Source organism: Strongylocentrotus purpuratus, unplaced genomic scaffold (assembly GCF_000002235.5).
Source record: "Strongylocentrotus purpuratus isolate Spur 01 unplaced genomic scaffold, Spur_5.0 spur5_scaffold_7, whole genome shotgun sequence".
NCBI classification, from domain to species: Eukaryota; Metazoa; Echinodermata; class Echinoidea; order Camarodonta; family Strongylocentrotidae; genus Strongylocentrotus; species Strongylocentrotus purpuratus.
Window position 1 is genome coordinate 22,432,258 of NW_022145613.1, and position 51,686 is coordinate 22,483,943.

At 36.4% G+C, this 51,686-nt stretch overlaps 1 protein-coding gene across 3 annotated transcripts; it reads right to left on the minus strand.

Annotated features, from left to right (window-relative positions):
- Nucleotides 1-812: 812 nt before the first annotated feature.
- LOC100890593 (butyrophilin subfamily 2 member A2) lies at nucleotides 813-34,264 on the minus strand. Of its 3 annotated transcripts, none has more exons than XM_011670901.2 (10): nucleotides 34,089-34,264; nucleotides 17,010-17,312; nucleotides 14,167-14,523; nucleotides 13,602-13,739; nucleotides 12,923-13,006; nucleotides 11,268-11,429; nucleotides 8,876-9,037; nucleotides 4,300-4,384; nucleotides 3,739-3,806; nucleotides 813-2,721 (listed from the first exon to the last, which is right to left on the minus strand). In XM_011670901.2, exons 1-10 carry the CDS (start codon nucleotides 34,174-34,176, stop codon nucleotides 2,588-2,590), a joined length of 1,581 nt encoding a protein of 526 aa, XP_011669203.2. In that variant the 5' UTR covers nucleotides 34,177-34,264; the 3' UTR covers nucleotides 813-2,587. The 3 variants fall into 3 exon arrangements, with proteins under 3 accessions (XP_011669203.2, XP_011669205.2, XP_011669204.2); XM_011670903.2 differs by lacking the exon at nucleotides 34,089-34,264 and adding an exon at nucleotides 25,302-25,624; XM_011670902.2 differs by lacking the exon at nucleotides 34,089-34,264 and adding an exon at nucleotides 23,153-23,392.
- Nucleotides 34,265-51,686: the final 17,422 nt, after the last annotated feature.

Sequence of the window (51,686 nt, forward strand, 5' to 3'; positions counted from 1 at the left end):
TTATCTGAGTGTCAAAAGGAATCAGGTACAAAGGGAAACTTTGTGCCATATTTCTCAAGACAATTTGTAAACGAGTACTGGACAGAAATTACCCTACCGATCAAATACGTGAAGTAATAAAGTTTAGATACCATAAAGATATAAATGCATAAAGATATAAATGATAATAATGATAATAATTACGATAAAAATAATAATAATGATAATAACGATAATAATAATAATAATAATAAAAATGAAATGATAATGACAATTATGATAATAATATTCTTATTATTTACAATGTGATGACGGTGGTAATGATTAACAGTAGCAAAAATGTTAATGTAATTTGTATTGATGTTTTTTTGTCTTTCTTGTTTCTTCTTTTTTTCTTCTCCTTCTCATCTTTCTTAACTTTTTAAAACTTTTTTCCAACCAAAATCAGGTGCATCTGGTCAGGTGTGGGGAGGGAGTTCTGCGGATCATAGTTATTAGGTTAACTTTGTTTCCATACCTGGGCGGGCAACTTGACCGTATGCACCTGCTATTGCAATATCTATATATGTTTTCTATTGATTTTGTCTCAATTCATGTTTGTTATATTTATGTGACTTGATTTGCTAAATAAAATAATAATAATAATGTAGAAAATTGTGATAAGAGACCATTAGACCCCTTTTATAATGCCTTCGCAAATCAAAATACTTACATGATCTACGAGGCTGCAACACATATCAATAAGATATTTTCAATACAACATTGTAAATTAGATTATTATTTTTAACAAGCAACTGTACCAAATGAAACTAGTTCATGACGAAATATGATCGTTTTGTAAAAGAGAGTTAGAAGATATTGAGCTTGTTTAATGTGTGTGAATTTCGTTTTACAAATTTGAAATAAGACTTCATAGAGGATTTAAGAATGTAGCCGTTTACAGATTGAGTTTACAAGAGAAAATATCAGTTTGGGTTTTGAAGAAAAGAGACATGATGCACATTTAATTGCATATTATTAACATTGATGAAAAAACAGATTTTCTAAGAAAAAGTTTAGCAACAGGATTCCTGTATTTAGTGTAGAGAATGAAAGATATATTTATATTTTATTTATTTGGTACGAGTTGCGTATATAACATTTGTTTAATATTAAGTGGCAGTCACTTCAACCTTTATTTGTATGAGAAAATGAGGGAAATACCCTGTAACCAAACGAGTCAAACAAATGTAACTTTGTTATTTTTTACTTTATTCAATGAAGTAGCCTAGAGAGGGCAAAATATCTTATTTTTTAGAATTAGTAATATTTATCTTACTTGTTCATTTCAGTTAGTGCAGAAACTCAAATTTCATTCACCATTAAAATATTCTTTTTTTTAAGCACGTGAATCCTTTTTACACTGATATATAATAAAACAAGACACAAATTATATTCATCGCTATTAATCAATGAATTAATGAAATAAAAGATTCAAAAGTTAAAATAAATCGAAAGACTTTTGTATACATGTCATGGAGCAACATTTTCTTCCATTTAAACAATCGTGATAAATTCCATAATAAAACTTACACATTTGCACAGAGGGAGAGAAAGAAAGAATGAGAAAAGGGGGCGGGGATAACAGCAATAAATACAAAATATATCAATAGATGCTGTACCTGTAAAATACGTGGTCTACTTTGAAAAAATATACATAAATAATGGAGGGGTGCCGTTTCATTATTTTGTACAGTCAATTGTCACAGCAATATGCAAAAAGGAATAAGCTAACTTTATCAATTCCTGTGAGTGCAGAGATAAATATCGATCATGCAACATTACATTATACATGTAGTAAAGATAAAAACAATGCATACAATACAAACCTCGAGTAAAAAAAACAAGCAAAGTATCTATGTTCTTATACAACAATGAATAAAGAATTCATGAAATATTAAAAGTGATGGATGGATGCTTTACGCGCGCGTGCGAGTGCACACCCACACACACACCCACTCGCACACACATGCTGTTGCACACACAGTATTAAATTTAGGTGAAGATTCCTTTGAACACCAATTCATTGAAATTTAAAAGATATGTCGTACTGTGATTAAATAACGAGTGGTGGGATGCATATGCTCACTGGGATTCACGTGAAGCTATAACATATCTTATTGGAATAAAAGTTGCCGTCCACACTAAAACACTCACATGCGTGATTTATTCAAACCAAGATTTCACCCAGCAAAAAAAAGCCTTTATTTTCATTAGCATTAATTTTGTCTGATCACTTGTCGACGGAGACTCCTCGGCTCGCTTTTCTTCTCTTTCTTTGGCTTAACCGCTGTTACATTTTTCTTTCGTTCTGTATGGACTATGGTAAGTTTGCAATGTGTGAGGGAAGCGTCAAGAGCAGCAGCAGCGTGATTTATCATCAGTCTTAGCAGTCGTATTATCACTTGTCGACTGAAACTCCTCGGGTCGCTTTTTCTTCTCTTTCTTTGGCTTCACCGCTGTTACATTTTTCTTTCGTTCTGTATGGACTATGGTGAGTTTGCAATGTTTGAGGGCAGCGTCAAGGAACTTGAGCAATTCAATGCTCTTCTCTTCGTCTTCCGTTGAATTATCTTTTGTGTAATTTTCGAAAAAACCACACGTTCTCATGGACATCGTGTACACCAAGCTCTGTTTTGATGTCCTCTCTTTCCTCATCATCTAGCGATGCTGCGTGAGTAATAACGATCATCGGTGGATATCCTGTCATACGAAAAAAAAATATATATACATGTAGGTTTGTAGAAATAGAGATGTTGGTGATGGCAGTGTATGCATCGTTGTTGATCGCCATCAACAATTTATTTTCCATCCCTAAAAAATAATGAACAATGCCCTGGAATTCAGAGCGAACGGACGAAACACGCAGACCCAAGAATGTGGTCCAAAGTCGGGTCATTATTGATTGATCATAGACAATATATCCGGCCCCACCCCACTCCGGGAACGGAGGGACCACATGCGTGTTCCCAAAATCTCCGGCTTGTAACAAAAGAAAGGGTCTACCCGTATTGACTTTACACACCAGACCTATGCCTAAAAAAGGGGGGGGGGTGCTGAAAAGGCTCGTATAACAACAGAAAAAGGTCTACCCGTATTGACTTTACACACCGGACTTAAACTGCAAAAGGGGGGGGGGGGGGGGGGTGGGGAACACGCATATGCGTACCCTAAATAACACTGATTTTTTTTTTTTTGGGGGGGGGGGGGGCAATATAGGCCTGTAAGGTTTGGCGAGTCATTTTGGTAATTGCCTTTTGGAATCAATATTTAAGATTTTATTAAATTAAGTTGTGCAAATGTTCATGCACTCCTCGACCTTATTAGGAGGAGACAAGCATCGGAACTTTGACGTCTAGTCATTCAGGGCCCCGTCTTATAAACAGTTGCGATTGTATCAATCGCCACTTTGTAAATAACAGATAGGGAACTACCAACTTGCGATTGATCAGAGGATTTTCGATTGATTCGTATCAATCACATTTTATTAGATGGGGACCTGGATCTGTTCGAAAATCACAATTTACTTGCCCCAGCTGTTTTACCTGGGGAAGGGGGGGGGGGGGGCAGCAGCGATCTGGCTTGAAACATACTGTTATGCTGCCATATGTGCAAGTGATTGATGCAAGGAAGCAAACAAATAAGGAAACGTTTCAAATTTACAAAAAAGTCTTGGTTTGCTGTGTATTGGAAACCTATTACATGCGAAATTATACATACCGTTGTACTTTCTTAGTTCTTTCGCGAAGGCTCCTATGAACTCTATACCGGGTCTCCGATTGAAGTCACTGAATGAAGAAGCAATGAAGAATTCATTTAAAAACAAAACAATGACGTACAAGGACACCTTACAAAACATCTAGGACGTGGGACAACTACCCCGTACAACTGTCCCTTTAGAATAATACGACTTCAATAATGACACGACGATCAGGATTTAAATAGCTGTCTTAATTCCAGAGAAGCACTTCAGCCAGTCACCATTTCTACAGGCGTACCAAGTGCTAACCCGTCCTATACCCCTGATAATTCTGCTAATTGACCATTTGATATCTGGGTGGAGAGAAGCAATTTAGGACAAAAGGGACGGGCCAGGGATCGAACAGAAAACCTTCACATCTCTGAGGTAAGTGTTTAAAGTGATTTCCTCATATCCTAGAAATCATATTATATCGAGCCCCAAGATTAGTGAAATAGTGCAGATATTGTTTTAGAAATTCGGATTCAATATTTATTTAATCATGTTAGTCATATTACATTAAAAATGTTGAGAGTGCTTACGAGATTCTGAAAACGAAAACACCACAATGGATTTCTTCGTCTTCACTTCGCACGATTTCTTCTATGTCCGGACCACGTTCTCCACCTGCGAGTAACATTTATACAATGAGCTTTAAATCATGTTATTTATAATACCTGAGTCACATCGCCAGAACCACCCCCAGTCATCTACCCCCTATAGGGCAGCCAGCCTCTAAGACCACTACCCCCAACATATGGAAACGTTGTATCATCCGCTCAATCTGACTTAGTATACGTGCATAGAACAAATAAACACTTTTGCATGAAAAAGTGAAGTTTTCTGAAAAGTACATTTCTTTCCAGCATTGGGGTGCCCAGGAGGCACTTGGCTAAACTTTCAAAAAGTACAAAATAAACAAATAATATGCAATTTCTCTGTACTTTTATCGGAAAAACAAACAAATCCAGCACAATGTCGTCTCTTTTTGCATTGGAGAAGAGCAAAATAGCTCGTTTCAATCACACTTCGGCCGCTCTCTCAAGCTCTCACTCGTTCCATTGTGGTCAGGTGGTTTTGGAGTGAGCGGCTAATACCCCCTTCACATACACCGATTTTTCTTACGAGTCCTTACGGCCAACTCGTAGTCAATCGCAAGGATCCGTAAATAACTCGTCACAACTCGCAACAACTCGTAGACACTCGTAAGGATCCATGAAAGGAGAGACAATTTTTTTTGACATGTCAAAAATATTCTTACGATTGTCCACGGATTAATTTGTTCGTAAATAGCTCGTAACAATCTGTAAGTATCGTAAACCGCTCGCAACAACACTTAACCATCCATAACCTGCTCGCAACAATCCGTAATTAACTCGATCGTAACAATTTTTAAAACGATTTGTTACGGTTAGTTTACGATTTGTTTACGGATTAATTACGGTTTATTACGAGTACTTACGTGTTGTTTACGATTTCATTCGGGTAGTCTTACGATGGCTTTACGGATTGTTACGGGTTATTACGAGCACTTTACTTGTAGTTACGAGTACTTTACGTATAGATACGTATACATTACGTATTCTTACGAACGGTTTACGATTTGGGGAAAGGTGTTAAAGCGGCAAATTCGAAAACTTCATTTTCAGTTGTTATTTTTTGGTTAAAAATCCTGAGGACTCGTAGTAAATACTCGTAATTATCTCGTAACTATTCGTAACAACACGTAAACAGGTCGTAATTTACATTTTAATTGCTCGTAGTTATCCGTAATAACTCGTAATAATCCGTAATAACTCGTAATAATCCGTAATAGCCCTTAAATACTCTTAAATCGATCGTAAAAGTGGCCAAATCGTAAGGATCCGTGAAAGATCCGTGTATTTGTGCGATTCGCAAGGACTCGTAAGAAAAATCTGTGTATGTGAAGGGGGTATAATGAATATCTTCTTGTTTTGATTGATTGTATATATTTTTCGGAATTAAGGAAACATAAAAGCTTGACAAATAACCTTCAGCGTCTGAAGCCCCGAATGCACACGCAAATAAACAGGCTCTAATGACGTCATTATCGCTAAATCGGCGTCCTGTATCGTAAAATTGCTACATTTTTACATTGTTTAATTATTAATAAAATATAACATTATTTGTTCTGATACCACTGAAGTTTTGGGTTTTATTTAATGAGTAATTTTTAAATAAGAGTCATTTTACTGTTTTGATTTACTGAATTGTGCCATTTAAGTCGCAGGGTAGAAAGATGCATTTTCCAACCGCACCAACTTGCATTTATGCACCGACATCCTGCTATACGAGTTCGTGTTGTTTTTAAAGAATCCACTGCTTTCTGCTCCACTAAACGTCCATATGCAGAGTCGTTTATCAACTAAATATATCAAATTTATGGATGCTCCCTTCCCAGGTGTTTGCGGTGTTGAAGCATTTCTTTCACCTGATATTAGTCTTTGTACTCCAATTGCCAAAACGTAAATTTCCTTTTGTTTATGTAGTTTCATTCAATAAGTAAATCAAAGAAATACTATTTTCTGCACAACAAAAACAATATGTGTCCCTTTTGTACATGTAAAGTGCCTCTACCCTCAATATGACATATAGTTAATCTACCCATTCAAATAATGGAACTACCTGCCTGATGAAGCCAGTTTGTGGTCAACTTCTTTTATGAGACAAATCCAAGCAACCGTTTCAATATGGGACAACTACCCCCAGACAACTACCCCCTAGAACAACTACCCCCAGGACAACTACTCCGGCCAACTACTCCCAGAAAACTACCCCCAAGGATTGTTGTCCGGGTGGGTAGTCGTCCTAGAGGATGGTTGTCGTAAGGGGTAGTTGTCTGGGGGTAGTTATCCGGGCGTAGTTGTCTTACGGGTAATTGTCTGGGGGTAGTTGTCCGGGGGTAGTTGTCCAAGAGGGTGGTTGTCCTAAGGGGTAGTTGTCCTTGGAGGTAATTGTCCTATAGGGGGTAGTTGACTGGGGATGGTTGTCCGGGGGTGGATGTCCAGAGGGTAGGTATCCTAAAACCGTCCAAATACATGGACAATTGTTCGTACGGCGCGGCGGCAGGATTTGGCGGCTACGGTTGGCGCACATACAATGTGCAATTCAGGCTGAGGCAAGCAAAAGAGCCCACTAGGTCAGGGCTGTTGTTGATAGTGAATTGTGGTTCATGACTGCCGCAGCACCATTATGCTATAGTTTTAGTTGAGTTTAAGTGAGTGGGAAGGTACCTAGATATGAAACAAGTTGAATGTTGGTGAACAATAACCTCGATGCCCGCACCATTTGGTCTAATATATTGCCACGAAGGACTTACAGAGGCTTCGACAAGGATGAACAGCCCAAAAATTGATAGAACGCGGCTAGCATTGAACAAGCAGGCCAAGTACATAATGCCGCAGATTTGGGGGCCGTTCATTGGATCATTCAGGCACGAGCGGCACGAGTTGTTTCCTAGTGACGGAATACATCTATCTGAGGCAAGAAATGACTTTTTTTCTTCACAGCCTTATCCGTGGGTTGACAAACATTGGATAGATTTTCTTCGAGTTCTTTTTGGTTTGGTTTTACTTTATTTTTTTTTAAATTATTTGTAGACTATTTTATGAGCTTGGTCTCAATAGTGTTCACAAATGTGTTTTTTTTAAATTTAATACCGTTTTCGGTTGGAAATGTATTCTAGTCAAAACGAAAGATATCTGTTCGCGACTAATTTTGTTAATTGGTTATTTAGCTCAAGCTTCAAATCGCAAAAAGGTATAATTAAACAAAGTAACCCAGTAAAGTTATGGGTTAAGATCAACATGTTAAGTTCATAAACGTAATGAACGTAATAACAATATATACGATCAGTGGCGGCGGGCGCGCCAATGGCGGTGCCCGTGTGGCGGAAAATGTCAATTTTGCCTCTTCGCATATACGTGTTTATGTATGATATATACATATAAAGGGTATTATATTACACACTGCTGTAGAATACCTTATGGGAAGGTTGTGTTTTGAGAATATAATTTGCACTATTTGAATTGGCCATTGTATCATGCAGAGCACCAATTGGTTGCATACAAATCTGTTGCCGGTTGGGCCCCGATGATACAGGCATTCCGTCCTGTCATTTGTTTTACAACCTGTACCCGATAGTAAAGGCATCTGTTCGCGGCCTGTTCAATGCAGGGACCTGTTTGCCTTCTTTTTATGCAAGGGGGGGGGGGGGGGAGTGGGGTATTATATCTGAACTCGCTGTTATTAATACCAAATATACCAAATATTAATACCATTCGCCTGTTCATGCACGGAATAGTGTCGCCTTTTTATGGCTAGGGGGTTGTACATAAGTCTCGTATGTTGGTGGCCTCGATGCAGAGAGTACTTTGAGTTTTGTTTCGTAGTGTATGCATAATTATGCATATACTTGTATAAATTGATCGAAAAATCGAAAGTAATACCCAAGTCCTTCCCATGGGTGGATTGTAGCAGTGTAACTTATAAAATGAAAAGTATGACGACGGTTTATCCTTCTATATTCAGTTGGGAAAGTTTGTGTTATAATTTTTGTTATTGTCATGATGTCGATTTTCAGGGTAACAAGAAAACATCCTCCATCAAATCTCAAGTAACCGCAAAAAACGAATTCTGTATCTTTTGTTACTGTTCATGTAATACAAAATAGAGGAATAAATAACTTCTTTTTTTAATAAATAAGTGATTATGATGAGTTGAAATATTTACAGCTAAAATTTGATAGACCAAAACTGACCTACGTTTTCTAAATCATGGAGACCTTTTCAAGTCGAATATAATGTACATATACCATAAATGCGCGCTTAAGTGTACAATTACAAACATGAAAATGCAAAAAAAAAGCACCTGCTGTGGGGAGGGACACTCCTTCACCTGCCCAAACTGCTACCCCTCTCCGGGACCGAATTCCAGATACGTACGCCACTGCATTTTAGCTTCAAATACTCAGGCCGACTTTGACATTTAAGTCTCTACCTTAATTGGTCGTGATAGCATTTCTATGCTCGCTAGTGAATTCATATAAATGTGATTTATTACTGATGTCATTAATGAACATATAGCTCAATAACTTACGGAGTTGAGCAAGTATTTCCGTTAGATTAGATGGCTGGAAGTCATTCATGCCTCGGTTGTCGAAAAGAGAAATGCTGCCAGTGACAGTTAGAAGAGTACGTGAGATCGTTTTTCCTCCTCCTGATTCCATTCCGCCTATTACCTGACTCTGTTTAAACTGACCTGCTCGAAATCATCATAAACATGGCAAAGTATGTCTTATGGTGAAATTTAATACGAAACACAATACAAAATTAATGCTGCTTAAAGATAAAGTTGAGTTCTGGTCACGCATTTGCATTGTAAAAGAAACAGTGTGGAATCGATCAGAAAAGGTTGATCATCTAGCATATAAGTATTGGTGTGTACTGCAAGGTTATGGAATCATCAGAATGATAACAAATTTGGCCCAGCCTTGGTAAAGTTACAAGCACCTGTACACAGTATACAATAAATGGGACTACAAAGACATATGGCATTCAAATCCGTCCTGATTTTTACGCTGTTACATGCCATATTTAGAATATTAAGGCATTTAAAGAGCCATGCTTTTCAGGGAACATCTTTAATCTGATTTTCTTCCACATTTGCATAATAACTATGATAACGCTCACAAATTATTGTTCATCTATTCCCAGAACTCAACCTTCTCTTTAATTCAGATTTTTTTTTAAACAGTCGGATTAAAATCTTTAACAATATTATTAACGTAACTACTTCAAAAAGTAACATTCCGTTGTCGTATATGGACTTCAAAAGAGATCTGAAAAAAATTATCAGACTTTCATCCACAGTATTCTTTATCAAAGCACAGCTCATTATAAGTAATAAATCATCCAGGAACCCAGTAAAAAGTCCTACATCAAAGTCGATTCATATATTCCAAAAGGATGTTTTGTGCTGTGACAGGGATTTTAACCACAAACCCTTGTAATTAGTCAGTCCGTTACTTATTCACTAGACCGCAACGCGACAACGATAAATCTCCTCCTTTCCCCTCCTCCTCAATCTTCTTCTTTTTCTTCTTCTCCTCTTCTTCCTTCCCTACACCTCCTCTTCTACCTTCACCTAATTCTTCTTCCCCATCCTTCTTCTCTTTCTTATCTTCCTCCCCCTCCTCCTCCTGATCCTCCTCCTCCTGATCCTCCTCCTCGTCCACCTTCTTCTCCTTCTTCTTTTCCCTCTTTTCTTCATCTGCTTTCTCTTCTCCTTTCCCCCTCCTCCTCTCCTTCTACTTCTGCCTGTTATCATTCTTTCTTTTTCTTATTCTTCTTTTTCTTCTCCTTCGAGCCCTCCTCCTCCGCCTCCTCGTCCCCCGTTCCTTTTCTTCTTCTTGTCCTCATCTTCCTCCATTTCTTCATTTTCTACCTTTATTGCTGCTGTGTTGCGGTGTCAAGGTCGAGTGTATAAGCTAACAGACTGTGATCACAAGGTCCGTGGTTCCAGTCCCGCCGCGACACTAATGTCCTTTGGCAAGATATTAATCTACATTTGCTATATATATATATATATATATATATATATATATGAGCGCTATATACAAGAACCCAGTATTATTATCATTATTACTACTACCATAACTACTGCTGCTATTCATTACTTCTTTCATTATATTCTACTTCACTTTGTAAAATTCTCCTAATACTTTGAAGGGACTAGGTAACATTGTTCAGATGAGAGAAATTGTTGCTGAGGCAGTGACTTCAATGTTAGATGTGCAATTAAAGATAATCTGAAAGTTTGAGTGAAAACAGACCATTATTAATGATAACATTTGGAAGAACTGATCTGATCGATCCCATAATTCTCCAAACTTTGTTATTACATTTTAATTACATTTCAGCTAATTGTAAATCGTCACAAAGCAATGAATTGGTTTTATATACCATTCCAGACATTTAATTGTTGACATATTTTTAAAAGCCTGTCTTATGCCTTATTTTCATGGAAAAACGTTTGGAAAAATTCAAGACAGTGACGCCTTCAAAGAAAACCCTAAATATGTTTGTGGTTTGAGAATTTGTTCAGGATTTGTTTGCATGTCAGTGATTGGGTATAGTAGAAGGAATATATAAATAACATTTTATACAAAAATAACGCAGTTTTTTCATCAACCTTCAACAATGTTATCGAGTCACTTTAAGAATAAGATTGTAAAAAAGGGATTTTTTGGAAATGTTTTCCCAGCATGAGGGCAATGATGTATCCGACCAGCATTTGGGCAATTATACATGCATGTTATATGCCCATCTCATGTCGAGGTTCCCATTTTGTCTTAAAACTTAAGGCAAGAAATTGCCAAAAGTTGGTCAAACATGTTGGGCAATTACAAAAACAAGATTATAATAAACGAGAATGCAAGATGGACACAGAAGATATAACAACAAAGAATATTAAGACTTTTTGGTTATACCTGTGAATGCGAATTCAAGAGAATTTAGAAAGGACGATTTTCCGGCGCTCATTTCTCCAAACAAGCCGATATGTGCTGATTTCACACTGCACCCCTCCGGCGGCTCAAAGGTGTAGTCCCTTAACTTCTCACGTAGAGAAGACAATTCCTCCCTTCTGTGTTCTGCAAAATGCAAATTAATCTATAATCAGAGTTTGATACGATCTTATTTCGTATGTGTGTGTATGTGCGTGTGTGTGTGTGTGTGTGGGGGGGGTGATGTTTCCTGGCCATCCTTGTACATTAAAACACTCTACATTATTAAAGGTATTATGTCCCATTTGCAGGCCCAAAAAATGAAAAAGTTAAATTCCAACTGCATTTGAAAGATAATACTAATTTAGAACTTCCCTAAAAAAGGTAGGGCTTGAAAATGTCTTCAAGTGGGAAAATAACGACTATTAGTTGTCAAATCGACTTAAGGGCTATAGAGCCCAAAAGTAAAAGTCTTGATTTTCGGACAATTGTACCGAACGGTCATACGTTTTATGCTGCGCAAAGATTCAATCAGTTTAATCTTAGCCATCACAAGAAGTGGGTTATTGATGTAGACGAATGCTCATGTACCCTTTACAACTCTTTTCATGTATGTTATTACCAAAGAAGAAGAAAAGCCAGTCAGTCACTCAATAGTGTCTGACAGTGAAGTCTAGCAAGTAAACGGGTTTACTTGCATAATTTGAATATGAGGACACTGCTAACGTTTAAATTTCACAGATAGGACATACATGACATATTCATAATTCCTGCAAAGTTCTACAGCATTTGAGGTTGGCTGCAAAAGGGACATAGTACCTTTAAAGGTGATTATCTTGTGATCAAAAAACGAGGTATTACATTTTACATTACTATTGAAGGTAATTTTTTAAAAATAAATTTTCAAATAATATTTATGAAATGACATAACAACTTTTGCCTATACGACTTTTTTCACATGAAGTTGTAAAAAGCAAATATATCAGATTAGGAGGGTTATCGTAATCCCACAATCATCGTTCTGACTTTCATCATAAAGAATCGTGACCTCATAATACCACCTCATGCTAATCACAACCAACATCAAACTTGATTATGTCAATAAAGTTTTCATTCATATGTCAGATTCTGAATCACTAGGAGTATAAAAATGTTTTTTTAGTAATCAGGTAAAATATACAAACAAACAAGCTTCAATGCTTATTCAGATTGATTTTAAAGTCCTAAGTGCAAGTTGTATCATGGGATGTATTATGTCTCCTCAAGGTAGTGCAAATCATCACAACCAAGTTCTGCTCACCATTTTGTTTTATATTAAACTGTCGATCACAAGGTCCGCGGCTCGAGTCCCCCGCGGCACTAATGTTCTTTGGCAAGACATTGATCTACATTTGCCACTCTCCACCCAGGTGTCAAATGGGTACCGGTAGGAAGGAATTCCTTAAAATGCTGTGAACGTCGAAATCGGCAGCCTAGCATAACCGGTAATGTTGGAGCGCCTTGAGGACCTTGCAAGGTCGATACGTGCGCTATATAATAATCCAATATTATATTATTATTATTATTGTCATTTTGGATTTGATGTTGGATTATAATTTAATATGCATACAAGAAGAGCCGCTTTGCACGCAATCGCTCACCTAATTTCACTGCTTCTGGATTAGGTTCAGGTTCAGGTAGGAAGAGTGTTCTCAGAAATGGAACGTGACTTAAGATTGCTTCACCTACAAATGCAAAGGCAAATTACCAACTTTCAATCATACTATCATAATGAAAAAAAGGATTAGATTTTTTTAGCAAAATACAGATTAATAAAAGAATATCCTCGAGTATAGAAATTCTACATTCTGCAACCATGGCTAAATTCCCTTATGAATAACCCATAGCTATACAAACAATAATAAGCTAGGTTCCTTCCTGATTTCATTTAATTATTTGGCATCTTTCGTTTGGTCGATTGACAAGATGGGTCCGAGATCATACTAAAAATATTTTACATATGATCCTTTCTGAGGGCACTTATTTCAGACTTCAGATTTCAGACTGTCGTTTAATTATGTCTTTTCCACATTGTCAGACTATATGATGCATACGATTTTTAAAGGCAATCCGACTTAGGCCACTTGAATAGAAATGTACCAACCTATTCTCTAAAGGAACGAGATCAAATACCAACAGTCAAAAATTAGTCATAATCTTATCAGCTACTATCATGATCAGTAATATTGTGTGATTTAAATCGAAAATTGTAACCAGTGTTCAGTATGGTTATGAAAGAAACTTTTTGGTACGTGAGTTATTGTTTTTTATCACCCTTACCTTTGGGATGTAGTTTTTTCTTTCTTCGTAGTCCCAGCATGATCACGCATGTAGCTACTAATACGATGCAGATGATAACCAGTATAACAAAGATAGCTATCACGACCTTTCCTCCAACCGGTAATTCGTTATCAGGCACTGCATTTTAAGGGTGAAAGATGAACGACAAAGAAACTTTGATATTAATCAACTGCTATACAGAAAGTAATACGAGGTTTTGCTGAAGAGAAAGAAAATAATTTGTATGTGTTTGAATCTCCACAGTCTTTATTTCAGCATACACAAATATTGTGTGTTATCATGATATTCATTTTTTTTTTTTTTTTTTTTTTTAATTTCATGAATTGGTTCGGTTCGTTTGTCTTTCCTGACTGCTGAGAAAGCACATTTATGCTTTCTATTGCTATTGGTTTCGACTGATGGGGTTGAAATGTATTTTATTTTTACTGACTCACTTTGTATGCTTATACCTTCATTATGAGTTCGCTTCCTGAATTGCCACATTTTACACAAATATTTCTTCTGGAGGTTCTCTTGAACTACATTTTAAGTAATTCTAGCATACCTGTTGGCACAGGTGGAACGAGAACAGTGACGGTTGTTGACCAATCTGTCCTATTTGTTGCTTCACCCCTCACCGTACAGGTATAATTCTGCACTTCATCTAGTTTAGCAGTCACGCTGATGGTCACCTCTCTCTCAGCTGTACCGTTTGGTAGTGTCCTCTGGAAAGGATGCCCAAGGGGCTGCTTCACAATCCCCGACGAGGTCCACTCAAGCGTTACATTAGGTCTGAAGCCAGTAACACGGCAGTTCATGTTGAACGGATATGTGTTGGAAGTTTCTACGATGCAGAAACGTTGGGATTTGTTGCCTGTTGACCCATGGACGCACTGTTCGATTTGGGGCATTGATGGTGATGCTTTGAATTGAAAAAAATAAAACCAGATTAACGAAACAATTTCCGATTTAATATTTTTTTTGGGTAGACATGTGTTTTGGTCTTGCTATACTAGTCCACTGACTGGACTGTTTCCGTAGCGCACGCCCAAACAGCTAGGAAAAAACACACTTTTCACGCTTTAACGGTGACAGTCCTTGCCTTTCTTACCCTTTTGACGGGTGTATTTTCGGGGGTCGCGCGATCCGTGTGGGTTGTATGTAAGGCGAGGCGTCAAAAATAAATATACCAGCTGGCTGCAGCTAACTGCACTAATGCATTTTTATTAGCTCAGCCGGCTATCGCTGGCGGCAGGCGAACGGCATTCCAAAAGCATGCGCCGGCTGCCGCCTATCGAATGGAAGCAGAGCCTCGTCTAAATGAGGTCGTCGGGCCGCCGCCGGCCTATTTGAAACAGCTACCCGCCGCCTGCTACACCGCCACACCCGGCCAAACGATACCTTTATAAACTAGAATTTAATTCGTCAGAGAAAAAGAAACACCGCCATCTTATCATCACTGATGAATAACTCGAAAAAACAGTACTAAACTTTTCGGATTGGTCACCACAGACTAATTATGTGGTATTTCTTTTCTGATACGCCTTTATCAATAAAGGGACCAGTCGTACCGTGGAAATCTTTGGGCTCACTTCATTTAGATGCACCCTGCATGTAAATGGATTAGATGCCTTGTATTTTTAGTATATTCGAAAAAACATTTTTTGTAACAACCTAAGATTTGCTATTTTAAATTACTGGCTCGCCTATTGTCTATTATATCCAAATCATATGTTTGTGTTTATTCTTGTTATGCTTCAATGATATAAAACCTATTATATACCTTACTTTAAGAATCTTTCCTAATCCTGCCATCTGATTGGTTAAAAGTGAAGTCGTGTTTTTAACTATGCTCGCCAAAATGAACTGTTTTTAAATAAGCCCGCCAAAATGTTATCTCTGTCAAGTCGAGGTGAGGGAGATAATAGGGGTTTTTCGTTTGTGTGGACGAGGACGGCGTTCCCGTCCTCTAACGAGGAGAAGAAATATGAAAACGGACATAAACTGGAATATCTATATTACACGCTTACAATCGGCCTATCAATTAACTGTACCAATGGACTGTGCGCATCAAGGGGTATATTAAGTAGACACCTAAAGGCAATTTATCTGCATATATCATCCTAGTCATGTAACTCAGTTAGTGGCATAGCAAGTAAATGTAACATATTAAGAGTGACATTGCAAATGTAAGAAAATAAAAATATTTGCACTTAAATTTACTTTATTCAAAAAGATATACATGTAAGGCATACCTACAGCATGGCTAAACTAGTATGACCAATTAGCATAATGGCCTTAAGTTCTCCGATACAATTTATGTTGAACATTTATCCCTTGGTCGACATTATCGCTATTATATCGGCACCGATGTCACTATCAATCTTATTTTAAAGAGCAATCCAATCCTTGTAATATCTTCTATGATAGTATGGAAGCAGAAAATAAGAGAAACAGATTGGTAACAGTTTGACATAATCAGGCAATACTAAGGGAGTTACGAATTTTTGAAATATGAAATCAGTAGGTCGGTGAGAATCTCAAATCGGCAATTTAGTCAGTAGCTTGTGACGTAGCATGGGACAACTCTCCCGTTTGTCGTGTACACAAATATCCTTATTTTCTCTTTTTCTCCTACTCTACCTACTCCCTTTGTTCACTACTCGAAATATATTTTGGAAAGCAGAGTATCATAGGTCCTCTGAAAAGAATAGACTCTCTCGAATCATACTTTTTTGAAAAATGTACATTTTGCTAATTTTCTTAACAGTGTTTCGTAACAGTGACGTTACTGGTCCTCGAATTTGCCCATACGTATATGGATTACGACTTCCACACAAATCATAGGTTTCTTAATTTCTGTCCGATTTTATTCAAAATTTCACCATTCTTCTTTTCTGATTTATCTGCTTTCGTTTAGTTGACATAGTTGTCTGTTAAGGTTAGATTTCCCTGAAACTTACAACTTGTTGGCATTATGCCCCTTTTGCAGGCCAAAAAATTGAAAAAAGGTATAATTCCAACGGCATTTGAAAGACAATACTAATTTAGAAATTCCCTCGAAAGAAAAGGCTGAAAATGGCTTTTAGTGGGGACAAACGAGCATTAGTTGTCGAATAGACTTAGGTGATTGCAACCATCTAAGTAATAGTTTGATTTTCAGACCCTTTTAACCGGAACGGTCGTACATTATGTACTGCACAAAGATTTAATCAGTTTAAATTTGGCGATTACGAGTAGTTTCCTTGCATAATTTGCCAATACTAGGACACTGCTAATGTCTAAATTTCACAGATTGGACAAACATGACATATCTATAATTCCTGCAAAGTTCTACATAATTTGCTACCAAAGGGACATAATATATCTTAAAGGCATAATGAAACTATTTCTAAATCATTTTCTTACCATAGATGGTCAGTTCTGTATGGTTGATGTAACTAGTACCAGATTGAAGTTCTAAGCGACACTGATATCTCCCTTCGTCTGAAACACTGAGGTTTCTGATATCGATGGAAAAATCATCATTCAAATTGAAACGACCATCGAAGTTATGTGGCTTTTCTTGGAAATAAGTAGCTTTGCCGCCACCACTGCTGTTCGTCCAGTACAACGCTAGAACATCGGGATAGGTGAATTTACATGGGAGATTCACATTCTCACCTAGCCATCCGATGACATGTTGATCAGTATGTATCGTGGCTACACAACCTATAAATGATGGGACAAAAGAAAAAGAGGGCAGAGTGAAAAGCAAAAGAGATTATAAAGAAGGGGGAATAATAAGACAAGTAGGAATGAGGGGTACAACCCTCGAAACGATAGACAAAGCACAAGAGATATCCCTATAACGAACGAACGCGTGACGGATTTAAATAATGCTTTCACGAAATTGGATGCGAAACGACGAAATTGATCAGACAAAGTTACCAAATGAATGATTAAAGACAAAATCGAATTTGAGATTTGCAAAATTAGAAAGTTTTGAAATGAAATTGAATGAAAATATAAAGTATGATCTTGAATGCAAAATTGTTAAAATGGAAGCGGGAAAATGTTATTCGAGTAAACAGGTCGTCAAGTCAACATGCACAAATGCGTCTATCAAACTTAAAGGCACAGTTCATATTTTCCTACTGTCTTTCGAATTCCAAAAAGTGCTTCTTCTTGCAAGAACATACCCACACTCGCTCGTATATGAAGCTATTATTAAAGGGAACACTTATTCTCCATTTAGTCAAATAAGATCAATTCTATTTCCAGAATGCATTTGTGAGCAATTGTGCTTTCGTCAGGATGATTATGATATTACTCATTGACTTCACATAATAATCGCCTGAGATATATACCGTATAATTTCTGTTCCAACTCCCATTATATAATATGAAACAATAATTATATGTACTTGAAATCATACACAGTCTGTTTTTAACCATTCCAAACCATTCTAAAATTGTATTACTTGTATGACCTGAATTTTAATATTTTCATAAACATGATATGGGGTTTAACTTCATCTGTATATATTATAATCGTGCAATAGCTTTGAGACTGGTTGTTATGGAAATTGTGTTCTCAATGAAAATTAATTTTTGTTGATATTTTAATATAAATTTTGATGTCAATGATTTAAATGATAACAATCATAATAATCTTAATAATAACAGTAATAATAATAATATTAATAATGATAATGATAATGATATTATTATATGCTTTCTATTGATTTTATATCTCAATTCATGTTTGTTATATTGCTGTATTTATGTGATTTGCCAAATAAAATAATAATAATAACAGAGACTCTCAGTCACTATCTTTCTCTCTATATATATATCTTTCTCTTTATCTTTCAAGGTTTTTTCTCTATATCTCTCTTGTGGTATTAAAACCTTTGACTAATTAAAAATAAAAATTTTGTCGTTACTTCACGTTTGTCATTTAAATTGGAAGCATTAAACCTGCATTATGCAGGTAAAACTACAAAAAAAGTTACTATGCACAGTCTACTTTAACTAATTATCTTCACGCAATTCTTTTAAATATTAATGGATACAATTTAAGTGTTCAGTAGGGGGAGAGGAATCAAATTTAATTGTCTTCGACAATCATTTCTTTAGTATAAGGCCTACAAAAAGAAGATGTTGTATTGCCATTTGCGACCGACCCAAAAATCTAAACAAATCTACGGTTGGCTTTTTAAAAAAGTTTTTTTTTAAACCATTTTTTAGAGAGAAAAAAATATTAAAGCATTTAAAACTGAAAAAAATTAGCCCAATGAGGGAGAAGAAAAAACAAGTTTTACAAAAAATATTTTAAAAATTCCGACCGACCGACCCATGTTTTGGCACCTAAAGTAAAGGGCAATAGAACATCTTCTTTTGTGGGGCCTAATTGTCTTCTTGATGAATACAAATTATTGCTTAACCATTTTTTTATGTACACATATTCTAAATTGTATTATTCATGCTATATGTAATGTATGTATGTATAGTAGGATGTGTATATATTCGTTCTTATGCGCGTGCATGTGTGTGTGTGTGTGCGTGTGTGTGTGTATGTGCGTGCTGTGTATGAATAGGCTTTTCTGAACAGCGTATGTCGATGAATATTCATTTTCATCACCATCAGAATAATTCAATCGAGTTGTTTATATTCATTTGTTTCACATTCTTCATTTTGGTCATGAATTGATTCTTCCAGCTTTGATTATCTCAATGAGCACCTGTACAATGTTGTGTGCATGCAAAGCCAACAATCACGGGAGGGTTTATTTTTACATAAAAATATTTCACTTTTCATGGTAGGAAAAGATGGTTAAGTTAAAAATATCCGTTTTGAAATTTGTCTTTTTAAGCCTTGGTGTACGTCAATCCATTTGATTTCTCTGCTTGAAAAGTGACATGAAGATTCATTGAAAAATTGTCTCGACACCTGCCAATCGACGGTGTGTCCATAAACCCTAATAAAAATTGAAGGACACATACATAAATTATGAAGACAAAAACTGTCGGTCTTGTCTTGAGGAGAACTTTAGCTCAATGTGTTGTTTATGCGACGAATTTGAATGAAACCTCTCTTGAAATTGATTGAACAAAGACAAATTCGATCATTATATTTTGCAGCAGCCCGTCAAGTGCCACAAATTTGATTGATATCTGACTAAAAATGAATGGTCAACTGTAAAAAAAATTGATTGACCTGGACCAACTCGAATTACCAATATTAACTTTGACATTTTCATGATCCCGGATTCCAAAAAGACGAAATTGAAGTGCAAAAAGATAAATTCGAATTTAAAAAGTGTTAAAATGGATGTGAAATCCTTCAGTAAACAGGTAAATGCGTTAACCGTAAGCAACAGTAAGGAGTTCCCCCACCCTTGCTTTTTGTCCAGAGTGGGCGACAGTTTTCTTTTCTCATACAAAATCATTACTTACTGTTTATCATGAGTATCTAGCAGTTAAGCATTATACTCGTGGTTCGTAATATACGTAGCTACAGAAATTCCTACTTAATAATATTGGTATTACAATTGCTTTGATGAGAGAGACAACATAATAATGCTTGCTAGATTTTGTTTTCATTATGTTTGTTGATTTCAATACATTCGAGAATGAAATCAAGTAAGACATGATCAACAGATTTTAAAATCTATGGAGAGACGAAGCTTAAAGATAAACTTGAGTTCTGGTAAAAAAAAGAAAATGAATTCTCACAAAATCAAACGAAACTTACACTGAATGTTCTAGATTACAAATAAATGTCATTTGCCAAACAATTTTGGTAGAAAATGTATACTAGTTGAGTAATTAGCATAGATCTTTCTGTGTACAGTGTTTGTTACTTTCCCAAGACTGGCCAAATTTATTAATTTTGATGACTCCAGAACTTTGCAGTACACACCAATACTTACATGCTACATGATCAACTTTTTCTGATCCATTCCACACCTTTTCTTTCACAATGCAATCGCATGACCAGAACTCAACTTTATCTTTAAATATGCGTTTTTATTCATGAACTTAAATTTGTGTAATTTCCCTTTTTTTGTACCCCCTCTCCCTCTTCCTATCTTTGTTTTTCTCCTTCAAAATCTAGGGCCCGAATTCACAAAGCAATGTTTGAGCTCAGACCAAGGTTTGAGCTCAAACCTCCTTTTGTTTCGCCAAACCTCCTTTTGTTCTTTACAAACCAGGTTTGTAAAAAACGCGTAAAACGCGTCATATGACGTACGAAAACCAAGGTTTGTCGACAAACCTCCTTTGTGAATTCGGGCCTAGGTATTTAAACATTGCTCATCCAGAACCAGGCATGGAGTTAATTGCATCCGGGGCTCACTACCATGCCAACTGTTAAAGAGCAGCAACCAGGATGTTCAGCAAGCAAACTAGAGATTAGGAGAACCCTGGAGAAGCTTCATATCATGAGTTGTTCAGTATTTTGTATAAATGTAATAGATGGTAGGATAATTGAAAATATTTTCTTTGTAGAGAATCATTACTTCAAAAAGGATGTTTGTTAAGTTTGTTTAGATAGTACAGGGATTAGATGTTTCTTCCTATAAAGCCTAGCTACAATCTCACGTAGGTCCATTTCCTCTGAGTTGTCCTGAATGTCCTGCAATTATGATAATATTGATAATGGTAGTCAAGTTTTAATACTGCATATTTCACATGTCGATACATGTTTGTTAAACAACATAATTTACTAGTACTCTGGTCTTTGGATGCAAATTCAGTACGTGTATTGCAAATTACATGTATATTTATCATTTGTTACTTTTGTTTAGCATTCCAAAATGTGGATACAAGTATTTTTTAATATATTTATACTTACTTATTTATGTGCAGGTTATGTGGATTTCTTATATAAAGTGAATCCAATATAAAAACGATTGGTTAATATTATTATTTATTTCAATTTTGTATAATTATTTTTGTTTCTTTAATTATTTAGTAATTAATTCATTCCATAACTGAAACATAACATATATTAACAAAACATAGCACATTAACAAAATTGATATTCATGAACAATAAAGACATCTACACAGCACAAATTTGTATTGTATTTACACTAGATAATTTCGAATTTACATGTGAAAAAGGTAACAATAATATAAAGCATAGCTTGTAGAGTTTCTCAAAATCATTTTGACACAGTGTCATTCATAGTCAGGTAGAAATATAATAATTAAAAAGAAAAGGTGGAAAAGAGCAAGTATTAAGTATAGCAAAGTATACAGACAAAAACAATGAAATAATATGGATGATGGATGTAAGAAAAAGAGAAATAGAAAGAGAAGGTAAAGAATGGGAGTCAGAAGAAGAATGAGAAGATAAAAGAGGAAGTTTTAAAGTAAAATGTTCAAGGTCGGGAGCCACAGTCGGGAACGAATAGAATAGTAGTGCATTAAACGTACACATTCAATAATTACAATGTAATATATTATTTAAAGCTGGCACAGTCTGTAAGATATTGAGATTCGGATCAATGTTGCTCCAGTAGTATGGTCCAGTGTATGATATGTTGTTGGGCGAAAACTGTCCTGGTTAGAGGAAAATGAAAGTTTACACGAGTTGCATGTCGTTTTTGTTATGTGTTTATAGCGTTATTGTTGTTTGGAGTTCTCGGCAGGAAAACTGATACATGAATATGCCGAGATTTGAAAGGTATATAAAATCTTTAACTTTTAAAAGTTTGTCTTTCAAAAATAAGGGTCAGTATGTGACGTAAAAGAAGTATGCTATTAATATAAAAGTGGCGTTTGTATTGCCCATTATTCCATAATGTATGTACGGCAGTATTAGGGTAGAATGAAGAGACAATAGCATTTCGTAAGGGAATTGAAGTCTATTTTTGTTAATAGGAGCAACCTGACAAAACAAAACAAAACAAAATTGTCACGAATTGGGCAAAAAAGTGCCCTTTTTAATACCCCCCCCCCCTTCTTATTCACGGACTGGCTGAGTCGCCGGGAAATATTCCCTCCAAAATAGGGGGAAAATGCTCTGTATCATTAGCCAAATGGACCTAAAACATCCGCAAGGCGCGGATGGGAGAGGGGTGATACATTAATTTGATGTTTCTGTGTTGCTTTGTTGCTGCTTGGTAGGTTTTGTTGTTGTTTGGTAGGTAAGGTTTTAGGGTTCTGTCTCAAAAGACTACTGGTCTATGCAGCTCTCCTCCACAATCCATTTCACCTTTCAGGTATTCAGGTACTTTGCTGCCTAAAATCATAATGTTTCTAAACTTTGCAAGCGAGCGAAGCGAGCTAGAAAGAAAGACACTTTATTTTCTTATAAATGCTAATTCCAAATGAAATATTCTCTGAGCAGTTTCTAATAATTGTGTTTTTCGAAAAATCGACGTTATTCCAAAATAATAAGATTTAAACAAAAATATGACTAATATTTTCATACACCTGTCTTGCGGCACATCTGTCAGATAACAGATAACATAAACACATACTTAAAACTGCGAATTATGGCAGATACATGAGCTCCATCTGAAATTGCTACCAACAAAGTGAATTCGAGATCACTTACCCGTTGCAAGTGCACAAAGCGTCAACAATGTGCTCAAATGATCAAAGTAAGATGCTATTCTCATATCTGCCATTTTGACTTTGAGCTCAAACAATTATGTTCTAAATGAAGTAAGAGAAGCTGAAGGTGTGAAATGTAACCGTTGCTGTATGTGATCTATGTACGCACAGTCCTTATCCGCTATACCATGAAGCGTTCTTGACGAAAGTTCAAAGGTAACGCGGGATTCCCCGCTCCATTGACGGAGTACATTAATGTTGAAGAGAAAAGGAACCATGTCAACGAGACATTCATTTAATGTGAGTATGTATGTACAAATGCGTGTAAGAAAAATCAGTGGAGCAGAAAGGGGCACGGAGGACACGTGCCTCCCCCTTGTCCCCCACCCATTAAAACATGGAAGAGAGAAATAGATAGAGAACGAGAGAGAGAGAGAGAGAGAGAGAGAGAAAGAGAGACAGGGAGAGACAGACATATATACAGACAGATAGAGAAGGGAAGATGTGACAGGGAGAGAGAGAGGGGGAGGGGGCTTTAATTAATGAGTGTTAATTGGTATAATTAATTATTTGAGTCTGTCCCAAAGAACAATCACAACTTATATATTAATTTATATTAATCTGTTGAAGTATTATCAAACTTTCCCTTTACTGTTACATACAAGTTGTGTTAGAGGTAGGGTAGGATTCCCTATTTCTTTATCAATACCTATAGTTTCTCTTTTTTGATTCCGGTTCTGTTTCTCGCTTAATTGAATGATAAATCACAAATGTAGTTAACAAATGAATTATTCCTACCCCACGTAATTGTTTGTCTCTTCAAAACCCAAGCATGAATGGTGGACTGGTTGAATTAAGGCCTTTGTTAAATAATTGCAGATGTAAGCTTTACATTTTTTCACATCCTCGTTGTCATCAACCAAATGTACTTCATACATCCACAAGGCGAGAATGAAGTGTGTGTGTGTGGGGGGTGGGGGTGGGTTGATATATTAACTTGACATTTTTGTGTTTCTTTGTCACTGTTTGGTATTAAAAGTTATTTTACTATACTTACATAGGTTTTACTCATATAGGAGTTATGCCTTAAAAGATCAATGCTCTATGCACTTCCGATCCCCTCCACAATTTTATTTCATCTTGATCCTTTTTTCGAGTTTGATGTACTTTAATAATGTTATTATGCTAAATAGGTTCCCACATACTTGATATCACTTTTAAGCCAGGTTAGGTTATTTTTTGTTGTTTTGTTGTGGTGGTAACCTTATTATGGAATGTGGAAACACTTACTTAAATTTGTAATTGGTCCAGCGATGCCCCTGATTGATACCGTAAATTTATGAAGAACAGAAACTAAATTATATAGTAATACGAGTAAACTATTCAAAGTGGGTTTGAATTGTCTTTAGAATTTGTATTATGTATTTTAAAAATATGAACGTATATTTAGCTTGATGTGCAATCTCTATAACAGCGTACCTTGTACAGTAGTAGCTTCCTGTAAAGTTTCGTTTTTTTTTATTTTTAACGGATATGCCTGCGTATCCCAAATTTAACATCAGATAAAAGATAACATCTAAACATATCTAAACTGCACCAGGTGGCGGAGCAACTTCCAAAGTGGGGGGGGGGGACCAACAAAAAAGGGCATTTTCTGGAGAAAGAAAAGGCACCTTCAAAGCGAAAACATACAATTTTTTAGACATTGGTATATATATATATATATATACCCCTATATTGTGATTACATTATCAGGGACGGTTTCAATAATTGTTTGAATAGGGCAATTATCAGAGGTGAAGGGGGCGATTCGTGCATGAAAAGGGGAACTTACTAGAGATTAAAAAAGGCACTTATGCGAATAGAAAATCGACACTTATTGCAAAGAAGATGGGAACTTGTCAAAGGAAAAGGGGGACGTGTCAAAATAAAAAGGGCACTTTTAAAAATTAATAGGGGCACATGTCAAAGTAAATGAGGCACTTTTCCTATGTAAAAAGGGGTACTTTTGGGGTACTTGAAAAGTGGGGGCACTGTGCCCCCCTGCCCCCGCCCCCCGGAGCGCTGCCTTTAACTGCATATAATGGCTAACAACATGAGCTTAATCTGCCTGAAATTGCTACCAGCAAAGCCAAATAGAAATCACTTACCCGTTGCAAGTGCACATAGCGTCAAGAATGTGCTCAAATGATCAAAGTAAGATGCTGTTCTCACGTGTGCCATTTTGAATTTCAGCTGCTATATTCAGATCAAAACAATAGGCTTTAAATGAAGTAAGACCAGTTGTGGGTGTGTCATATAACAGTTGCTGTATGTGATCTACGCACAGTCATTTGCCGCTATACCATAATACATTCATGACGGAGGTCAAAGGTAACGCGGAATTTCCCTCTTGATTGACGGAGCACATTATTTATAGAGAAACAGAACCATCGAGACATTTAGTAATTGTGTGAATATCTATGTACGTATGTAAGAATAATCAGTTGAGTAGAAAAGGGGCACGGGGACATGTGCACACCATACGTCATTTCCGCTATACCATAAAACGAGCATGGTGGAAGGTCAAAGGGAACGGGGGATTCCCCGCTTCATTGACAGAGCACATTAATGATAGAGAGAAATAGAACCAGGGCAACGATACATTCAATTATTATTAAAGTATGTACGTATATACATGGATTTGTACAAAAATAGTAATAACCAGTGGAGTAGCAAAGGGACACCAGGGACCCGTACCCCCTCTCTTATTCCATTATGAATTATGAAGCCAAACCTGAATAACTCACGAGACATTAGGATAAAGAAGGGCTATGTTAAAAGTATTTTTCAAACATTGGGGATAAAAACACGAAAAACACTTGCTTCCCATCTCCAACCCATTCAAATGCGAAGAGAGAGAGGAATAGAGAAAAAACGACAGACAGAGAGACAGACAGATATACAAACGGAGAGGGGAATAGACAGATAAGGGGAGGGGGGGGGAAAGAGAAATAAAGTGGGAGTGGAAGAGAGTGGGGAGAGAGAGAGAGAGAGAGTGAGGGGGGATCGAGGGAGGTGTGAGGTGAAGAGAAAAAGAGGGGAAGGGTTTAATGAGTGGTAATGGGTTTTATCAATTATTAGAGTATGTCCCAAAGAACAATCAAAACTGTAGTATAGCTCTATGTTAATCTTCTGAAGTACAATGTATCATCAAACTTTCACTTCCCTGTTACACGCAAGATGGACCAGAAGAAATGTGGGATTTCCCATTTCCGGATCCAAGTGTCTATAGTTTCACTTTTTTAATTTTGTTAATTTTTTGCTTTTTTGAATTATTAATCAGAAATACATTTAACAAATGGATTATTATAAACCCATTTATTATTTTCTTGATTCATAACTCAAGAATGTAAGGTGTACTGGTTGAATTAAGGCCTTTGTCGAATACAGGTAGATGTTAGCTCAACTATCTGACATCCTCGAGAAACATAAATTCGGACAAATCAATTTTGTACACACTTAACAAATTTCAACACATGGTAAGGATAGATTTATTTAGTTGTTAAAGGTAAAGACTAGTATTGGAAACGCCCCAATTTCAAATAATGAAATGGAAGCTCTCATTACCAATCATGTGAAAGAATATGTTTTGACTATTGATGATAAAAAATTTGCTGGGAAACCGCCTACTAATTGATATATTTGGTAAATTATTATATCTATTTGACTGTGAGAGATATAGGGTAGTCCTATATACATCTTTCTGTGTAGAGTGCTTGTAACTTTACGAAGAATGGGCCAAATTTCTTATCATTTTGATGATTCCAGAACCTTGCAGATGCTAGATGCTAGATTTTTTTTTTTCATAGGTTTTTATTCGTTTCTCTCAAAGAAAAATTGTACATTACATTGGATACAAAATAACAAATAATTTAACATAGGTCTTTATAAATTTACCAATGACCTTTTACATTTACATACAAAAGTTACACCTCTTCATTTTCCTTTGGAGACAAAAAAATTATATATATAAAAAAAAAGAGAAAAAGCTACAAAACACCTACTACCCCCCCCCCCCACCCCACACAACATTTAAACACATAACATGTACAACAGTATACAAAACACACACTAACATAGAACGAGCAAAAAACAAAAAACAAAACAAAACAAAAAAACAAAAACAAAAAAAACAAAAAAACAAAAAAGAGAAGAGAGGAGGGTCAGGAAGTTGTATATTGAGAGAAAAAAAAAATGAAAACATTTATTCTAAACTTTCCAAAGCTTCCCATTTCCTTAAATGAATTGAAAGTGTGTCTCTTTCCATTGAAAGTTTTTTCTCTTCATTTCTATATTCTATTTCTTTTGCTTTTGGAGGGTTTCCCTTCTCTCTACTGTGGAAAATCATATATTTAATCAAAATTTAAATGTGGTTCAATAATTGCTCCGTTTTAAAAGTAGTGTCATCTATTCCTATATGAATTTCTTTCCAGGATAAATTCTTCAAAATTAGTAAATTAAGTCTATCTCCACATTTCCCCCAGACTTCCTTTATTGTATTACATTCAAAGAATACATGTTGATAAGTTTCTTCAAAATTTTTGCAAAATGAGCACAAACCATTTTCATGGAACCTGAATCTATGTAAATGATGATTTGTATATGAAATATTATGCAATAATTTGAACTGAAATTCTCGCAGTTTACTACTTAAGGTACACATCCTTGGTTGAACATATATCTTTTCTACTTCTTTTCTTGGAATATTGTAAAGTGTCATTAAATTGCCGCCTGCCGAGTTTGTTTCTACATTCTTTTTAATTTGACTCTTATATACCATTTTTGCAGTTAAATCTTCAAATGTAAACACTTTCTTTGAAAAAATAAATTCTAAACTAAAGCCAGTGTGAATTGCCTTTCTTAAAGGTTGAACATTCTGTTTCCATTCATAAGGGGCTACTTTATAAATTTGTTTTACTTTATCAATTTCCACTCTGCTCAAACCTAACATTATAAAATGAGCTTCAGGTTTCAATTCTCCGTTTTCTTCACAAATGTGATGAATTCGATATAAAAATTTTAAAAACAAAGTTTCCTCAAATAAGGTTTGACCTTCTAGTTGAATAAAATTATTATTATACAATATTTCATTCCCTTTGTATCTCTCTTCTGTTTTAACATATTCTTTCATATCTATCCATGCTTTCAGAAGATTCTGATAAAAGGAAGGTAACATAAGTTTCACTATATCTCTCCAATAATTGCAATAAAATATTAAATTACCTCCTATCGGTCTCATTAAATATTTAAAGTATTGTTTCCATTTGATATCATGAGTTCCTGTTACAAGCCTTTTTATCCACATTATTCTTTGTGCTTTTACAAACAACCTAAAATTCATCATTTTGAGCCCACCCTGCTGATAGTCTAACATCATTGTACTTCTTTTAATTTTATCTTTACCTCTCCACAAAAAATAAAAACATATTACTTCCATTTCTTTGTATACCCACTCTGGAACTGGCATTAGTGATGTTACATATGTCAATTTAGAGTATCCATATACTTTCATCAATTGAATTTTACCCATTAAAGTTAGGTCACGCTGTTTCCACCACGTCAGTAGTTTTTTAATTTTGCTCAATATTTCCTTATAATTCATTTTTTCCTTGATATCTACATGAACTGAAAAATAAACACATAATATTTTAACAGCATCTACAAGTTTCCCAAACGGAAATGTATTATTAGACACCTGTGGGCCCAGGGGCAGAATATATGTCTTATCCTTGTTTAACTTTAATCCTGATATTTTATAAAAACCTTCTAAAACGTGTTCTATTTCCTTAACTGAACTCATATCTTTGATGAAGAGTGTTATATCATCAGCATATAATACTTGCTTTATTTCTGTATTTCCAAAACAAATTCCTTTTACCAATTGATTATTTCTAATCATATGAGCTAAAATTTCAATGCATAAAATGAACAGGTATGGAGATAATGGGTCTCCTTGTCTAATTCCTCTTTCAACTTTAAAATAACCTGTTGATGCGTTTCCATTCATAACACAACTTTCAGTATTAGTATAAAGTATATTCACCCATTTACAAAACAATGGTCCAAACCCAAATGAATTTAAGACTTTGTATAGAAAACAATGAGAAACAGAGTCGAATGCCTTTTCAAAATCTAAGGCCATCAAAAAAGCATTTTCCTTATAAAAAGAAGTATGAAAAATCATGTCATCTATTATTCTTATGGCTTCTCCAATGTTTCTATTCTTAACATAGCCAAGTTGATCAGAAGATACAATATCAGGTAAAATTTCTTGCAATCTCTTTGAAAGTATCTTTTATAATCCACATTTAAAAGAGAAATCGGTCTGTAATTCTTAATAAAGTCTAAATCTTTATCTTTTTTTTGTATCAAGGTGATAACTGCTTGTCTCTGAGAGGCCGATAGTTCTCCATGATCAACCTTTTCTGATCGATTCCACAACGTTTCTTTCACAATGCAATCGCATGACCATAACTGGTCTTTACCTTTAGCTGTATCATCGGCCCAAAGTAATTTAAACCGTATCCGGACACCACCACCTGGACATCCACCCCCGGATTACCACCCCCAGTCATCTACCCCCTAGGGCAACCACCCTCTAGGACGACTACCCCCAGGACAACTACCCCCGGACAACTACCCCCAGAAAACTACCCATAGGACAACTACCCCCGGACAACTACCCCCAGGACAACTACCCCCGGACAACGAGCCCCTAGGATAGTTGTCCGGAGGAGTAGTCGTCCTAGAGGATGGTTGTCGTATAGGGGGTAGTTGTCTGGAGGTAGTTGTCCGGGGGTAGTTGTCCTAGGGGTAGCTGTCTGGGGTAGTTTTCCGGGGGTAGTTGTCCTAGGGGGTAGTTGGCTGGGGGTGGTTATCCAGGGGTGGATGTCCAGGGGGTAGGTTTCCTAGAATCACTTTAAACATCCGCAAGGCGAAAATGGGGGAGGGAAGGGGGTGAGGAAGGGGGAGGAGGAATGGAAGGGGTTCGGCCTCGAAAGGTTTTAGGCATTTTGCTGCCTGAAATCATAATGCTTTCAAAGACAAATTATTATCTTATGATCGCTATTTCCTCATGAACCTACGTACTCTACGTACACTAGCAGTTTTTAATAATTACTTGGTTTTCACAAAATCGATGTTATTCCAAAGTAAGGAAATTACAAGAATTAAATGATTAAAATTATCTGCCATTATGTCTTTCATCTTACATTACATTCAGCTCAAAATAATAGGTTTCAAATGAGGTGAGAGAAGTTGAGGGTGTGAAATATAACCATTGCTGTATGAGATCTACATACAGTCATTTTCCGCTATACCATGATACATTCATGACGAAGGTCAAAGGTCACGCGGAATTCCCCGCTCGATGGACGGAGCACATTATTTATAGAGAAACCGAACCATCGAGACATTCAGTAATTGTGTGAATATCTATGTACATATGTAAGAATAATCAGTTGAGCAGAAAAGGGGCACGGGGACACGTACACACCACACGTCATTTCCGCTATACCATAATACGTTCACGATGGAAGGTCAAAGTGAACGGGGGATTCCCCGCTTCATTGACGGAGCACATTAATGATAGAGAGAAGTAGAGCCAGGGCAACGATACATTCAATTATTATGTAAGTATGTGTGTACGTATATTCATGGATTTGTACAAATGTATGTAGGAATAATCAGTGGAGTGAGTAGCAAAGCTACACGGGGGACACTTACCCCCTCTTCCCCTTTCCAATTATGACTGATGAAGCCACACCTGAATAACTCACGAGACATGAAGACATACAAAGGGTATGTTTAAATTATTATTCAAACGTCGGGGGCAATCCGTGGAGTAACTAAAGGGGAGCAAGGAGCACGAAAAACATTTGCGCCCCATCTCCAACCCATTCAAATGCGGAATAGAGAGAGGAATGGAGAAATAAAGACAGACAGAGAGACAGATGGACAAACAAACGGAGAGGGGAATAGAGAGAGAAGGGGAGAGGGGAAAGAGAAACAGAGTGGGAGTGGAAGAGAGTGGGGAGAAAGAGAGAGAGAGAGGGGGAGGTGTGAGGGGTAAAGAGAAGAGGGGCGGGGATTTAATGAGTGGTAGTGGACACTTTTCATCATATCTGAGACCGTCTCAAAGAACAATCATAACTGTGGTGAAACTTTTGAAGTAATATCAAACTTTCACTTTCCTGTTATACTTCAAGATGGGTCAGAAGAAAGGGGGAATTCCCATTTCTGTTTCAATGTCTATAGTTTCACATCTGACATCCCCGAGAAACATAAATTGGGAGAAATCAATTTTGTACAAAGTTAACAAATTACAAAATGTGGTAAGGGTAGAATTATTTAGTTTTTTAACTCTATTTTACCTGACTGCTCTGATTGGGGATAATTCATGGAGATAAGTTGATTTTAATAGATGAAAAAAATCAAGAGGAACAGAGCAAAACAAATTCGAGTAAAATCGGATAACTGATAAGGAAGTTTCGAATTTTGTTAAAGTATGAAAAACCAATGGAACTTAGAAAATCACTACACAAATTGCCAAACTGGTAATCAGTTTGTAACATCATTTATCAATTGCTTTATATATCTATATCGCATTAACTTCCCTTTTTATCCCCCAAAACTTGATTTCTTCCATGCCTTTGCCCAGGTTAAATGATTTGTATCATATTGCGTGCATGACATTTCACAACATCGTTTACGAACAATAAGTGAATAGTGAGTCAATGACGTCAAAGACTCATGAGTGAGTTTCTAATTTGTCTTGTGATTTTCAAAGTTTTTCATGTCATCAAAAATTCATAGCTTAATTCTTATCCAATTTTGCTCAAACTTTTTTGGTTAGTTTGTCTGATTTTTCTGTTTCTATTGAAAGGAAGTTACTTTTGGAGTGGACTTGCCATTTAAGGGAGCGAGGAGCACGAAAGCACTTGCCTCCCACCTCCAACCCATTCAAACGCGGAAGAGGGAGAGAAGAAAAGAGAAATAAAGACAGAGAGATAGAGAGAGACGGAGAGAGACAGGGAGGCGAATGCAGAGAAGGGGAAAGAGGGAAAAGAAAGACTGTTGGATGGTGAAAGGAGAAGAAAGAAAGATCGAGAGATGTAGAGAGAGAGAGAGAGAAAGAAGGGGAGGTGTGAGGTCTAAAGAGAAGGAGGGGAGGGTTTGTTAAAGGCAGCCAACATCTGAAAGTATTTAGAACTTTGCAGGAATTATGAATATTTCTCGTATGTCCTACCTGTGGAATTTAAAAGTTAGCAGTGTCCTTTTATTCAAATTATGCAAGTAAACCCGGTTACTTTCTAGACTATGGCTAACTGGCATCTTTTTTTTCTTTGGTAATAACATACAAAAAATGAGCTTTAAAGGTACATGAGCATTTTGTTTACATCAATGACCCACTTCTTGAGATGGCTAAAATTAAACTGATTGAAAACACAAAACGTACGACAATTCGGTACAATGGTCTGAAAATCAGACTATTACTTACTGACTTGGTAGCACTTAAGTCGAATTTAAAACTAATAGTCGTTATTTTCCCACTTAAAGACATTTTCAAGCTCCCTTTTTTTTAGGGAAGTTCTAAATTAGTATCTTTCAAATCCCGTTGAAAATTAACCTTTTCATGTTTTTTGCTCGCAAATGGGACATAGTAACTTTAATAAGTGGTAAAGGGTATTATTCATTATTTGAGTCTGTCCCAAAGAACAATCAAAACTGAAGTATAGCTTTATGTCAATCTTTTGAAGTACGATGTATTATCAAACTTTCACTTCCCTGTTACACGGAAGATGGATCAGAGGGAATGTGGGATTTCCCATTCCTATATCAATGTCTATATAGTTTCATATTTTAGATTTCGTCTATCTTTTTCGCTTTATTGAATGATAAATCAGAAATACATTTAACAAATGTATTATTCTTAACCAATGTATTTCTTTCTTCATAACTCAAGAATGTAAGGTGTACTGGTTGAATTAAGGCCTTTGTCGAATACTTGTAGATGTAAATTCAACTATCTGACATCCTCAAGAAACATAAATCGGGAGAAATCAATTTTGTACACACTTTACAAATTACAAAACGTGGTAAGGGTAGAAGGATGGGGAGGGGAGGGGAAGAGGGAGGGGGAGGAAGAGGAAGGGGGAAAGGTCCGATACATTTATGTGAAATTTATGTGTTGCTTTGTTAGTTTATTCTTGCTATACTATACATATGTTTTACTCATGTAGGGAATCTGCCTCGAAAGATCAATGGTCTATGCACTTTCCCTTCACAATTTCACTTCTTGATCCCTTTTTCGAGTTAGATGTACTATAATAATGTTATTATTTAACATGTTTAATGCACTTTCCCTTCACAATTTCACTTCTTGATCCCTTTTTCGAGTTAGATGTACTATAATAATGTTATTATTTAACATGATTAATGCACTTTATTGCACTTTTAAGTCAGTTTGTGTTATGCTTTGCTGTTATTTCTGGTACCATTTTTTGTGGAAACACATAGTTAAATTTGTAACTGTTCCAGCGATGCCCCTGATTGATATCGTAAATTTTCGAAGTACATAAACTAGTTTATATTGTAATACAAATATATACTATTCACACTGGGTTGAAATTGTCGTTCAAATTTTAAATAAAAGTGACAGAAAAAATTAGTACATACATGTAGCTAAATGTGCAATCTCCTTAACAGTGTACTCTGTACAGTAGTAGCTTCCTGTAGAATTTCAATTTTTATTTTTTTACGGATATGACTGTGCACCCCTATTCTAACATTAGATAGAAAATAACATTTAACACATTCAAAAGCTGCACATTATTGCTGACAACATGAGCTCCATCTGAAATTGCTACCAGCAAAGTGAATTGAAAATCACTTACCCGTTGCAAGTGCACACAGCGTCAACAATGTGCTCAAATGATCAAAGTAAGATGACATTCTCATATCTGCCATTTTGTCTTTCAGCATACATTCAGCTCAAAACAATAGGATTTAAATGAAATAAGAGAAGTTGAGGATGTGACATATACCAGTTGCTGTATGAGATTTACGCATAGTCATTTCCCGCTATACCATAATACGTTCATGACGGAGGTCAAAGGTAACTCGGAATTCCCCTTTCAATTGACGGTGCACATTAGTAAAGGAAGATTATTCCTAAACGCATACATAATATATAATTACTGAATGACTAGTTGGTTTTATATATTAAGTAGAGTATGAAAGGGGCATAGGAGACACGTGCCCCCCTACCCCCATTCCATTATAATGAAACCACACCTGAATATATAACTCACGAGACATTAATACATAAAAAGGACTATGTTAAAAGTATTATTCATTATATATCGGAGATAATCAGTGGAGTACCTATAGGGGCGCACGAAGCAAGAAGGACACCCCCCCCCCCCCCCCTCACCCACCCACCCTCCACGGAAAAGGAGAGGAGCGGAGAGAAGAAGAAAGGAAGGTAGGTGCGGGATGCGTCATTTTTTTCTGCGGCACAGATTGGGCTTTTTTTTTTAAGAGGTTTTGATTTAACCCTAACCCTAAACTTTCCCATAGGCTCAACACGCACCTAACCCCAATCTGTGCCGCAGAAAAGAAATAACGCGTGCGGGACATAAACTTATGTTGGCGTGCTTTTTAATACGCATTGAATTTACCTACTAAGACATTCCAAGACTAGCTGCCTTCCCCGCTCCCATAGCTGCAGGTCCACGCACAATACGCCACTTGACATAGAAGTAGAAATGACAACACTGAGGTTTAAAGAGAAGGTTGAGTTCGAGGGAGAGGCGAAACAAAATCGTGAGCGTTATTATTAAGAAGGCGCGATAGCTCAGTCGGTAGAGCAGTGGTCTCGTGATTCGGTGACCCGGGTTCGAAACCAAGTCGATGCGCTAGTGCCCTTTGGTAAGGCATTAATCCCCATTACCAGCTCCCTCGGAGAGGACCTAAAGCCGCCGGCCGTCTGGTTGCTTACTTACAGGCATTAATGCTTTCTTAGCAGTCAGGTAAAATAACCACCACCACAGTCAATTGTTATTATGCAAGTGTAGAAAAACATCAGAGAAAAATGTTTCGTGAAAAGCATGGCTCCTCAAATGCCTTCATATTCCACATATGATAAATAACAGCTTAAAAATGAGGCCTGATTTTTATGCCGCATGTTTGTGTAGTCCCATTTAGATCTTTCTCTATACATTGCATGTTATTTTACCAAGACTGGACCAAATTTCTTATCATTTTGATGACTCCAGAACCTTGCAGTACACACCAATAATTGTATGCTACATGTACATGATCAACCTTTTCTGATCCATTCCACACTGTTTCTTTCACAATGCAATCGCACGACCAGAACTCGACTTTATCTTTAAGCAGGTTCCCTTCAAGCAGGAACATATGACCAGCCCCACTTTCAGTTCGTATAACGTACAGATGTACAGAGGCCCATTCTAAAATGTTTAGGGTCAGTTCTGTCTTTATTAACTATTCAGTAAAACAAACACAAAACACAAAAACATTCATATTGATACATTGATCATTTCAAGAGTAAATACAATGTACATTAAAATGAATTCATACACAATAAGAAGAACAAAGGGAATATAATTAAAGGCCTATTGAGGCTGAACAGGCTAACGGTCCAAAGAATTGGCAATTGATAACATAATAAACATGATTAATTGGGGGAAGAGAGGAAAAAAGGGTAAAACAAAAGAGTTCGGAATCATGAATCCATTGTTACAAAACAACTGATAGCTGATGAAAAACGAAGTTAATAAAATGATTTCTCTTAACGACAAGAATGAGGGACATGTAAATACATACAACACTTCCAACATGGCACATTGATTTTTGAAGGTAACTTAATACCATGGTTTATGCTAGTCATTGGAAGATCAAGAAATATTTTTCAAAAGGGGCACAATCATGTGTTAATACTAAATAGCTAAATGAATGAAGGAAGAGGTAAGTAAATAAGGCTTTCAACTTTTACCAAAGGAGACTCGGTGTGTTTACATGTGGTATTTTACCGAAGACCCATTACGTGCACCCCTAAATCACTGATTAATAAACCCAGAACATGAATAACAATGCTAACATCATAAACATGTCTACAATAGGCCCGTTTACACATCCCAAACACCATATTGAAAAATCGTTAAATTGGAGGAATGCCATTAACACTACTAAACTGAAAATACGTATTTTTCAGTTCTGTGTGAAAACTTGTTTTTAAACCGTCGCACAGTGGGCCAGGGAGGAACCAAAGTGCGCCAAAACTCATGTTTGGGGATTTATTTTTTATAAATCCAGAGGAAATGTTTGGATTTCCAGGGATTTGCGCTAAAATTTTATTACCAACATTTTCTCTGATGTCTAAGCTTTAAGTTGATACCAGATTTGGCTGCCCGATTCTGCCCGTTATTATGTTAGAGCCGTTTTCCTTGCAACATTGCCCCGAAAATGTGTTTATTTCGGTCCGCGGTGTCAGAATAAGTGTCACGCGCCCCCTCGCGCCGTGATTTATGACCACGAATCCTTCATGATTCAGCCGCGGACCCCCAAAACCCACATTTTTCGGGGCAATGTGGCAAGGGAAATCGGCTCTAACATAACAACGGGCAAGATCGGGCAGCCAAATTTGGTATCAACTTAAAGCTTAGACATCAGAGGAAATGGTGGTATTAAAATTTAAGCGGTACACTGCGGAGATCTAAACATTTCTTCTGGATTTATAAAAAACATGGATAATTAGTCCATTTTTCAGTGAATTACCCTATAATATATCATGAAGATTGTGTTTTCTATTAATTTTAACCCATTCATTCAACGAAATGAACTATCAGGAATATGTGAGAGCAATTTCATATCAATAACTTAAAAACTTCATGTTGAATTGAAAGATTTATAAAATAAGTCACTTTTGCACTAAAACTGTGAATATGTAGGATTTTGCTGTTTGAAGTAGTAAATTTATACCCTTATTGTGCATAACGGAATTAAATATTTCACTGAGGTATTCCTCTATGTATTACCTTTCAACTGGGCAAGAAAAAAATTGAAAAAAAAAAATCACCCAAACTTAGTTTTGGCGCACTTTGGTTCCTCCCTGGCCCACTGTGCGTCGGTGTTTTCTCATACCGATTTCTTTGTAAGTAGCGTGCCAGCGTATCAGGACAATAACACCCTGCTGGGCAATCAGCCCTCGGAAAACTCCCTCGGAAAAATACCCCCAAGGACAATTATCACCCGGAAAAGTACCCCGAGGACAATTACCCCCGAGGACAATTACCCGCCCCCCCCCCAAAGAGAATTACCCTCAAGGATAATTACCCCCCGGAAAAGTACCCCGAGGACAACTACCCGAGAAGGACAATTACCCCCGCGGAAAATTACCCCCCCCCCCCCCCCCCGGAGAACTACCCCGAGAACAATTACCCTCCGGTCAATTACCCCCCGGTAAATGCAGCTTTTAGATGTGACATGCCGATATTACATTTGTAATTCATTTCTCATTTTCTGTCTGCTGAACAGGAACTGAAGATCGATAGCGTCATTATTTACATGAACAGTAAACACAGGTGTAGTGAAAGGGGCAAAGTCTAGTTTCTAACCAAGGAAAATGAGAAACAAACAAAACACAAACTTGGTGTTTCATTTCTTTGAGAATTTTGAGATATAAGCGAGGGAATTTGAACCCATTGCAATGAATGCATGGGATCTCAGGAATAAAAGCGTCCGGAAAGGTCAAGAATCTGTATACATCAGACTAATGAACTCATTACCTGAAGAAATGGAAAATTAGAGACACTCTTCTGTATCGCGGGTGATCCTTACAGGCCTGCAAGACAGCCACCCTCCCCCTTCCTAAAACAGGAGGGGGGTTAAGAAAAAAGGAAACAAAATGAATGTTTTTTATTAAAAAAGTCTGGCAAGGACTTGCGGTAGTTGGCATAGGTAGTGTTAACTTGGTCTTTTAATGAAACTGTCCCGTTTGTTGAACTATTGAAAAGATGGTCAAGTAAACTGGTATAAAAATATCCAGAATTTGATTTGATCTAATCTATCAGTCAAGTTCAATGTAACACAAAATCCAAGAATAAAATGGTAATATAAAATAAAAACAATTATTATCATAATGATAATAATAATGATGATTATGGTACTGATAATACTACTACTACTAACAGGGGCGTAAATCCGTACCGAGGAGTGGGGAGATGATCGGCGATAGCCATCACATACTAGCACGAGCACACGCCCACACTAATTTACGCAAGCGCGCGCGATCGCGCACGCACAAACACACAACACACACACACACACACACACACACACACACACACACACACACATACATGCACGCACATGCCAACTTTGACAACCATAAAGTAAAAGAATTGGACATATATTTCGAAATACTGACAGCTGCAAACTGTAGTGTTTTGTTATAATGAACTCCAAAATAAGACGACACACTTTCAAGTAGTAACATAAAGATTGATTATTTCGTCAGGAAACTCTTTATTTTGAGTCCCATCACTTAGACAATGATGTATAATGGTAAGGGGCGTCGCTAGACCTTTTTTTAGTGGGGGGGGGGTGTAGAGGCCAACGATTACCGACAAAACTAGCCACCAATTACCGACAAAATTAGATGTCCCAATATTTACAAATTTAACCCTATATACCCGGGGCCGAAGGCTAAATTGTTTTTCCTACGGACTATCTATAGTACTTGCGTATGCGCAAATGGTCATTTTCCTCGACCACATAAATGTACGAATTATTTCGTCAACTTAGTCAGCATCATAGCTATATATTTTAAAGCAGGCGCGGAGCTAGGATCTCATTTTAGGGAGGGGCGGTAGTGAGCAGGCGAATCACTCAAAGAGTGCGCGAAGCGCGCTCATTAGGGGGGGGTGTCGGTGATAGGCCTACTGCGCGAAGCGCGGAAGCTTAGACGTTTCCTTAAATTATTAGGAAAAGAAGACGATTTATTGTACCGTTCTCGACTGTTAACCCTTGTCTGTATGAATCCCCCACCCCTCTTTTCTTATAAAAAGAAGACGATTTGCTGTACCGTTTTCGACTGTAAATCCTTGTCTGAATTCAGTTCCCCCCCGACCCCCCGACCCCCCCCCCCCCTCCCTCGCGGAAGTTTTGGCGTTTCATTAAATTATTAGAGAAAGTAGACAATTCGTTGAACCGTGCTCGACTCTTAATCCTTCTATGAATTCAGTTTCTCCCTCTCTCTCTCGCGCGAAGCGCGGAAGCTTTGACATTTCATTAAATTATTAGAGAAAGTAGACGATTGGTTGTACTGTTCTCGACTCTTATTTCTCGTCTGAATTCAGTTTCCCCTTCCCGCACGAAGCTCGAAAAGCTTAGACGTTTGATATAATTATTATAGAAAGAAGACGATTCGTTGCACCGTTTTCGACTCTTATTAAGCCCTATTTATCTGAATTCCGTTTCCCCCTCTCGCGCGAAGCGTGGAAGCTTTGACGTTTCCTTAAATTATTAGAGAAAGCAGACGATTCGATGTACCGTTTTCGACTCTTAATAAGCCCTATTTATCTAAATTCAGCTTCACCCTCTCGCGCGAAGCGCGGAAGCTTTGACATTTCATTAAATTATTAGAGAAAGTAGACGATTTGTTAAACCGTGCTCGATTCTTAATCTTTGTCTGAATTCGGTTTACCCCTCCCGCGCAAAGCGCGGAAGTTTTGACGTTTCATTAAATTATTAGAGAAAGCAGACGATTCGTTGTACTGTTTTCGACTCTTAATTCTCGTCTGAAATTAGTTTCCCCTTCCCGCGCGAAGCGCGAAAAGCTTAGACTTTTGATTTAATTATTATAGAAAGAAGACGAGAAGGCGAACTTTAGACCGTTCCTGAAACGGTATAACCTGCAACGGCGCTTTATACTGACCGTTCGACCACACACGGCGCAATCAAGATCAGTGCAGTCGTCACGGTAACCTATTGGCCCCCTACCTCCCCTAGATCGCGCGGGCCGGAAAAATTGTTCTGCATTGCTAGCGCGAGAGAGCGGAGCATGCATGCGGTGCAATATGCAGAAGACTGCGTGGCCGGCCGGCCTGGGCGCGGCCCAATGCATTTTGGGTATATAGTGGGATTCTTATTATTCTAAAGTTTATGAAGTGCGTGTTCGCGCACGTCGCCCAACTATTCTTAATGATAGTGACATACTGTATACGTGTAGGCTATACAGTTATACATACATAAAAAAATAACTCATTTCTCATGCATTATGCTGAAATTGAAACAATCACATTTTTTTCTTCTTCTTCTTCTTCCTTTTTTTTTTCTTTTTGTTGTAATATCAGGGGGGTGTATGTACTTAATACAATGGGGTCCTATTATACATTGTGAGCATTAATCATTTCTTCTTTCAATGATATAAAATATTCACAGTAAAATCAAGAAACATAAGCACAAACAAGATCAACTTTGAAATACTTTGAGAATAACAACATAAAAGAAATAACACTCTTTACAGTCCTTAAGAATTTAATCAATATTGTAATTTAATTTGGGAGTTACTCTACCAAACCATGACCATACATCTATATACACTCTAATTCGTAAACAATAAACAATTGCAGTTTCCATTGACTTACACGGCATAGTGTACATGTATTAGTAACACCCCTATATATTCACAATGTCAGATTTTTTTTCTTCTTACAAGATATCAATTCTTCTTGTTCTTCTTCTTCCAGTTAAGTACTTAAGCCATAATGAGTGCTGTGCATTATCCACACAATAATTATAGTGCTGTCTTACGTGTGTATATTATAGAAAGAGAGAGAGAGAGAGAAAGAGAGAGGGAGAGAGAGGGGGGCAAACAAACAGACAGAGATTCATTTAGAGGAGATGCGATTTACAACTGTGTAGAGGTATGGATTAATAGATGAGTTGATAGGAAGGACAAAGACTACAAGCCAGGCATATATATCAGGTGTCACAACGACCACATCGGCTTGCACTAGAATTCCAATGACTATGATTGGCATCCAACAGCAAAGATCAGTCCCAACAATGAGGAACATCTTGCCAGCCATCTTGACTTGATCAACAGACTTTGACTTCCGCCCAGCTTTTATTCCCGTGAAGTACACTTTCACAAATAGTGCGATGTAGCAGAGGCAGATCACGACAAAGCTGAGGAAATTGACACCAAGAAAGAGCGCAATCGCATACTGCCAAGTGGGAACTGATGTTGCAGAAACAATTGCGAATTCCGGAAAGCCGTACGTGGACTTGGAGTAAGTATCAAGTGCAGCATGCAGGTCAACTTGCTTGCGGATGAGTGGAAGACCAACGCAGACGTCACTGAGATTGTATGCATCGGTGTTCAAGAAGCCAAAAACGATCGAGATGCTACTCAACAGAAGAGCTACAGTCCAGGACAAGCCAGAACAGACACGAGCAGAGACAACACCTAGTTGTTTTTGACTGAACGGGAATACGATGCAGATGAAGCGATCAACTGAGATAAAGGTGATCAGAAATACGGATGCCTCGCTGCTCAAGACTGAGATAAATCCTGCAATTTGACAAGTCTTACTCTTTCGCCATTCCTCGGACCTGCCTTCCCAAAAGTAGGAATTTCCGATGTAAATATCCATTACAGCTATGATCATCATATAGATACCCATCAGAAAATCGGACACAGCCAGGTTGGTGATCATTGTCGACTGAACCGAAGAAGTAGTGCTTTGGTGTTTGGTTCGCAATCTCGTGAAGATGACATACGCGTTCCCAACTAGAGCACTCAGGCCGAGGATCCACATAAAAGCCTTGATGGTAGTGTTTTGAAGGATTGTCTTCCGACAGGTGAAGAGAGGATGGGGTGGTTCTCTGTTGATACATTCAGCACCGGCAGGAAGTAGACAGCACAATCTTGGGTCGTAAACATGTCTGTATAAATAAGCAATGAACAAGAAGGGCTACATGTGAAACTTCTTCGAAAATCGAAAATCAGTCAGGCTTAAGAAACGTGCAATTCATCACGGGCTGAGGTAACAAGGATGGGGTACATTTTAAAGAAAGAGGCGTTTGAATGCCATTTACAAATTACAATCAAAAGTCCTTGATTTCACTAAGCTTCTTTTTTTTAAGGGATAGTAATTTGTGGTATATACTTACAAAACCTCTAAATCGACAAGGCCGTCGAAGAGCTCAGGATAAAGAAGCATTGGTTTTGAAGAGTTTGACATTATACGCCTTTAAGACAAGACAAAACAAAATTAGTCATGATTGTATATGTATTCGTGTCTCGGCTATGGTAATTTCCCGTCGCAAGAGAAGGTTACAATTACGACTCTAAATTATAGTTGTCGAGAAGATGAGATGAATGCAAAAATCAACAAAATATTTTTCAAATGTCAGATAATAATTACATTAAATCTTGATCGATCATCATAAATTCAACAATTAACAAAAGTAAGGCATGGTATTAGAGGTTCAATTGGTTGAGACTATCGTTTGGTCATCTGATACACCATTCTGTTATCATAATTATGGCAATGTTATGGGGAGGGGGGGGGGGGAGTTTATATTGCAAATTTATGGCAGGCTCAAACATCAAACGAATGTTGCTAACTGGGTTATTCAAAGAAATTAGGCTTTATGTGTCATCTTGCGAACAAAATTCTTCTGACTATTTAAAAATTGCAGCCAAGAAATATATTCAAGGGCTTTTTTAATTTTTCTGATGAAGACATTCTGTTGACCAAAACATTGTGATCCATATGCATTACACCAACTTGTTAAGCAACGGATATTTCTTATTTTGCAAGGTGCAAGTTTATAGTTTTGCCCTTTTCCATTGTTCTCATTGTATATTCATATTATAGAACACTTACAAATCTTTAAGTTGAGGCTGGTCATGAAAGGTTCCGGGCTCAATGAGGTGGATAGGGTTACGAACGAGCACCCTTGGGTGATAAAATATAATAATTTTATTACACAGTTATGAAATATATATAAACAAATGATTAACAGATAAATAAGGAAAGATGAGACACTTAAAACCGTACTTTTCTACTTTGAACCTAAGTTGACGGATTTAATACCAGAACCGTCTTTGGGAGCTCAGTGTCACGTGATCATAATATTCCAGTCAGGTGATATCGGGTTGATGTTGGTATATTGTCAATCTTAATTTGAATAAGTTTAATGGTTTTATTTAAACTACTGAATATAGCAGCGCGAAGGCTGCACTAAATTTAGTTTACAATAAACGCACCTGAAACACGTAAGAATGTTAATACAATTATCAAATAACGCTTCCGAGAATAAATTCAAATGTAAAGTCAATAAGATATAATATTAAGACAAAATCTGTGTATAAACAACACTCTTCTGAAAGTAAAGCTACGTTTACATTTAAATTAAGACAAGTCATTACACACGAAAAGCATTCATCTACATTAAAGTGTACAGATCATGCCAGCTTTAAGAATTACATCAATCTGGATTATTCGGGTAAAACAGTAATCACAGATAGAAGCATTTTGGAAATTGATAATAAATTGAAGTGCAATATCCTACATTAATTGCAACAGAGTAATATTTGATCATGTGGCATAGTGAAATATGTTATGTCGCCCTCTGCGAGGAATTGCTTTTCATAGTCTGTGGTTAATAGTTAATCGATGTTGCATTGCACCAGTTTTAGGCTTTATAGATAAACAATGACGATGAAGTCCATATATCGTACATAATGCTAATTGACTCATTATGCTATTTAAGACAATTGCATTACTTAAAAATAAAAACTAGTGACATAAATGAATTCCTCGTCATGGAAAATCGTTGAAAAGTCACATTATCCATGTTTTCAGGCTTCCTGGATTAAGATTAGCAACATTATTACATACTGCACATATATGCTAATTATATGATTATGCTAATTAGCCTAATTATACTACATATACATGGAATATCTTCTCATGAATTAATGATTAGTCTTTCAAAAGTGATTAACAATGCTGCATTGCACCATTTTTAGGCTTTATAGATACACAATGACAATGAAGTCCATACATTGTACATAATTATGCTAATTATGCTATTTAAGACAATTGCATTACTTGGAATCAAAAACTGGTGTCATAAATGAATTCCTCGTCATAGAAAACCCTTGAAAAGTCGTATTATCCATGTTTTCAGGCTTCCTGGATTGAGATTAGCAACATTATGCTAATTAGATGATTATGCTAATATGGCTATTAAAAAAGTTGCTCAAGGTTGCCAAGCTGGCAACCAAGCTGAATTTACTTCAATACCCATCTAGAACACAAATTAACAAGAAAACCTTGTACTTATATCAACTTTTCCAGGTCATGTACATGGCATATGGTACCGTCTACTGGACTATACCGGTTTGTTAATGATCAGTAAAGACCCCCGTGAGTCAACCCATTCACTACCGGATTGTGGATGAAAAGTATTGTCCCCGGATAGTGCCGAATTCATCTTCTACTGGTTTGTATATGAACACAGCAGTGCCCGAGGAGCTTCGAACCCATCTTCAACCGCTTCGTGGATGAAATGTACCGTCCTAGGGAAGTCCCGAACCCATTCCCTACCGGTTCGTCAATGAACAGTTCTGTTTCCGAGGAGTCCCTAGCCCAGCACTACTACCGCTTTTTTGATGAGTATTACTGTCACCATATTTTAAATGTAACTACATTGTAATTATCACTATATTTTAAATGTAATTGTGTATGTAACTACATTGTAAATATTTACTCTATTTTAAATGTAATTTTGTATGTAACTAAATTGTAAATGTAACATGAAACATAAACTCACAACATAATAAACTGCTCTCCCAATCCTTCTAGTAGTGAAGCGTTAAATGATGTCAACAGGTTGTCCTCAAGAATCCTTAAACATGACAAGAAAGTAAAAAGAAAACATTCAAACAAATTTGGTGGCAATGTCTCTTTATAGCCTAAAACGAAACAAGTATATTGAACTAATTTGAATTATTCATTTCTGTTGAGCATTCATCTACAGTAATTGTATACACTCATTATTATAGTAGGAGTAATTCGATGCATTGTAAATATGTATTACGTTAATGAGGAAAGTGAAAGGTCAACTAAACATCTACCAATCTCATTATACTTCCCTAAATGGTTTAAACCCGACTTAAGTCATCAGCCTTTTTCTGGAGCAATTTTTTACTTAATAAAATGACAAAAAAAATACGTTTGATTTTTAAAAGAAATAACAAAAAAGCAAACAGAAAGAAACGAAGAGCTTAAATATACATGAGTACTTACAGCCGTTGCAAAGAGCCACCTAAATCAGCAAACGTTCCAGGACGAAGGTTGTGTAAGTAGTTGTTCTCGAAGTTACTGATGTAAAAGCAACCAAAAAATGATCCTATCTATTGAGATGCTAGCAACTCGTAGGAGACCTACTCCTCATAAATAAGGACATCATAAAATGAGACTCGAAATACTTTAATTTCCAATATAATACATTGTACCTGAGGTGGCGTCAATGTAAGTATAAAAAACTAAATAAGAAAATTACGTAACAAATCACTTGACAGGAGGGACATCCCCCAACAGAAGCGAGGGACAGATGATTTCAAGACATGGACTGGAGGTAATTGATAGTGACTAGAAATTTGTGAAAAGTAGAGTAAAGTAGGAGTATTTGCTGAAGAAATGGAGAGATATTTCCGCTTTGTTATCTAAGCGAATATTGAATTTCGTAATAATATGGTTGCAAATGACTTTGAAAGCCACCCTCATCAACACCTTTCATGTAGTTTTAGTCATAGTTTAGGATAACTGCGAAGTCCTATACAGATTAGACACAGTCTGTAATGATGAGATTGGGGGTGCTACTACGTACAGAGCTAGAATTTTAAGAAATGTTAAAGGCGATCATTTATCCAAATAATAGCCAGCAGTGCTTGTTCAACGTAAAAATCTAAAAATTCTCCGCGTGTCAAATAAACTTACACCCATAAATTAATAGAAGAAATTATAGCGTCCGGGTATTCAGGCATTGTCATTTTTAGGGCCCCCCTAAGTTGCTGTCCCTTTTTACGCTTGAATAATTGTCTCTGCTTTTAACAAAAAAATGTTAACGAAAAATACCAATATTGCCTAAAGTATAGCTCAAAAATGTATTTCACTCTCAAAACATATATACCATCTTGGCGTCTATGACACGTCTATGACACATATATTCAAGAGTCACGTCGTATAAAGTTATTCTTACATAAAGTAAAGGTTGTGCAAGTCTTTGAAGCAACCAGGCTCAAGTTGATGGATTCTATTATCATCTAAGTATCTGTTAATTGAAATGAGACAGAAGGTATTTTGTTTATATAATTGTGGATTGAAAATATAAAGCTATTGCCTTTTAAAATATTTAGGATCGATATGTAAAGGTAACTGAAATAGTTTCAACACCAGTTTTAAAACTTAATTGCATGCGTGATATATATGTTGGCCTATTACAAGTATTTACCAAAATAACATATTGAGTAGCCTAAATGTGTTGTAAACATTTGCGCACACGTCATTGTTTTGAGACTGTTGACACAAACAAGTTGCTATCAAACTATCATCTTTTTTATTCTTAATTTCGAAGAAAGAAATTAAAGACCTATGGCTATTTACAGCACAAGAAAAGGGTAATTGTCGATTTATAGGACTATGATCATTTAAGGTTTTTTAGGAATAATGTCTCCAAGGGTAACAAACCACGAGCAAAATATGCATATTTTTTCACACTTACAAAAGACGTAGGTTGTATAGCCCTCGAAATGCATCATTTTCTAGAACGGAGATTGAATTGTTTAGAGCTTGCCTGTGAATCATAAATATGATTAAAAAGGGGATCAGGTCTAACAATAAAATCTAAAATATTGATGGTAACGTTATTAGAACAATCCATAATAATACAAAATATGAAACTGCCATGATTTTACTCACCAGGTACTGATATATAGCTTGCAATTTATTTCGGGTTACTTCGTTCCATTGGGTCTTCGCTTATCCTACACGAAGTTTCTTGTTCTTAGGAAAGTAGTGTACATATGGAGTATTTTTTTGTGGTATCCATTCATTTTTAAGATATATGTAATGCATCACCTGCGTCTCTGCCATTGAAATTAATTTTCGATTCTGTCTATATCACATCCTTACAGATAATTGGATAACAACATAAGAAGAACGTGAATAACTTACATCATGTACAAGCGTTTCAGTCCGTCAAAGACTCCTATGGGGAAATGTGTTATCTGATTCGAGGAAATATCGCTGAAAATAAATTGAAATAATGATCAATTGTATTTTAGTGATTGCATGAAAATTCTACCAGAATCAGATCAATATTGTGACATTCAAACAGTGTATTTATCAGACAAAATGATGCAATGCTTGAAATCATATTTACCTAACAATTAAGGCTATATAGGCCTAAAATATTGAGGAATTGTCCTTTGACAGGGAAAATATTTCCTTAAAAATATTAACTTTAAAGTTTGCTACCACAACTGAGACAAAACATTTCTTACAAGGCTCTATTATTTTTACAGAGTTATGCATGATCTACATGAATACAATTGACGAAGAAGGGTAGTATAAAGAAAGTTGTTGCAAAACGTGAGGAAGTCTTTGTTAAGCCATGGACCTACTAAGAAGTAGTAGGTCCATAGTTAAATGGAACTTCTTTTTCGTGGGTGTGGCAATTTGAGATATTTGGTGAATGTAATTTTTTTTTACCTCAGCCACGTTGATATGTACACAAAATACAGCTGAAAAAGAAAAGAATGTTGAAAAAGGCTGATAATTTGAGGGAAAATGAGAGATTTTTTTTCACCCAGGTTTTTAAAATATTTTTATGAATGGAATGTTGTAAAATATTTTTGGATATCAACATGAGCACCTCTCTGCACGATTTATATGTGGACTATCTTGAAAATTTGCTGCTGATAACAAATGACGGCCATTTTTTCAAAATGTCCACCATTTAAAACTGTTCAACGATTTTTAAGATTGTTTTTTGGTACCAGAACCTCATTTTAGCACGTAAAAGATGTTTAATGGGAGAGAATAACATTTCCTACATTTTGTTGTTCAATTAGATAATGAAGATGGGCATGACAATTTTGAGCGATTTAAAAAAAAAGCATTTCTTTGGTGGAAATTATGAATTTTGCCAGAATACATATTTTCTCCATATCTAATCAATTATCCTACTGCATGTCTTCAACTTTCTAGAAAACTGCCCACGGGTTTTAATAATATCATAATTGCAAGTTTGTTGCTTCTCTAACTTTATAAAAGTTATTATGGCGCTCTAAAGTTAACTCTTTTGATATGAGCCAAACTTGCCATTTTGGTTGCTAGGGGCTGCCTTCTCCTTAGCAGAAGTAGCCAATTTTATTCTTTCATGCTTTGTATCCTATGTGCCATTCTATTGTACCTTCTTTTGTATGTTTGAAATGCCAAATAAATATTAATCATAATAATATAGCGACATGAAAAATGGAATATATGGCTAGTATACAAATATACACTGCCTTGAGAGGTTCTGGTTAAAACTATGCGCAAGAGGTGACTCCAATAGTACTATTTGCTGAGGGGCACAGCCCCGAACCAAATGGTACTTTTGGAGTCACCGAGGCCCATAGTTTAACCAGTACCTCGAATAGAAGGCGTGGTATATTTGTTTTATATCCTGCATCAAAAATTTATTTAAAAAAAAACACGAAAAAACAACATTTTGGGGGAAAAATTTAGAACAAAAAAAATGTCAATTTTTATTTAAAAAGATTTACAATATTTTGTTTTCATTAAATTAAGATTTTAAAAAAAAAATTGATTCAATTCAACAACAAAAAATCACATTTTTTTTCCAACTCCCAAATAGTAAACCAAAATAATACTCTCATATAGTACTTTCTAAAAATAGGTCAAATATTTTTCGGTCATGTGACGAGCTCTCAACCAATCAAAAGCCAACAAATTTTTGATGCAGGATATAATAGATGCTATCATCAAGCAGATGACTATTTTGATAGTAAGCGTGATGTCAGCTGATGCAGTTTCATAATTTAATATGTAAATTTCTCTTAGCTCACGTTGCTATGGCAAGACAATACATAACAACCGATGAGGTGTGCTCAGAAATCAATTTTAGGCCATCGGTCGAATCATACATAAAATAAGACACGGGTCCGAATAACAGACATAATTTGCAGTCTGAAACATGAAGTCCCGCCGCGGCACTAATGTCCTTTGGCAAGACATTGATCTACATTTGCCACACTCAACCCAGGTGATGTAAATGGGTACCTGGCAGGAATTAATTCCTTGACATGCTGGAGCGCTGTATACGGCAGCTAGGCTAAAGCCGGGGTAATAATAAATGCGCCTCGGAATAGAATTTCTAGATAGACGGCGCTATAGAAATGCCTATTATTATTATTATTCTAGTGGTTGGTGTGGTTTAGAGCTCTTATTTCACCACCGCCCTCTTTTGCAATGCCCCCTCTCCCTCATTCAAATCCAGAGAAACTTTTGGATAGGGGAATTAATTATGTTGTGTAGGGCATGTTGGTGTTTTGAAATAATGCAGCCTTTCGGTCGAATGATACATAATTATATGTAAGACCTGATTCCAAGTTATGAACATGATTTACAGTCTGCATCATAAAGATTTCGGGCAGCGAGGTTCCCGAATATCGTCATATCATTATGGGGATATTCATGGACCTTGCTACCTAAAACTATACCGTTTCTTAATTTAGCGAAGGAATGAAGTGAGCGAGGAAAAACAAGATACCTAACTATCTCTGAAATTCTATTTTCTCATCAAAATATCCAAAGTGATATATTTGGGCGTCTTGCGGTTTGTGATACTCTTTTTCATGAAGATGGTATTATATCAAAAAGTATATTTTAAATATAGGCCTAACTATAATTCACTCGCGGCATCCTGGTTAAAAAACGCTGTACTAGATGGTCAAATTATGAGACCAATAGGGCAATATACCCTTGCCCCTTTGCAGTGGAAATCTTTCGCATTTTAAAGTGAAACGGTCACACATACAAACTCTCCGTCTGTTTTCCCCGTATGTATTCTATCTTTCACTCATGTCTCCTGTTTTCTTTTTGCTGTAGGTCTACACTACATCAAAGGCGCAGATCGGATCACCCCAAAGTGTCTGTTGATGAAAGTTGAATGCACCCCTTACAACAGATGTTACATATTTCAATTAAGATTTATCGTGTTGAACCCACGTAACTAATTTACGTAATAGTTTAATCTCTGAAGAGCGCTTTTCGAGCAATCTATCTAATAGTATCTCTCTACATCATCTCATTTCTTTTCTTTTTTCCTCCATCTCTTCCCTCGCTCTCATCTCTTTTTGGGCCATTCTATTGCTATAGCCTAACCTATATAACACAGTGTTCCCATTGTATATGAAGTATTATATCAAAGAAGAAAATGCTCTGAAGGAACGAGAAGTTATAAGATAAAAGATTCTATTTTTCCTCCCAAAACCTGTTTGATACGTTATAATTATCGAAATTTACTTACAGTGAATGAAGAAAGTCATATCCTTCAAACGCTCTGGGGACTAGAGTTAGCGCCGAATCACTTCTCACAAATCTATTCCAAAAACACAATAAACAATAATAAGTAACAAATTTAGTATATTTTTTACCAAATTTTATAATTTTTTCTCAACATTTTATTATTAATATTTTAATATCATCTCCGTAAATCGAAAATGAATGGAGGCCTGTGTAGTAAGCTCTATTTGACTTTAAAATTCATTGGTAATAATTATTTATAATTTTTATTTTATTTATTTTTATGATTTTCGAAGTTGTTTTGTTCAAACACTATAGTAAAATCTCGAATCTAGATTCTGTCTTAGAACTGTGGTCTACATGACTTTGGAATTTATTTGGACTTAATTTTTTTAAATTGTAATCTAATAAATGTTCAACTTTAGTTTTTTCCAGATTTCATTCTTTCATTTATTTCGAGAGTAACTGAAACCCCGAATTCAGGAAATGTCATCCCGAGTGTTCTATACATTCCAAGATTTCTCCTGAAATAAAAGATTTCAAAACACCTTACAAACAGTTTATGGCTAGTAACGAGAACCGACATTTAATACTCGAACGTTTAGTAAATACAGAAACATAGCGCAACAAAAGAGTGATACTTGTGACCTCATTCGTGAAATAATCATCTTTTATTTTGTTTTTTTATAACAAATATTATCATAATCTAATTCTATCTAATTCTTTCTAACATGTTTTAAATATGAATAAAATAGTGTACATCTTTAGAGTCTGACGTTGGTCCGGTTTGAGTCTGTTTTTCTATGAACAAAGATTGAATTTTACATATTAAGTAAATTTATCCAAACTAAA

What these genes read in the sequence shown, in the direction of transcription:
- LOC100890593 (XM_011670901.2), bottom strand. Translation starts at nt 34,176, where the DNA reads ATGCTGAAAGACAAAATGGCAGATATGAGAATGTCATCTTACTTTGAT. An exon ending in CGTTCCACCTGTGCCAACAG is followed by an intron (nt 13,740 to 14,166) that starts GTATGCTAGAAT and finishes CTTAAAATGCAG; the next exon opens with TGCCTGATAACGAATTACCG. An exon ending in GGAAATACTTGCTCAACTCC is followed by an intron (nt 4,385 to 8,875) that starts GTAAGTTATTGA and finishes TGTTACTCGCAG; the next exon opens with GTGGAGAACGTGGTCCGGAC.